Source organism: Oryctolagus cuniculus, chromosome 20, assembly GCF_051225735.1.
Source record: "Oryctolagus cuniculus isolate XC-2025 breed Fujian yellow rabbit chromosome 20, ASM5122573v1, whole genome shotgun sequence".
Lineage (NCBI taxonomy): Eukaryota > Metazoa > Chordata > Mammalia > Lagomorpha > Leporidae > Oryctolagus > Oryctolagus cuniculus.
In genome coordinates, this window is record NC_142886.1 from 25475664 (window position 1) to 25531523 (window position 55860).

At 54.6% G+C, this 55860-nt stretch overlaps 2 protein-coding genes across 7 annotated transcripts; one reads left to right on the forward strand and one right to left on the reverse strand.

Moving 5' to 3' along the window:
- Window positions 1–2285: 2285 nt before the first annotated feature.
- On the forward strand, window positions 2286–25882 carry DLST (dihydrolipoamide S-succinyltransferase). Of its 2 annotated transcripts, XM_002719646.6 has the most exons (15): window positions 2486–2640; window positions 3179–3212; window positions 6394–6442; window positions 10950–11005; window positions 11450–11524; window positions 11735–11790; window positions 12605–12716; window positions 15315–15467; window positions 15795–15859; window positions 16650–16747; window positions 20750–20880; window positions 22060–22133; window positions 22431–22514; window positions 23222–23389; window positions 24484–25882. In XM_002719646.6, exons 1-15 carry the CDS (start codon window positions 2578–2580, stop codon window positions 24616–24618), a joined length of 1353 nt encoding a protein of 450 aa, XP_002719692.1. In that variant the 5' UTR covers window positions 2486–2577; the 3' UTR covers window positions 24619–25882. The 2 variants fall into 2 exon arrangements, with proteins under 2 accessions (XP_089178605.1, XP_002719692.1); XM_089322479.1 differs by lacking the exon at window positions 6394–6442 and having other exon boundaries at window positions 2286–2640.
- A 1557-nt stretch (window positions 25883–27439) lies between these two features.
- RPS6KL1 (ribosomal protein S6 kinase like 1) lies at window positions 27440–46681 on the reverse strand. Of its 5 annotated transcripts, none has more exons than XM_051826232.3 (11): window positions 46452–46681; window positions 44831–45100; window positions 41221–41345; window positions 40292–40384; window positions 32988–33035; window positions 32145–32277; window positions 30467–31063; window positions 29580–29669; window positions 29366–29448; window positions 28694–28789; window positions 27440–28502 (listed from the first exon to the last, which is right to left on the reverse strand). In XM_051826232.3, the coding sequence occupies exons 2-11, from the start codon at window positions 45078–45080 to the stop codon at window positions 28392–28394; spliced, it is 1626 nt and encodes a 541-aa protein (XP_051682192.2). In that variant the 5' UTR covers window positions 45081–45100; window positions 46452–46681; the 3' UTR covers window positions 27440–28391. The 5 variants fall into 5 exon arrangements, with proteins under 5 accessions (XP_051682192.2, XP_002719691.2, XP_051682193.2 ...); XM_002719645.6 differs by lacking the exon at window positions 46452–46681 and adding an exon at window positions 46125–46293; XM_051826233.3 differs by lacking the exon at window positions 46452–46681 and adding an exon at window positions 45221–46044.
- Window positions 46682–55860: the final 9179 nt, after the last annotated feature.

Consider the following 55860-nt stretch of genomic DNA (forward strand, 5'->3'; position numbering starts at 1 on the left):
TGGGAGCGCGCGTGTGTGTATGTGTTGCATTTAAGACTGTAAAATTTAAAATTAACTCAGGTGAACCCTCAAACCCCAGGAGATGTGCTTTGCCAGCATCATCACCAGGCTTGAACTTCTAAGCCTTTGATAAGAATTGAAAAATTAGAGATTAAAAAGTGAAAGGATTAAGTAGCCATCAAAGACCCATTGGCAGCAACCCCGGCAGAAGATGGCCTTTGCTGCTGGTTTCTGTTCTTGGACTCCTCGTGTGCCTAGCGTGTCCCAAGCATGGGACTATTCAGTCATTTCACAAGTGTTTACTGGGAACCTAAGAGAACCAGGCTCTGTGTCACAGCCAGAGGATCAAGAAAGAGAAGTTTCGTTCCCAGTTTCTGCTCTGCCCAGCGGAAGCAGCAGCTGGGGGAGCAGCCCATGATGGCACCACGCAACACAGAGGCACAGGCACCTGCTTTGGAAGCCCAGAAGAAGTAACTGTTGACTCTGCCAGAGGGGTTAGGGAGGGTTCCAGAGAGAGACTTACAGGGTGATTACAGGCCCGCAGGGATGATTACAGGAGGGCGGGGCTGCGCAAAGAGCAGCATCTGTGGGAACGGGAGGGGCATCGGTCGAAGAAGCCAGATTATCAGGTGCCTGGTCAAGCGGCGGAGTTGAGACTTTGTCCGACAGACACGGAGAAGCAACCGAAAACTTTAGGCTGGGGAGCGACAGGATTAGGTTTGCCTTTCAGGATCTTTGACATAGGTGTGAAGGAGAAGCTAGAGAAAGTGGGAGTGTGGGGCCAGCGCTGTGGTGCAGCAGGTAAAGCTGCTCCCGGCTCCCTGCCCACACGCCTGGGAAAGCAGCAGAGGACGGCCCAAGAGCTTGGAGCCCTGCACCCACACGGGGGACCCGGAAGAAGCTCCTGGCTCCTGGCTTTGGCCTGGCCCAAATGCAGCCATTTGGGGGAGTGAACCAGTAAATGGAAGATCTCTCGCTCTCGCTCTTGCTCTTGCTCTAATTCTGCCTTTCAAATGAATACAGTAAATCTTAAAAAAGAGCACGAGAGTGGAGAAAGAGTGCTCAGGGAGCTTCGGAAATAATCCAGGTGAGGGAGACCGAGGATTGGTCACAGCGGCAGCGGGGCACGGATTTTTCCCTGCAGAGTGGACAGTGAGAGAGAGAGACAAGACAGAGAGAAAGGTCTTCCTTTGCTGTTGGTTCACCCTCCAATGGCCGCCACGGCAGACGCACTGCGGCCGGCGCACCACGCTGATCCAATGGCAGGAGCCAGGTGCTTCTCCCGGTCTCCCATGGGGTGCAGGGCCCAAGCACTTGGGCCATCCTCCACTGCACTCCCTGGCCACAGCAGAGAGCTGGCCTGGAAGAGGGGCAACCGGGACAGAATCCGGCGCCCCGACCGGGACTAGAACCTGGTGTGCCGGTGCCGCAAGGTGGAGGATTAGCCTAGTGAGCCTTGGCGCCGGCTTTCCCTGTGTCTTAAAATCTGAGCTTGAATCATCGCCCGCTGCCTCCCGGGGGGGTCCTTGAGAGAGGAAGCAGAATTTGAACCAGGCACTCTGACACGAGACGTGGGCATGCAAGGCAGGACATGAGCACCGCGGCCGATGCCTGCCCTTTCTTCTCCCGATTTCTGGTTGCATTCTCCGCCCCCTACCCCCAGTGGTACTTTCAGCACCTGGAGAGTCCTGACCAGGTAAGATGCTTCAGGTGAAGACACCAGAAGGCACAGGCACAGATCACTCGGTCGCACTTCATCAATTACCAGTTCAGCCGCAGGTTTATAAACCGCCGTCTCTATCAGGCAGGTGATGATCCATAAAGGTTAACATTCAGGGGCCTGGGGACCTAAGGGGCAGCCACGTGGTTTCACTTAGGGAGCAGCAGAGCAGTGTGCTGCTGGCAGGGAGGCCCGGATTCCGCCCACAAACTCTGGGCACCTGAGCTGTGCTGGGGCGCAGCAGCGAACAAGACCGAGTTTAAACTCCAGGTGATAGGAGTTCACGTTCTCAGGGCGGGGCCAATTTCCAAAAATGTGCAGCATGTACAGGAAACAGTTTGGAAGGAGAGCTTGAGGGTGTGTGTGTATGAGGGAGAGAGAGAGAAGCCTGATGCTCTGAGAGGCAGTGACACCTGCCCAAGGCCACACAGGTGTAAGATCAGGCAGCCACGTATGCCAGGCTCCGAGTTCAAAGCCCGTGCCTGCTTTTTGCTCTCTCTTCGTGGGGCAGGGGGCAGAATGGCTAGGTACCCCGGGGTCTCAGACAGAAGAGGGCCAAATTCCGAGCCAGCTCCGCGGAATGGCCAGGGAACGTTCGACCCCGGGGGCCCTGCGGTCGCCGACAGTCGTAGGCACCCTCCAGAGGGCTGTATCGGGCAGGCAAGCAGGCAGCTCAGTGGCCCCCACAGCCTGCTCCGGAGCGCCGGACCCCGCGCCGCCCAGCCGCCCCCACCACCCTCGCCAATGGTTCGCTCCGAACACCCCTCGCAGCGTGGCGGGTGCTGCGGCCCGCCCCACTTCCGGTTGTTGCCGGGCCCTATATCCGGTGTCCGCCCGCCCTCAGCGCTGCTGTCGCGATGCTGTCCCGGTCCCGCTGCGTGTCCCGGGCGTTCAGCCGCTCGCTCTCCGCCCTCCAGAAGGTATGGTCCGGCCGGGCCGGAGCCTCGGCGGGTGAGCAACCTGCTGATGGACAGACGGGCGGCCGGGAAGGCGGGGGCGCAGCGCGCCAGCCAGGCCCGGCACCAAGGGCACTGGGACGCAGAGGCCGCGGGCTGGCCGGCCCGGGACCGCCTCGCCCTCGGGGCTGTGTTTCGAGGCCTGCGGGGCAGGCCTTCCCGAGGCACCCGCACCGACCGTCACCTGCTGCCCCCCGCCCCGCGCGCCGGGGCTGGGGAGCCGCTCCCGTCCCGACATCGGACGGCCTCTGCTGGACACTCGGGGGCCCGTCCCGTCCCTTCTGTTGAAGCCCGGGGGTGTCAGTCAGTCCCGTGGGGAAGTTGGGACGGTCGGGCGGACGCGGTGTGCCGGCGGGGTCCGCGCCCGTCGCGGCTGTCCGTGGAGTTGGGAGATTGCCCGTCCCCAGCGCCGGGGCAGCTTTGCGTGCGCGCTTCGCAGGAGGAGCGGTTTCTCCCCTCGTTTCACCTCGGGTGACGTCGATGATGTCTTCTTTCTCAACAGGGGAACTGCCCTCTAGGGAGACGCTCCCTGCCTGGTAAGTTCTGCGCCGGCCGTCGCCTGACCCGCTCTCCTCCCGGGGCAGAGCGGCGTGTACGGCCACAGACAGCCCAGTTGCCGCCTGTACCCGCAGCGTCACGGAGTGTTTGCTGTGTGCCAGGCCCCTGCCAGCCCCTCGCCCGGGACCCAGCAGCCCGCAGGCCAGTGGGAAAGGCCAGATGTGCACGCACTACCCATCAGATGAGCAGGCGCGAATTTTGGTTCGCGGGGTTGGGGTGGGGAGGACAGGGGCGCCTGCTCCGAGTAGGTGACATCGAGTCTGCATCCTGGAGGATGTAGCCGGGGAGAGCAGGAGGCAGAGAGGGAGTAGCTTGTCCAGTCCCCGGGTAAGGAAGGAGGCTGGCAGTGCTTGGGAGCTGGAGGAGAACGGGGTTCGGCCAGGCATTTTGGTTAAGGGGGAGAGTGCCGTGAGATAGCAGACGGAGTCTGCATTGTTGGAAGGAGTTTAGTTTTTTATCCCTTTTTTTCTTATTTTTTGGGGGAGATTATTAGTAGTTTATCTTATATAACTTATCTTTAAAATTAGGTGCCTTGTATATTTGTTGGATGAGTTAGTTTTATTGTAGGCTTTCATTGTACCAGATATTCTCACTGCGATCTGTGCGTATTTTAGTTCATCATCACAAACCTGAATGAGAAGTATTATCTCTATAAATGCATAACCCAAGGCAAGAAAGGGTAAGTGCTTTGGCCAAGGTCACTCAGCCAACTACTGGTCAAGCCAGGCCTACCTGACTCCCCAGCTTGAACTCTTACTTTTTTTTTTTTTAAAGATTTATTTATTTGGAAGGCAGAGTTAGAGAGGGAGAGATAGAAAGAGATCTTCCATCTGCTGGTTCACTCTCCAATAGCCACAGCTGCGCCAGGCCAGAGCCAGGAACTTCACCTGGGTCTCCCACGTGGGTGCAGGGACCCAAGCACCTGGGCCATCTTCCACTGCTTTCCCAGGTGCATTAGCGGGGAGGTGGCTCTGAAGTGGAACACCTGGGACTTGAACTCGTGCCCTTATGGGATGCCAGTGCTGCAGGCAGCTGCTTAACACTGACTCCTCAGCCTAAACTTTTTTTTTTTTTTTTTAAGATTTTATTTATTAGAGAGCTAGAGTTATAGACAGAGGGAGAGACAGAGAGAAAGGGTGTCCATCCACTGGTTCACTCTCCAAGTGGCCGTGATGACCAGAGCTGGGCTGATCTGAAGCCAGGAGTCTGGAGCTTCTTCCAGGTCTCCCACGTGGGTGCAGCACCCAAGCACTTGGGCTGTCCTCTGCTGCTTTCCCAGGCACATTAGCAGGGAACTGGATTGGAAGTGGAGCAGCTGGGCTCAAACTGGCACTCATGTGGGCGCCTGCTGGCACTGCAGGCCATGACTTAACCCACTGTACTACAGTACTGACTCCTAGCCTGAACTCTTAATCCATTATGTTCTCATTTACTCATGTACTCAATAAATGGTTTGAGTGCTACTACAGTGCCAGCCCCTGTGCCTGGTGACAAGGAAACAGCAGATGGTCTCCACATTCAAAGATCTTAGGCTGGCTGGAGAGAGCGTGAGCAGATGTTTGTGCACACGTAAGGACATGATTGCATTGTGGGTACTCAGAAGTCCAGCTTGATGAGACAGGGGATGATGCAGTCCAGCTTGGGAGAGTAGGGAATGCTGATAAAGGCTTCCCTGAAGAAGTGACATTGAAGCTGAGACTTGAATACGTAGAAATTAGCCAGGTAAATGATATTTCAGGCAAAGGGAATTGCTCTGTCGAGGTTTTTAGGCAGGCTGGGAATTGCCCTATTAGGGGAATGGAAAGAAGCCTACCTGGCTGCAAAGTTAGGTAGGACTGGATGGTACAGGACTGTGCAAAGTGTTTGGACTTTATCCTGAGTCCTGAGAATGTGAGACACCAGCACTGTGTCAGTTCCTAGCAGGCGCTCAGTGATGAACTTTCTCTACTAGGAATCCCGAGAAATGTCAGTAAACATTCTCCTCTTTATAGACTGGCAGGACAAGGGGGGGACCCTTGCACGTGGGGTTGCATCTTGGCTGGGCATTCACCCGGGGTAGTCAGTCAATCCCCGGAAGCCCTGCTTATATATGAAAAGCAGTGAAGGCAGGTGGTTGTACGACTTCAGAGTTGCTATGAGCCTTGAACATCAAAGTAGGTCGTTACGTGCAGCTTTTTATAAACCCTCAAGCACTGTGCGAATGAAACCTGCTGTAGGATGAACTGTAAATTAGACGTGGTTCCAGAAATCAGTGTGGGCTGCTGGCTGTTCCGTTTCAAGGATACGCTGCTTAGTCACTGACTGCCAGACATGGAGGGGACTGACCGGACTCTGGGCGTGTTTGCGAGGAGGTGGGCTTGAGAGGAAGCTGTCTCTCATTTGGTGCCTGCTGAGCCCATCATTCAGGAGGAGTTGTTAATAGACCTAAAAAAGAAGAAGAAGAAGAAAAGACGTAAGAAAATATATTTGAAGTAGCCATAGTTGCTAGCCATCAGGTAGGGAAATGCAGTTATCCCCATGAGGGCAGTTGGTGGGCAGAAAGGGGCTCGCACCTTGTAGAGAGGGACCAGAACGGCCACATGCAGGAAGGTGTGTGGGAGGAGGCTGAGAGGTGAGGAAATGATTTGCTCAGTCCTGGAACAAGCCGGAGGCTGTGGCCCTAAAATGGCCCCGTCTTGCTACTGGAGTTCAGGCAATAAAACTTCCAGCCCAGTCCACTCTGAGCCAGACCTAATACTCCGCTGCTTCTCACATTAGGTTATGTGAAGTTGTAGGATAAGCCGTCATATGTCTTTGTCAAGCTTCAGTCATTTTGAACAGAGGAATAGAGACATTTTAATGTGAAAGCATACAGGTACCCCTGTATGTTAGGAGTTTTTCAAGGTGAATAAGATTATAAAACTACTTTGGGTTGTGCCATTAGATATCTCCCCTTTCATTTCCAAACAGTGCCCACTCTTAACCCCTTGTACCCGGTGCTCTGTCCGTTAAGGCTGCTTCAGTGGAAGAGTGAGAAGCAGGTCCCTTTGATGAAGCTGACGTCGTCGTCTGCAGTTGGTCCCGCTGTGTTGGGGTCTAGAGGGCAAGCAGACCTCTTCCATTTCACCTCGTGTCCTGTGAGAGATCAGAGTTGGTTAAGAGTTGTTTTGTTTCTTGCAGGGGTCTCCTTATGTCAGGGACCAGGTTGCCCTGACAGCAGGAAGATTGTGTAAGTATCACTGGGGAGTACAGATGCTGTGACCTTGGGTATTATGACGCCACTTCTAAATGTGCCCGTTTGAGTCCCTCACTGGCTTTGAGGACTAGGAATGGAAGTGGTTGTATTGAGTCCCTAGACCTCACCTTGATAATTGTTTTTTATGTGTGAAGTACCTTGAGCCACAAGTCCAGTGTCTGACCAGGAGTGTGTCCATCTTCCTAGGGTGTTTAGATGATAATGAAATGGAAGTTGAGACCTTTTTCAGGATAGTTGCAGAAGAATACTCCTATATGTCCTGTGGGTGCAAGTGCAGCTAGAGGCTAGAGGCCAGGAGTTCGTTTATTGTGGCAGTGAGAGCATCCTCTTGGTGGCAGGAACTCATCTGAGAAGCAGTCCGATTGCAAGACTAGTTGAGCTCTGAGACTTTGACTAGTTTGGAGGGAATGTGATTGTTGCATAACACAGTTTGGAGGCAGGCCACCACTTGTGTTTCAGATTAACTTCTGCTTGTGAATGTTACTTTGTGCTACTTTGCATTCCAAGTGTTTTCAGAATGGTAGTTAGAGGATGCTCCCTAGTAGCCTGTCCAACAGCTGCGAAGCTGCTTGTTCTACACGGAGGATCTTCAAACTGAAGGATCAGCAGATTAACGTCTCTGTGCATCACAACGAGGTGTTTTTTTTCTTAATATTTAATTTTGTCTTTTACTTGAAAGAGCCAGAGGAAGAGATATAATTCACCCACTGCTCAACTCCCCAAATGCCCACCACAGCCAGGATAGGACCAGGCTGAAGCCAGGAGCCTCGGACTCCATCCAGGTCTCCCATGTGGTGGCAGGGGCCCAAGCATTTGAGCCATCAGCTGCTGCCTACCAGGATGCATTAGCAGCAAGCTGGATCAGAAGTGGAGATACCAGAACTGAATCCCGGGCACTCGTATGGTCTGAGGTGTCCCGAGCAGCCACTTAACCTTCTGTGTCACAACACTCACCCACTTTTTTTTTTTTTTAAGATTTATTTGTTTGAAAGAGTTATGGAGAGAGACAGAGGAAGAGAGAGGGGTCTTCCATCCACTGGTTCATTCCTCAAATGGCCACTATGGCTGGAGCTGAGCCAATCTGAAGCCAGGAGCTTCTTCCGGGTCTCCCATGTGGATGCAGGGGCCCAAGTACTTGGGCTGTCCTCTGCTGCTTTCCCAGGTGCATCAACAGGGAGCTGGATTGGAAGTGGAGTGGCTGGGACTTGAACTGGCATCCATAGGGGATGCTGGCACTGCAGGCTGGGGCTTTAACCTGCCATGCCACAGTATCAGTACTAACTTAGTACTACAATTATGAATTCTTGTGTTTTTCTTGGAAGGCAGTTTGGCTACCATAATCTTTTGAATTGTGTGTACCTGTTTGTTTAGCTGTTCCATTTTGAGGAATCTAAACTCCTGGTGTATCTTGCTTTTTCTCAAAATAATAAATAGCAGGGGATTGATTAAATTATGGCATGTTAGCATGTTCACACTATGATTAGTGGAAGAGAGCAGGTTGCTAAATGACTCCATTTTCTATAATATGATATAATCCCATAAACAGTTCTTTATGCTGTTTCTAATATTCTGCAGTAAATAGCTAATGCTTTTTTTAATTTAAAAGATTAGACTCAAAATATTACCAATCTTCAAAGTAAATGAAGATTGGGGCAGTTATGAATCCCTTTGCAAAAAATATAATAATATTTGAAATTATGAAAAAATGCTAAATTTTGAGTATGCTCTTTCCTAAATGTCATCCTAATCTCAGCTGTTTGTCTACGTCTTTCTGTGAAGAATATCCCTACTTTGTTTCAAAAATTTTTTATTGTAAAATGATTTTTGATCTTATGTTTTTATTTAAGAGGTAATTGCATGGTTCAGAATTTCACAAGAATAACCATGAGAAGACTTCCTTATTGTCCTGTAGCCCCACCAAGGGCCTCTGAGCAAGGGCCTCTTCTCAGAGGCCCCTGCGCTCTGTCTGCAGAGCAGTCTGTTTTTGCTTGTTACTCAAAAGTTTTCGTTCAGTGCATGTACTTTTACATGGTTACAAACTTTCATCTTTTTAAATCTTTAGTTATGTATTTTCCCCTACCTGAAAGAGCAACAGAGAGAGAGAGAGAGATCGATCGATCGATCGATCTTCCATTATCTGGTTAATTCCCCAGATGCCTGCAACAGCCAGGGCCAGGCCAGGCCAGGCTGAAGCCAGTAGCTCAGACCTTCATCCAGGTCCCCACACAGGTGGCCAGGACCCACACATTTGAACCATCATCTGCTGCCTCCCAAAATGCATTACAGGAAACTGAATCGGAGACAGAATAGCCATACTTGAACTAGGCATTGTAATATGGGAGTCAGGTATCCCAAGTGGCAGCTTAACCTGCTGGGCTACAGCACCTGCTTTCCTCACCCTCCACCCCATGATTACAAACTTTACATGGAACATTGTGTATGTTTAAATAATTTACGGCCAGCGCCGCGGCTCACCAGGCTAATCCTCCACCTTGCGGCGCCAGCACACCAGGTTCTAGTCCCGGTTGGGGCACCGGATTCTGTCCTGGTTGCCTCTCTTCCAGGCCAGCTCTCTGCTGTGGCCAGGGAGTGCAGTGGAGGATGGCCCAAGTGCTTGGGCCCTGCACCCCATGGGAGACCAGGATAAGTACCTGGCTCCTGGCTTCGGATCAGCGCGGTACGCCGGCCGCAGCACGCTGGCTGTGGCGGCCATTGGAAAGTGAACCAACGGCAAAGGAAGACCTTTCTCTCTGTCTCTCTCTCACTGTCCACTCTGCCTGTTAAAAATAAAAATAAATTTAAAGAAAAAATAATTTACATGTTTTTCTTTGATTCTATGTAGTCTTTACAGGTATTTTGACACCATAAGAGTAAAAATATCAAAAGGCTATTTCAATCCACTTTTCAATTGTGAAGTTGCTTTCTGTAGACTATTCAGACAACCCTGAAGCATAAAAAGTGAAAGTTTTCGTCAGTCCAATTTTCCCAAACTGTGTGTATGTTATAGATAACCATAGATATTGTGTGTATCTGTATCTGGCACTTCCCAGAAGTAACCACAGTTAGTGGTTTTGAGTATACAGGGTACTGTCATTCTTCAGTTTACACTTTGATTGTAAATGCCATACCAGAAAATACCTTGGTCTTTTTTTTTTTTTTTTTTTTTTTTTTTTTTTTTTATTTTTTTTTTGACAGGCAGAGTGGACAGTGAGAGAGAGACAGAGAGAGAAAGGTCTTCCTTTGCCGTTGGTTCACCCTCCAATGGCCGCCGCTGCAGCCGGCGCACCGCGCTGATCCTGGCAGGAGCCAGGAGCCAGGTGCTTTTCCTGGTCTCCCATGGGGTGCAGGGCCCAAGCACCTGGGCCATCCTCCACTGCACTCCCTGGCCATAGCAGAGAGCTGGCCTGGAAGAGGGGCAACCGGGACAGAATCCGGCGCCCCAACCGGGACTAGAACCCGGTGTGCCGGCGCCGCAAGGTGGAGGATTAGCCTATTGAGCCACGGCGCCGGCTAATACCTTGGTCTTTGAAATTCTTTTTTAATAAGTTCAGAATGGACTGAAACACTGCCTCCTAGCAAAAAAAACAGAATAGAAGACGCCATTTTTTTTTTGTTTGTTTTGTTTTTGTGGGGGCATAACGCCTTGTTTTACTTTCAGATTAACTGTCTCATTTTGCTGCTTTTATTTATTTTTTGACAGGCAGAGTGGACAGTAGAGAGAGAGAGAGAGACAGAGAAAGGTCTTCCTTTTGCCGTTGGTTCACCCTCCAATGGCCACCGCAGCCGGCGCACCGCGCTGATCGATGGCAGGAGCCAGGTACTTATCCTGGTCTCCCATGGGGTGCAGGGCCCAAGCACTTGGGCCATCCTCCACTGCACTCCCTGGCGACAGCAGAGAGCTGACCTGGAAGAGGGGCAACCGGGACAGAATCCAGCGCCCCGACCGGGACTAGAACCCGGTGTGCAGGCGCCACAAGGCGGAGGATTAGCCTAGTGAGCTGTGGCGCCAGCTATCTTGCTGCTTTATCTAAATCTGTAATCTTAAAGACAGATTCTGTTATATGTGGCACAGTGGCATGTGCCCTGAGGGCTTGCCATGTATTGCTTGGATGTGGTTAGTTAAAAAGGAAACCTAATCAGGAGGTTAAATCCTTTTGGTGGGTCTACAAAGGACCAAGGTACTTATTTTTTCTTCAGAGAACCAGATCTAAATCTCTGTTCTGTAAGAACTGGCACCCATTGCATCACGGGGCACACTGCTCAAGGCACCCAGGCCATCAGGCTGTGCTGAATCTACCGCCCAGGCAGAATCTGCTGGTGGGACACGTGTATGTTGGAAAAATCACTTTGTGTGACATTGATGAGCACCGCTGGTCAACAATCACTGTTTTAAGGGGGGAGCAGCCCATGGTATTTTAGCTGAACTAAAATATGAGTGGTTTACCTGCTTTAGGAATTAAAGTTGGCATTTCCTTTGTAGCTTTAACAACACTAGTGTCTTCAGCGTTCGCTTCTTCAGAACTACAGCTGTGTGCAGTAAGTACCTACCTTCAGCTCCCTGCCTTCTTGGGGTGGGGTTTTTGTGTTTGCTTGTTTATAGAGAGACTGCAAGCTTCCAGCTACTGATTTATTCTCCAATGCCTGCAATGATCGGGGCGGGGCTAGGCTAGGCCGAAGAGGGGAACCAGGAATTCCATCCAGGTTTCCCACATGGGTGGGAGGAACTCCATTACCCGAGCCATCACCTGCTGCTTCCCATGGTCTGAATTAACAGGAGGCTGGAGTCAGGCGTGGGACCCCTCAGGCACTCTGATGTGGGCTGCAGGCATCTTCACTGGCAGCCTAACCCCTAAGTCAGAAGCCCACCCACCCTGGGAATAGAATTTTAATGGGAAGAGCAAAAACTGGCTGAGTTTAATTAAAGAAAAACATGAAAATGGAAAAAAAAATGGACTACTTGTGACTTTCCTTTTTTCCTAGAGAATGATGTGATTACAGTCAAAACGCCAGCATTTGCAGAATCTGTCACAGAGGGAGATGTCAGGTGGGAGAAAGGTAAGATTTTTGTTTCCTCTCACTTCTGAAAGTCTCCCCTTCCCTCCGTGATCCCCAGTAGACCCTCCAGCTCCACTCATTACTCTGCACACACGCCCTTGCACTTTCTCCTGGTCCCGGAGGAAAGGGGTTTTGGAATCCGTGTACCGAAAGGGATTTTGTGTCTAGTAGAGGTTCCCCCTAACAGGTAGTCTTTGGTTGTCTTTTCAGCTGTTGGAGACACAGTCGCAGAAGATGAAGTGGTTTGTGAGATTGAAACTGATAAGGTGGGCTTGTTCTGTTTGTGCCAATTTTTTGTGGTCTGCCTTTGGTCTCCTAACCTAATGAAAGAGACAGGGACTTAACTGTTAGAGAAAATTTTTAACCAACTCTAACCTCAGTTGTCAAAATACTGACGTAGTTCATTAAAAGAAAAAAAATTTTCAGGTTTATTTTTAGATTCTTCTGTATACTTGGGTAGCTTTAGTCTCCTCGCTTTTTTGTGATACATGAACTGTTTCTAGTTTTTGTTGTATATCACTTGGAAACACATTAACTGAATTTTTGCCTTAGTGTTTCTGAGAAAGGATAAGAAGGAGTGAATCTTCATAGTAGCATGGACTGTGATCACTTTTTTTGTTCTATTTATTTATTTATTGGAAAATCAGATTGACAAAGAGGGAGGGTGAGATCTCCCAACCCCTAGTTCACTCCCTCAAATGCCCACACAGCGAAGGCTGGGCCAGGCTGTAGTTGGGAGCTAAGAACTCAATCCAGGTCTCCCACATGAGTGGCAGGAACCTAAGTACTTAGACCATCATCTGCTGCCTCCCATTGGTGTGCATTAGCAGGAAGTAGATCCAGGTCTTGAATCCAGGCTCCTCAGTAGGGGATGAAAGCATCCCAAGAGACAGGAGAGCCCACTGTGCCCTAACACCCACCCCTGTGATCACTGTTGCCCTGGAAGTGTGGCCTTAGGTATTTCTACGTGCAGGGTCTTATATAACTATATTGTACCTCTAGTGATTCATATTGGAGATTCTATACAATTTTCTAATGCTGCATAAAAATTTAGACTGTCCATCTGTCTCCCTCTTCCAGACATCTGTGCAGGTTCCATCACCGGCCCATGGCGTGATTGAAGCTCTTTTGGTACCTGATGGGGGGAAGGTTGAAGGAGGCACCCCTCTCTTCACGCTCAGGAAAACTGGTGGTAAAGGAGTTCTCCTGGTGGTCAAGGTCTCCAGTGTTCCCTACTGGGATTGGGGCTGAGCTTAACTTATAATTCCCTCAAACTCCAAATATTCCAACTGTCCTTAGTTGAGAGGATGAGAGGGATATAATAATAATAATAATAGTGTGAGCCTTAAATTCAGGAAGAAAGGGGTATTTTTACAAAACCTCAATCTATTCTTTTCAAGGCTGTTTCTTTTTTAAAAAAGATTTGATTTATTTTAAACACAGAGTTACGCAGAGAAAGGGAGAGAGTGAGAGAGACACACATACTCACAACGATATCTTCTATCCTGTGGTCCATTCCCCAGATAGCAGCAATGGCCAGGGCTGGGTCATGCCAAAGGCTGGAGTCTGGAACCCCATCCAGATCTACCATGTAGGTGGCAGGGCCCCAGACTCTTGGGCCATCTTCTACTGCTTTCCCCGGTGCATTAGCAGGGAGCTGGATCAGAAAAGGAGCAGCCAGGATCAACCGGACTCATACAGGATGCCGGTGTCACCGTGGAGGCTTAACTTGCTGCATGACAACACCGGCCCCTCTCCATGGACCTTTCTTTCTTTTTTTGTTAAAGAAAAAGACATCATTCATCCATTGGTTTACTCTCAAATGTCTGCAACAGCCAGAGCTGGGCCAGGCAGAAGCCAAAAGCCAGGAACTCCATCTGGGTCTCCTGTGCAAGTGGCAGGACTCAAATGCTTGAACCATCGTCTGTTGTCTTCTGGGCACATGAGCAGGAGCTGGATTGGAAGCAAACCAGGCTCGGTGATATAGGTTGTAGGCATCCCAAGCGACAGCAATGCCTGCCTTGGATTTTTTTTTCTTTTCTTAAATTTATTTATTTATTTGAAAGGCAGAGTTAGAGAGAGGAGAGACACAGATCCATCCTCCATCCGCTGATTCACTCCCCAAATGGCTGCAACAGTCAGGCTGAAGTCAGGAGCCAGGAGCTTCATCCAGGTTTTCCCATGTGGGTGCAGAGGCCCAAGCGCTTGGGCCATCTTCAGCTGCTTTCCCAGGTGTATTAGCAGGGAGCTGGATTGGAAGTGGAGCAGCTGGGACTTGAACCAGCGGCCATATGGCATACCAGCGCTGGCTTAACCCACTGCACCATAGCACCAGCCCCGGAATTTTTTCTTGAAGGTATACTAGAAATTTAGAAGATTCTAAAGATAATGATCCCCAAACTCTATCAACTCTGTCCCCCCCCGGCATCAGAATCACATGGGACCTTTTTAAAGTATTGCAGATGACTAGGCCCCATGTCCTGGTTTATTAGATCCTGGGGCTCCGTCATAGTTGTTTTTTTAAATGCTCCCTCAAGTGATTCTGATACACAGCCAGGGCTGAGAGCCACTGTTTTAAAGTGAGAAGAGGCAGGACTCCATAGTGTTAATAGTGGGGAATGGAGTAGTTTCTTTTCATATGTATTCCAACATCTGTAGGAAGGGTTAGTATTTCCCTTGGAAAGAAATGAAAAAGGAATGTATGCTGAATCTCAGTCAGTATTAGACATAGAAAATAACTGATTTTCTGAGTCTTCATTAAGTGCTGTAATACCAAAGTTTGTTTCTTTTTAATTATTAACATAGTCAAACAGGCCATTGAGGTTGATCAGGCCACGATCAAAGAAGCTCAAAGAAGAAAAAACTATAGTAGCAGGCAAGGAAATAAGAATGAGTCTTCCAGTTGAGGAAGTCCATCTTAGCATTCATTTACTGTCAGAACAAAGGAAAGTTCTTTCATTTATTTATAAGATTATTTATTTATTTATTTGAAATAGCTACAGAGAGATCTTCCATCCAGTGGTTCCTTTCCCAGATGCACAATGGCTAGGGTGAGGCAGGCCGAGGCCAGGAGCTTCTGGGTCTCCCACATGGGTAGCAGGGGCTGTCTTCCACTACTTTTCCCAGACCATAAGTAGGGAGCTGGATTGTAAAGTAGAGCAGCAAGGATATGAACTGGTACCCTTATGGGATCCTGGCGTCTCAGGCGGCAGCTTTACCTGCTGTGCCACAGTGCTGGCTCCAAGTTCTTCCAATTTAAGTGTAAAACTGGATAGAATATCTTCTGAGTGTGAGAGTCATTCTGGATGAAATGCATTGTGTTGTTAAGTTTAAGGAGCCCCTAATTAAACTTTTATTTTTTAAAGAGCTGAGAACATTGTTTCACATATAGTGTTGATAAGACTATCAGTATTACCATAATTAGAAGTGTATAGTAAACGTATGCATATTTCAACATTTTAAATTGCCTGTTTTTTTTTGTTTGTTTGTTTGTTTGCTTGGAGATTACCTTAGGCTTAGTAGATTATTTGAATGTATTTGCTGAATTTGATGATCAGTGGATATTTGACATCAGGAAGGCAGTTGAATTGAGTGAGTTATCTGATACAGGACATTTTGGGACCCTGGGGAATGGAGCAGAGTACTTTTGTCATAGTTCCTGTGTACAGCAAATGCCCAGTAGACATTTGCTAATTCATTGGAGATGCAGCGTTTGCCCTGAACTTAACTGTGATTGGGTTGCTTTCCATTCCAGACAGTGCCGATGGCATCTGGTTTTCTTGTTTTCCAGCTGCTCCTGCTAAGCCCAAGCCAGCTGAAGCCCCTGCTGCAGCCCCAAAAGCAGAACCTGCACCATCAGCAGCTCCTCCTCCCCCTGCAGCCCCCATGCCCACTCGGATGCCACCCGTGCCCTCACCCTCACAGCCTCCTTCCAGCAAACCGGGTAAACCTCTCCCTCTTGCGTAATGTTGTGCACCTCACAGTGCAGTCTGAGACTAATGGCCCTGAACAGGCCAGTTTGGCTGTTTTGTAGACAAAAGTGTGAACTTTGAAGACCTGGTTTTTCTCCCAGCTTTCTGTTTGCCGACTCTGACTACTTTATGCTAATCGCTTAACTTCCCTGGGCAGATGTGCATCTGGGAAGTCAGGCGCTGCTGACACAGCTCTGACTGTCTTCAGGATTAAATGTCAGTGTGCTCTGAAGGCACTGGCGTGCACTCAGCCTCGATGCTCCCTGCCCTCTCTCATGAGCTGCACCCTCTCTTCTCAGTGTCTGCAGTAAAACCCACTGCTGCCGCTCCACTGGCTGAACCAGGTGTGCGGACCGAACATCGGGTAAGCCTCTGAGGACCACTTGAGGGAAGATGCAGAGGTTAGCGGAGTGTGGGGGGGTGGTACCTACCTTTGTATGACTAGCAGCTTACTCCCTTGGCCTTGACAGAGAAACAGAGTTCAGGAAGTGACTTGTAACCATCAAGTGATAGTACTAGAACCTGAGGTTTTGTGCCCACTTATCCAGTGGTTTTTCCACTGAATTATGCTACCAGTGAAATGCCTTGAGTGGTAGTTTGGTAACACACCCTCTACCTCCTACGACGATACCCACTTCAGAGAGGTAGTTTCCAGAGTGTTCTATTCCTATACTTCCGGAATACTTGGCTGTAGCTAGGGGATACTACACATAAGCAGTAGCTATGGGGCAGACAAAACCTCAAGGAAGTATGGTCAAAAGTGTGGGTTCGCCTGCCTGAGAATGCCTCAAGTTTGTTGCGTGTGAGGTTCCGCTATTCTCATGTAAGTCTTTATAAACAGAAATTGCCTTTCCTGTTGTAATTCTTGGGCTGGCTAAAACTATACCACATTCTTCCTTTTAATAATTCGGCTTTGGTTTTTAAATCAGACCATTTCCTGGGCCTCCATTCTTAGTCAAACTTGGGGCCCATCTGAGGGAGCAATCTTGGCTGTGTGTTCTTGTTCTGTTCAGAGCGGGAAGTGGGAAGCAGCAGGTGCGCGTTGTGCTCAGATCCTGGGGTCAGTTCTCGCCCCCACGCCTGGCAAGCCGAGTTCCCTCTGTGGCTCCGTGGGGAGACTGGACCCTCAGTGCTTGCTCCACTTTCACTTTCAGGAGAAAATGAACAGGATGCGGCAGCGCATCGCTCAGCGTCTGAAGGAGGCCCAGAACACGTGTGCGATGCTGACGACTTTCAATGAGATTGACATGAGGTGGGGTATCCGGTCCCTCCTGTTCCATGGCGAGCACTGGAACTTGCCCAGTTCTTACCTAGTGCCGATTCCAAAACTAGCTTTATTGGGGTCGGGGGATGGGGGAGGTACTTCCTACAGTGCTTGTTGTTGACTTAGAGTGTGACCTCTTAGTCTCATCCTGTAGTGGGCTTTCCTCATACCTTGCCTGTCTCTGCTGTGGCCTTAAAATTGAGCCTTTTAGACTTTTATACCCAAATCTTGGGATTTCTGACAAATGAAGCTGAAATTTTTTTTTTAAAGATTTATTTATTTATTTGAAAGGCAGAGTTACAGAGAGGCAGAGATGGGGAAAGTCTTCCATCCTCTGCTTCACTCCCCAGATGGCCACAACAGCTGGAACTGGGTCGATCAGGAGCCAGGAGCTTCTTCCAGGTCTCCCATAGAGGTGCCGGGGCCTAAGGCCTTGGGCCATCTTCTGTTTTCCCAGGCCATAGCAGAGAGCTGGATCGGAAGTGGAGTAGCCGGATCTAGAACCGGCGCCCATATGGGATGCCGGCACTGCAGGTGGTGCTTTACCCGGTAGGCCACACAGCATTGGCCCCAGCGAGTAATTTTTTTTGGTTTTTTTTTTTTTTTTTTTTTTTTTTTTTTTAGAGGTAGAGTTACAGATAGAGAGAGGGAGAGACACAGAGAAAGGTCTTCCATCTGTTGGTTCACTCCCCAAATGGCCACAACGGCTGGAGCTGAGCCAATCTGAAGGCAGGAGCCAGAAGCTTCTTCTGGGTCTTCCACACAGGTGCAGGGGCCTAAGGACTTGGGCCATCTTCTGCTTTCCCAGGCCATAGTAGAGAGCTGGATCGGAAGTTGAGCAGCTGGGACTCGAACCAGTGCTGATACAGGATGCTGGCACCACAGGTGGAGGCTTAGCCCACTAGACCATAGTGCCGACCCCAGTAATATTATTTTTTTTTTAAGATTTATTTATTTTAGTTTATTTGAAAGGCGGAATTACAGAGAGGGAATTACAGAGAGAGAGGGAGAGAGAGATCTTCCATCCACTGGTTTGCTCCCCAAATGGTTGCAATGTCTTGAGCTGTGCTGATCCAAAGGCAAGAGTCAGGAGCTTTTAGGTCTTCCACAAGGGTGCAGGGGCCCAAGGAATTGGGCCATCTACTGCTTTCCCAGGCCACAGCAGAGAGCTGGATCAGAAGTGGAACAGCTGGGACTCGAACTAGTGCCTATATGGGATGCTGGCACTGTAGGCGGCAGCTTTACCCGTTATGCCACAGCGCTGTCCTCCCAACCCCCCAAGTTTTCCCCATAAATATTCTTAAACATCCCTTGGCTGGAGAACCCTTACCAGCAGTCCCTGAACCAGGGCACCTCATCCTGCCTTTTCCTCACAGTGACTGCTCTTTATGCGTGTGACTGAGTAACTTGGAATCAGGCAGTGAGGAACCTAGGTTGTCATGTCTTTTGTTTTTCCTAGCTATATATAAGGAATTACTCTGTGGAATTCAAGAGGGCTGTAATGAGTGAACAAGAGTCCCAGCCTCCTAGAGCTTTCTATCTGATTCGGGTGAACATAAAGTAGACTCTAGAAAAATAAGTATCTGAAGCATAAAACTGAGTTTGAAGTGGAGAAGAAAGTGAGATCATTTGTGAGGCTGAGAGCAGAGGTAACAAGGGTAGGTCAGGAAGGGTTTCCTGGAGGAAACTTTTGATAAAGCCTTTAAGTAGCATTTGTAGAATGGTCATAACAGATGATGTTAACAGTGTGGACCCTACCAGGCAGGAAAGCACAAAACACATTGGAAGATAGTCCTAAATCATTGCTGCCGCGAGCAGTACGTATGGGAAAGGACAGTAAGTAACCGTGGATCCACAGTGCAGAATGTGTTGAGTGCCAGGTTCAGAGTTTACATTGGATTCAGGAGGCAAATCATCAGTGTTCAGGTCATCTCTTGGCTGCGAGTCTTTTCATTAGGAAATTTTGTCTTCCTTTGGAAAGGGTCTGGAAATAGAGAGGACGGGTTTGACTGTGCCCCGTGGCGCTGTTCACCAGCCAGGGCTGTGTGGCCGGCTTCACAAGACGTCATCCTTTCTGCTGGGGAAGCTTTCGAGACACTGGATGTCATTTCAGCCCAGGATTTCTCTCCTGTCATGGTGCACAGGGCCTTGATAGATGGGCACAGAGCCTGCAGCTTAGGTTTCAGCGCATTAGGCCCAAATTGTACACAAATTGAATTGGACTTTGAAATTCTACCCCATTTCTTAAGACAAAACATGTAAATATTTGTGGCCTTGAAGGATGCTGTTGCCCCCGCAGCTTTGATTGGAAGCTAAGTGTGGTGGCTGGACCTCCTTTCAGCAGCTAATCAGGGTGTCACTTAACAGGCCTGGGGTCTTGGTGCAAAGTAATCTGGTTTAGATCGAGTGTCCTTTGGGTCTTGTGCTGATCAGCTCCCCTCTTCGGGGCCTTTCTGAACGCCTCCTCTCCCCTGGTGCCCCAGCCCCCGCCTCCGAGGGCAGAGTTCTGAAATAGAAACTGCTTAATGACGAGACAATCGCATTCGGGCAGGATTGAGAGCAGAGATGTTTATCACTTCGCCTTCCCTCTTCTGCTGCTCTTGTATCTTGGGAACCAGTAATGTCTTTAGGGTGGTAATCCTAGCACTAAATAAGGTTAGACTCAGGAAAACAAACATTCTAAACCAAATCAGTCTCCCTGGGAAAACTTCCTTTTTCAGAAACAGAAGGTCTGAAGGGGGCAGTTAAAGTTGTGCCGCATCTTCTGTTTCTTGCCTAATGTTGAATTAGAGCATTATAGAGTGAAGGGGAGAACTGAGCATTTGGACCTGAGATAAAGTTAAATTCAATTCCATTACGGAACCCTATTCTGATGGATATCAGAGTTTCAGCAGCAGAGTGATGGGAAGGACTTTGCCACTACCCCTGCGGTGCGCGTGTGGGACACCCAGCTCTGACAGCAGAGGCTGTCCATGTTCCAGAGGCTTCTCAGAGGCCCTGCTGCTTGATCTGAAGGGGAGCCTGGGTCCACACAGGGCCGCTTTTCTAAAACCCAGGAAACCATGTCCATTAAACTAATTTACAAATGTTTTTCTTTATCAAAGCCAGAGAAAGATATCCCATTTGCTGGTTCACTTCCCAAATTCCCCCAGAGTGAGGGCTGGGCCAGGCTAACGCTGTGTGGGTGACACAGACTCAGACACTGAGCCAGCCACTGCTGCCTCTTGGTGTGCGGGATCGAAAGCAGAGGCTGGACTTGAACCCTGGCACTCTGATATGGGACAAAAGTGTTTAAATGGCAGCTTAATAACCACCAGTACCTGCCCCCATTAAACTGATCTTAAAGGCAGGAGCTGTGTCTCTCTTATCTTTGTGTCTTGGTGTCCAGCCCTGACCTCCACATGTGGTGGGTGTCAGTTCCCATGTAAATGAGCTGTGGATGGAGCTGCCAGCTTAGAGATGAGCAGATCTACAGACTGAGCCGTGTCCTCCCGTGTACGGTCTTGACTGTTCACACGGAGCCCCCACTTCTACCCATGAGTTTCTTTGGTCTCCACTAATGAGGAGTTAGGAGGAATGTCACAAGGAGATCATAATCAGGGTTGGTGGCTTTTTGAAAAAATTCTAATAAGAAACAAGTTTGCTTGCTTTGTGGGCTGTAAGGGTAGATAGTTCATCATTTTAGTATAGTCAGAAATGACTTTCTCATTCAGGGCAAGGATGCTGGCGTGCTGTGTGATGGCGTGTTCATATTTTCTGTCGCTGACATCTGTGACTTACGGAACATGAAGGTGCTTGAATCCTTTATAGCCAGTTTTTGTAAAGGAACCAAGTTACTGGCCCTCTGGTGGGCTGTTTGAAACCATGACCTTGGATAGATGGTCTGGGGTGAGGGAGAAGCTTCCCCGGTTGTGTCCTTGGGTAAAAACCAGTATGAAGGTCCAGTCCCGGCTTCATTTGTGCTCAGCGTCCTGTAACCTGTCTCAACAGTAACATCCAGGAGATGAGAGCTCGGCACAAAGATGCTTTTCTGAAGAAACATAACCTCAAGCTCGGCTTCATGTCAGCGTTTGTGAAGGCCTCAGCCTTCGCCTTGCAGGAGCAGCCGATCGTGAATGCAGGTGAGTTCCCCGTGACCAGGACCGCAGTGGGCTGGGAGGTGGCCGTGGGAGCACACCTGCCGCCACAGCCGGCCTCGGGCGCCAAGACTTTGCTGTCCTAGCTGTGGGAACGCCAACAGCTTCCGCTGGCCTTGCCCTCCTCAGACGGCGTCTTGAGTCCTCTCTCCCCTTCTGCCAGACAGAGCAGGCTTCTCTACCCAGGGTAGCAGCAGCTGTGGGGCAGCCCAGCCCTCCAGTCTCGCGTCAGTGAGCCTCATCGGGAACTCGTGTCCCTCCTTCTTGGACTGGGTACTCGCTCTTTCCTTTTTACTCCCCTGTGTCCTTGAAGTGTTGACCTAACAAGCAGTGCTCTTCTTCCTGTCCACTGCAAGAGTGGCAAGGGGGCAATCCTCAGCGATGCCAGGGTCCCTAAAGAACTAGAACGGGAAGCCCTAGTCGTTTCCGTTGAGTGGCGTGCTCTAGGTAGGTGGGAGGGCTGTCCCTTCCTTCACTTTTCCCATTCTTGTGCCTTCTTGACCGGTCCTCGCCGTCGCTGTCCTGCGCCCCTTTCTTCTGCCTGCCCATACTTGCTGACATCCTGTAAGTTCTCTGGGCCTCTTTTTCGCTCTACGCGCTTTCCCTGGGTGTCGTATGTGACGATGCAGTATGGACTTTCTGTCGCAAAGATTCCCAGACCCTTGTTTTCTCAGGTGTTCTAGAGGTAAATTTTTAGCTGCTGGTTATGTCTCTGCCTAGCAGCCGGACCACCTGCTTCCTCTCGAGTCCCCTGGAGAGAGGCTTCCCACTTCCCCTCTTTGACAGGGAAACGTGGTGGGCAGCAGGCCTACCCCCCCTTTCCTTTGCTAATTAGCCTTTCTGGGGCACTTAGTAACCCTAGCCATTCTCTGCTGGGGAGGGCTTGAGTAGAGCGAGTCCACAGGAACGTAGCGTGCACCTGGCATCCTGTGAGGGCCAGCATGTCGCCATCCATCACTCAGCCTCGGCCAGGGGCCTGGGGAGCTGTTGGCGCTGCTCAGGATGGGAGCACGTGGAGTGCAAGTGCCACTTGTGAGGCAGGGCTGTTTCATGTCGGGTGTCAGCCACGCTGTATCCAGCACTGCAGATTTTTACTCCGTTGCTAAAACACTACCCATAGCCTTGACCTGGGGAGTTATATATAACATGTGTGTTCTCTCATAGTGATTGATGATTCAACCAAAGAGGTGGTGTACAGGGACTATATTGACATCAGTGTTGCGGTGGCCACACCACGGGTATGTTGAGGCAGGAGGTGGGGAGCACTGATCTGAGACCCTCACCTTAGCCTTGGGAAGATGTGGAGTGCGTGGGAGAGATGGTTTGCAATTCCGTATTTTTAGGAGGGAATGGGTAACAGTGATCTGCTTGCCATAGCGCGTTCTCCACAGCAGGCCTGAATGCTTGAGGCTTCTTGTTAATTACTCTGAGTATTGAACGTACTGGGCAGGGAAGACCATTACCTTGACTCAGGGCACTCAGGACTGGAAGGGTTCTGCTGATTTGCAGCTGAAACACCTTTTCACTCCCTTCAGGGTCTGGTGGTTCCTGTCATCAGGAATGTGGAAACTATGAATTATGCTGATATTGAACGCACCATCAGTGAACTGGGAGAGAAGGTAAAAGTAGGAAGAAGTGTGTGTATTAGTTGCTGGGCAGGTGTGGGAGGAGCCTGTGGGAGGTGGGCTTGCCGGCAAGCAGCCCAAGTCGCTGGAGGCTCCCTCTGTTCTGTAAGAAATGTGTAGCCCCTGAGGAAGGCGGAGTTGGAGACAGCTACGTGCAGGTGTCTGTTGGAGCTTAGCGCGCGCTGGTGAGCACACTCTCACCACTGAGTCCTTGACTATGGAATCGTGTCGTTCTCTTATTGAGCGCTGCTCCCTCAGCTGAACAGCTGTCATGTGGGAGCCAGAGCCTGTACTGTGTTCTCAGAGCTGTCTGCACCTTGTTGGGATGATGGAAGCTGGGTTGGCTGCTTAATGTTTGTTTGTTTGTTTATTTTTTAAAGATTTAGTTATTCATTTGAAAGGCAGAGTTGTAGACAGGCTGAGGCAGAGAGAGAGAGAGGTCTTCCATCCACTGGTTTACTCCCCAGACAGCTGCAAACAGCCAGAGCTGCTCTGATCCGAAGCCAGGAGCTTCTTCCATGTCTCCCACGTGGGTGCAGGGGCCCATGGCCTTGGGCCATAACAGAGAGCTGGATCAGAAGTGGGACAGCCAGGACTTGAACTGGTGCCCAAATGGGATGCCGGCAGTGTGGGCAGGGGCTTTACCCGCTATGCCACAGTGCCAGCCCCAGCTTAATGTTTGAATTATGAAATCTTTTTAGGCTCGAAAGAATGAACTTGCCATTGAAGATATGGATGGAGGTACTTTCACCATTAGCAATGGAGGTGTTTTTGGCTCACTGTTCGGAACACCCATTATCAACCCCCCTCAGTCTGCCATCCTGGGCATGCACGCCATCTTTGACAGGCCAGTGGCCGTGGGAGGCAAGGTAGGCACCTTCATTTCTAAGGTCCTGATGGCTGGGTGACAATGGGAAGGAAAGCCAGCTAACTGCTGCTTAGCTGGCATTCACTCTAACTGCAGGCCTCAGTTCCATTTCTCAGTTTCTAATTAATGGTGGTGAGGCGCTGTTCTCAGTGTGCCGTTGGATGGGCATCATTAGGGAACTTGTTGGACATGCGCATTCTTGGACCCTACCCCAGACCTGCAGGAGATGTGCAGATGATTCTGACTGAAGCTTGAGAGCCATTGAGCTAGGAAGGCTCACCCCGTCACCTGGGGGCAGCCAGCTGCTCCCCTGGGTGCTGGAGGCCGGGGGGAGAGAAGAGCCTGGTCCCCAGCCCCGGGCAACAGCGGGCAGCAGAGCCAGAGCCTGAGCTGCCAGGCTGCACGCTTGATCGGGAGTAGAAGTCGGGCGAGGTCAGTGAGTGGAGTCAGGGGGCCTGAACTGGCCCTTGGGAGATACAAGAGATCTTCCAAAAGGTTATGCAAAATGTATATTATTAAAAAACTATGCACAGATTTCAAAAGTTTTGCACCAGAATAAACTCATCTTTCAATTCCATTTTCCATGACCTTTTCAACATACCCTCCCGTGTTGGTAGAAAAAAGTGTCGGGACTCCCGTGTTTAGAACGTTTTGGGGCCACTAATTCCTTTATGAATCCAGAAACCATAGATCTCCTTGGACAAAAACCCACACCCCCAGCTTTGCATACTGTCTCAGAGGATTTGTGGACCCTAGGTTGAGATTTAAAAAAAAAAAAAAAAGTTTAAATGGTAATCCTGAAAAGCTGCTGCAGGCAGGGAGAACTGGAAGGAAGCCCGCCCTGGAGGTGGGGACTGAGGCGGGGCAGAGTGGGCGGAGTGCTGACGGAGGGGGCGAGGACACTGCTGCTGTTCTTAGACTTTGCTTCTGGGCCTGCGCTGGGGAGGCTGGGGTGGGTTTGCAGTACCCAGAGGCCACATGAGTGGGAAAGGCTCTGGAACTGGGCGGCTTCCTGGAGTCTCTGCTTTCTCACCTCTCCCTCCGCGGGGCTTTCTCTGACGCAGGGGACAAACCTGTGACCTCTTCTCTCTGTAGGTGGAAGTGCGGCCCATGATGTTTGTGGCATTGACCTACGACCACCGGCTGATTGATGGTAGAGAGGCTGTGACTTTTCTCCGAAAAATCAAGGCAGCAGTAGAGGATCCCAGAGTCCTCCTCCTGGACCTTTAGGAGGAAGCCACACGCCCTACAAATCGACCATGCAGGAACTGAAAACCAGTCTTCTCCCTGTCCCCTGTGGGTCCTGGGTTAGCCTGGTGACAGGCAGGCACATGCTGTTGGCCTCAAAGCCAGGCACTATGTAAACCAGCAGTCACAGGTCTTTTCTTGGTTTCCTGCCAGGCTCTCTCTCTCTCTGCTCACTCCTCTTACCCTCAAATATCTTATATCCTTAGGCTTGTAGAGAGGGAGAGCGCCTTCGTGGATGCACGCTGATACTCCTGCCTTTCCGCCAGCTGCCCTCTGCAGAGACCCGCCAGTGTGCTAGTGGGAAGTCCCTGTGTGCAAGGCTGCTCCAGCCGTCCGGGGGTGGCCTGCCTCCGCGCTCAGCCTGTGTCCCGCTGTGTCAGTGGCACTGTCATTCTCAGCTGTGGTTGATTTTAAGGCGCCTCTTCTACCTCTTCAGGAAGCACATGCCAGGGGGTCTGGATGGGGGGTGGAGAGTGTGGGGTCCCCTGAGGCCCTGTGTTATAAACAGAAGTCGGGGCGGGACTCGGGCTGCCTTCAGCAGTGGTAGGCTCACACCAGGAAAGCTTGTTTTGGCACAGTCACAGCTGTGGTCATGCCAACCCTCTCCCGGCTGCTAGGAGCCACTCTGGAACACTGTCATTTAGAGCAGATTCTAGCGTATCCTGGGCGTGGGACAGGGTGTGGGACAGAGGGTGCCCTGGTGGAGCCGGGGTTGGGGGGAGGCTTCGTCTGGCCAGCTCAGGTTGGTGCTCAGACTCAAGCTGGCATAAACACGTGGACTGGGCGGCCCTTCTCATCTTCCTGCTGTGGCCTGGGGAGGGGAGGCCTGCTATTTTCTGCAGGACACAGATCTCGGGGTGGAGAGGACAGACGGAGAGAAAACCAGCCTTAAGGTGTTAGTGTAGCCTGGTGAAATACTGCTGGCGTCTCCGAGGGACTGCCCCGTGGGTCTGGGCAGACACTGGAATTCCTTGGAGCATGGAGAACGCTCTGGGCTCCATGACTGCAGCCAGATCCAGGCCTGAGGCCGCTGGCACTTGACACCGGGGCCATTGGTGGGTGAGGAGCAGACTTTGTATCTTGAGCCAAGAAGCAAGACCTGGGGGTGGGGGGAGGGGGCAGGGGTGGGAGCCAATACTGAGTGCCTGCAGCATCTACGACTATCTTCACAGCTCAGAACTTGTAACTAAAATATTTAAAGAATCGGATTTTGAATGAAAATTAAAGGGCAAATGTTCTCAACCAAGGTTGCTGCATCTCCGCCCTTCTGGTTACTGAGGTTAAACAGGTCCCCAGCACTGAGGTCCTGGTGATTGTCAGCCTTGGCCTGTGATGCCTGGTCCTCTTTGCTGTTTTGTTTTTGAAAGGCGATACCTCGTTAGCTGGTTCACTTCCCAAGTATCCACAACAGCCAGGGCTGCGCCGCCTGCAGCCAGGAGCTCCGTCCTGGTCTCCCACGTGGGTGGCAGGCCCTAGTACTTGGGTTGTCATCTGCTGCCTCGCAGGTGCATCAGCTGGAAGCCGCCTTGGAAGCAGAGACGAGATTCCATCCCTGCCACTCTTGCTGTGAGATGCAGGCGTCCCAAGGTGTAGCTGAACCCGTGCCCCGATGCCTGCCCCTACGCAGCACTTCTGTCAGCTGTAGAAGGGGGAGCCCACCGTTGGACCCCAGGGGTGGGCATTGTGGTGCTGCAGGTGGGACAGCCACTTGGGACACCTGCATCACGGATCAGAGTGCCAGTATGATTCCAGCTTTCTGGCTTCCGATCCAGCTCCCTGCTAACGTGCACCTGAAAGCAGTGAAGCTTGGCTCAAGCAGTTTCTGCCACCCGAGCGGGAGACCTGGCTGGAGTTCTGGCTCCCGGCCTCAGCTTGACCCGCCCCAGCTGCTGCAGGCTTGTGAGCAGCGAGGAGGGGGAGTGGAGAAGGTAGACGCTGACCACTGGCCACCAGGAAAGCCCTGTAGTCCCTGCGCTTGGCTTCCTTCCAGTGAGCCCCTTGGCCCAGCAGTCTGCTGTCAGAAGGCTCGGTCCCTGCCTGGGAGAAGCCCACGTGCACCTGGAGTTCGGGGAGGGGTGGGGCCCCGTACCCTCACCTGGACGTGACTGCCGAGCAGGTACCACATGCTTGAGGTCAGTGCGAGTGGGCAGGACTGGCAGCTACCCTAGGCCGGCTGTTACCTAGGTAACAGGCTTGGTGGGGTCTAGCCTCAACCCTGGCTTCTCTCTCCACAGTCTGCTGACGTCGCTGGTGTTGAGGCCTTCCCTCAGTGGGGGTTTGCCACAGGAAAGAAGTGGGTCCCAGAGGGGAGAGCTAAGCTGGTGGGTACAAAAGAGAACTGGCTTCAGGGCAAGGTCCAGGATAAACCACAAAGTAGGCATTTTTAGCCTCATCCGTGCGTCCTGTTGGGGCTGGCACTGCTGTATCCTAGACTTGAGCCCTAACAGTGCCAGTTGTTGGGTGGCCGTCAGCAGATTAGGCTCCATGAGGCAGCTGGTCTGCCGTGGGACCGCAGCAGAAGGGACGCAGCCTGAACCAGCTCTGCCAGGCTGCAGCGCCCCTGGTGAACCGTGAGCCTCTGTTTTCCCAGGGGCTCGTGTCGCGGCCTGGGAGGACTCCCCTTCCCAAGGCTGCTTTTCCTCCTCCCGACAGAACACATGCCACCCCTTGCCCTGAAGTCCCAGGCTGCTCTGCGGCTGCAAGCTGGTCTCCTGTCCCATTCCCCAGTGGCTCCTGCCCCTCATTCGAGCTCCGGGGCAGTCACTGGAGGCTGCTCCCGTTGCATTCACAAAGCCAGGACACTGCAGGCAAAAGCAGGCTTTATTGGGGGGCTGGGCAAGCCCCAGGAAGGTGAGGACCAGAAAGAATCAGGGTGCACCTTCCCGGTCCTTTGCCCCAGTCTGCCGGGAGTTTGTCTCGGGCCACACCCCGGTGACAAGGTGAGTGCTGAGGAGCCCCAAACCTGGGGGACTGTCTGGGGTAACCACTTGCCCCAGCTTAGAACCCAGAAACGTGTTGCCTCTGGCTGAACGTCTGAGTGGCAGTCCATGAGCTGTGTGGCTTCTCCTTCCCAGAGGGGTTGGAATCAGTGGGCAGAACGGCAGCCAGTGCCTGATAAGGGAGCCCTGGGGGTCAGGGCCTGTCTCAGCTGCCTCCTTCATCCTCCTGATTCCCCGGGTTCCCCAGGCGCCCCTCTCCCCTGACATGGACTTTGGAGGAAGAAAGTGCCAAAGGTGCACATCACCCCTCCTGCCCTGGCTCCACGAGGAAGGGGGGCAAGCCTGCAGTGGGCAGTGGATCTTTGTAACCCCACTCACCCCACTCCCCAGCCCTGCGGCCAGGGCTCCTCGTGGAAGCAGCCTGCTAGTTGCATGACTGATAATCGGCCAGGACAGCCCTGGCTTAGTATCCGCAAGTCTCCAAGTCTCCCAAGGGGGCACCACATGGCAGTGAGCGAGTAGGCAGCTTGGCAGCTGGTCGGGGGTTCAGAGCTGGTGTGACAGCAGGCGCGCTCCGCCGCGGTGGGTCTGCACACGACAGGTGCCTGCTGCCTGCTGGCCGCAGGGGTGCCAGCGGCACAGCAGCGGGGCTGGCCGTGCTGTCCCTTCCCTGGGGCTTCTCGGGAGTGGCCATGACCGCCTCTGAGCAGGAAGGGCAGCTGCCCTGCAGTCTTCGCCTGAAGCCCATGGGGCAGAGGGGCAGCCCTGGGCCCAGGCAGAAGTGGGGGAGCTCCAGACGGGCCACTGCCCCGCCCCTTACCCCACCAGCATGCTCCACTGGATAGCGCTGAAGAAAGGATGCGACTTGAGTTTGCTGACGCCGCTTCCTCCAGCACCCAGGCGCCTGGCGGGATCGAACTGCAGCAGCTGCAGAGAGAGCCAGCGAACACCCCCAGCACCACCAGTGTGAGCAGGCCTCCGGGGGCTCCCCGTTTTGTCCTAGTGGACATCGGTGGTGGATGTCCACCCCAGGATGTAGAAAATGGTCACCCAGCGTGGAGAACAAGCAGGCGGTTCTGCCCCCTCGCCCCCCACCCAAGGCTGAGCCGTCATCTCACCTCCGTCAGCAGGGAGGCTGCGGGGCGGCTGAGCCCGTCTGGCAGCTGGAGCTGGGTGTGGGCCTGGATTCCTGAGGGGTGGCTCTGCGACAGTGCCTGGGAGGACACAGGCGGGGCTCTGCGGAAGCAGCCTCGGAAGGTCCATACTTGCTGGCTGCCAGGATTCCCCCTCCCCTCCCCTGCTGCAGACAGCGGTCACATGATGGCGAGGGTGGCGCGTGCAGCTGCCCTTTGCTGGCTGGGTGCCAGACCCTGTGCTACAGCCCTGACACTGACAAGTGTCAGCTATGGGGGACAAGGAGCAGGCTCAGGGACTGAGTGAGCGGGACTGGGGCTGAGTGTGGGGTTTGGATCCAGATCCCTCTAGCTGCCAGCTGGCTAGAAGCATCCATGAGAGTTGTAGTCAAGGCAGGCCCCCTACTGGGAACAGCACTGGGACCTTCTCCTGTGACTGCAGGCCGCGGCACACTGCCTGTCAGGGCCAAGGCAGGGGCTTGGTGTGCAAGCGCAGGTGCAGCCCTGGAGAGCAGCTACGGATGAGCTGCAGGGAGCTCCCAGGAGGAAGGCCAGGGGCCCTGCTCCGGGAGGGGATTTGCACTGCGCAGGAGGGAGCAGTCAGGCCTGTGCCCCGATGACACTGCACCCTTCCAGCTGTTCCCTGCTCAGACTCACCATGCCGGTCAGCAGCTCGTACAGGAGAGACCCGAAGCTCCACCAGTCGCATGCTTCAGTCAGCTCAGAAATGCCCCCAACCTCTGTGGGAACAAGAACGCCCCCATCCAGTCTCACCCACCGGGACCCGGCCTGCCCCCTCTGACACCCACAGCCCCCAGGCGCAGCCCACACAGAGGCACCCAACGCTAGGCCCCCAAGCGCCCCTTCTTGCCTGGGGCGCTGTACAGGCGGTCCGCGGCCTCGCTGCTGCACCGGGGCTCCACTTCCGACCACTGGCCGAAGTACGTGAGCCGGATGTGACCTTCTCGTCCGGTGTGTGCAGAGAAACACGGGGGCAGAGATGGGGGAGCTGCCGTCACTGAGCAGCTTTGAGGGTTGGGGGGGGGCTCCAGGGTTCCCCCCAGCACAGACACTGCGGGAGCCAGTGTCTCTGGAGGCAGAGACGCGGCTGCCCCTGGGAGCTGGCCCCCTGTTGCACGGGGCTGGGGAACCTTGCTTCTACCAAGGCCGTTTGCATGTCTGTAGCATCATTCACAGACCATACACAACAATTATCAACTTCAAAATTAGCCTGCTATATCTGGGGCCGGTGCAGTGGCATAGTGGGATAAGCCACCGCCTGTGACGCCGGCATCCCACAGGAGCGCCAGCTGGAGTCCCGGCTGCCCCACTTCTGCCCCAGCTCCCTGCTAATGTGAGAAAGCAGCGGATGATGGCCCAAGTGCTTGGGCCCCTGCCACCTACATGGGAGACCTGGATGGAGTTCCAGGCTCCTGGTTTTAGCCTGGCCCAGCCCCAGGCGTTGCAGACATTTGGGGAGTGAACCAGCAGGTTAAAGATCTCTCTCTCTCTCTCACTCTCTGTAATTCTGCCTTTCAAATAAATCTTTAAAAAAAAAAAATCAGCCCACTGGTTTACTGAATTTTGAGTTCCAGGGACAGACCAAATGATTTTGTGGGGCTTCTATGGTCCGCGGGCCAGATGTTCCCCACCCCAAGTCCTAGGCAAACCCCATGACTGTGGGGCGCTCCCTCCTCTGGGGATTTGCAGGCCTCCCACCTGAGGGGCAGGGCAGGTGGCGATGGCCAGGGCACCCACCTGCCTGGTCCAGGAGCAGGTTCCGGGGGTTGAGGTCCCGGCACAGCACACCCTGCTCGTGAAGCGCCTCCAGGGCCAACAGCGTCTCCGCCGCCCACCGCCGCACCTGCTCCTCGCTCACGCTCCAGGCCCTGCCGCGCCGCAGGTCAGCCGCGTCGGCCGGCGGGCGGCTCTGACCTCTACCCTGGCCACAGGCCCTCAGCACCCGGCCTGCCCCTTGGTGAACCCAAGAGAGCCCCCGAGGGAGCCCGGGAGTCGAGCTCTGGCCAGCCCGCCTGGCGTGAAGGTGCAGGAGGCCAGCCGGGGTCCGTGGCAGGTCGGAGGAGCAGGCGGTCCTGGCTGTGGGCTCCCCGTCAGCGGCTTTGTGGGGCCGGGGTGCCGGGGGCCCCCTGGCGGGGGGCAGGCTCTGAGAAGTCCGCGGAGGCTCCAGGGGGAGTGTGTCCTGCCCGGGGCTGTGGCCGCTGGGGAGCCGTGCCGGGGTCCGGAGGCTGAGGCAGGCGTTGAGCTGAGCCTTCGTCCTCTCCTGCGTGGAGCCGGGCCTGAGCCCAGGATGCTGGGGGCGCGCCTGGGAGAGCAGGTGGGACCAGAGGGTGCCTCCTGGCCGGGCCGATGGGAGAGGAAGAACGTGGCCGCCAGGTCCATCCCGTACCCACCTCCCCGCGGTTCCGGTTGGTTCCTCCCAGGGCTGCTGGGGGGCGGGGCCTGGCCTGGTCCAGCCTCGGCTCCTCTTCTCCATCCCACCCCCAGCCCAGAAAGCCTCCCCTCCTCCACATGCCATGGGTGCTCGACCACAGGGCAGATGGGAAGCAGGAGTGAGGCCCTGGGTTTGCGTGGTGGGTTCACCAGTGTGAATGGCATGGAATTATCGTTTAAGGGATTATGGCACAGTGATGTTTGAAGAAGGCCAGGCACGGTCTACAATGATGCCATGTCACCACCCCAGATAGGCACTGGGTGTGGCCGTTAAGTCGCCACTTGGGACGCCTGCACCCCATGTTAGGTCACATGGGCTAGAATCCCACGTCTGCGTCTAACTCCAGCTTCCTGCTGGTGAGCACCCTGGGAGGCAGCAGGCGATGGCTCGGGTCCTTGGATCCCTGCCAGCCCGGGGGAGACCTAGATTGAGCTCTGGGCTCCTGGCTGCTGGCTGGTCCAGCTCTGGCTGTGCTGGGCATTTGGGGAGTGAACCTCTTTCTCTTTCTCTTTCTCTTTCTCTTTCTCTTTCTCTTTCTCTGGCTTTCAAATACATGTAGATAGATGGTTCAGGATGGAGATAGATGACAGATGATATGTAGACAGATGCTAGATAGATACACAACTTTTTAAAAAGTCATTCCCGCCATTGAGAATGTCTGTGTGTGGTCCATTTCCTGTCCTTACAGCTCCACTCACCGCATCCCATGAGGACACTCAGAGGGATGGGAACAGACCAGAGCAATGGAGCGAGCCCGCGCTGGAGGAAATGTGAGCGAGGCGACCACTGCATAAATGCCCTCCGGCCCACCAGGGTGTGCATGTCCTCTCCAGGATGTCCTCTGCTCCTGGTACCACACAGGGGCTCACAGCAGCCCAGGAAAGCCCGGCTGTGCTTCCGGTGCCGGCCCCGCCTGGCCCAGGGTGCAGCAGGTGATGACAGTGCCTCCAGGCCCACGGGCTGCCAGGCCCTGCCGGCTCTCACCTTGCACGTGCTCCAGGTGCAGGAAGATGGAGTCTTCGCTCACGAAGTACCGCAGCAGCTTCGTCATGTAAGGGACCCCATGCGGGATGACCGTCAGCCGCTCCTGGCTCACCGTGTGGCACCTGGGCAGGCTCTGGGGAGGGGCAGGGCAGGCGGATCAGCGGGGAGCAGGCCAGGGGCTGTGCTGGTCAGGAGCACTCAGATGAAGAGTCGGAGACACCCTGAGTAGCGAGTGCTGTCCCCCGTCCCTGGCCTGGCCCGCACCCCAGGTCCTCCCACAACCTGCCCCGGTCAAGTGTGAAGTAGTGAGGGTGCACGTGTGTGTACGTTACTGTGTGTGTGCACATGTGCATGATTTGTATATGTGTGCACGTGTGAGTGTGCATCTGTGTGCATGTGCACGAGTGTGTGTGTGCATGAGTGTGCGTGTGTGCGTTGGCATGTGGGTACATGTGTGTATGAGTGTGTGAATGAGTTGTGTATGTGTGCATGTGTGAGTGTGCATCTGTGTACATGAGTGCATGCAGGCATGTGTATACATGTGTGTACGAGTGTGTGCACGCGCTGTGTGTGTGGGTATGTGTGTGTACGAGTGTGTGTATGAGTTGTGCATGTGTGAGTGCATCTGTGTGCATGAGTATGTGTGTGTGTGCACGTGTGTGTTTGTGAGTGTGTGTGGGCACGTGTGTGAGTGTACGACAAGCAGGGTGCTCAAGGGCAGAACATGCAGCCTCTGCACTTGGAGGGGCGTGCACTTCCCATGCAGCTTCTGGGCGGGGGTCCCACCAGCCCTGAGAACGCCCCCGGGAGAACGAGCAATGGCAGGGGCTGGGCGGCACCTGCCTTCACCACGAAGGTCCCTCCGGTGGCTGGGTCCTGGACCAGCTGCACCTGCCAAAGTCCAGAAGGCACTGGCTAAGGCACCTGCTCCCTCCTGGGGCTCCGCAGCCCCAGCCCAGTCTCCCAGGTTCCTCCACTGAGGCAGACTCACACCAGGGAAAGGCAGGGGGCAGGCACTGAGGGCGCCTCCTCATCCACCCCTGCTAAACCTGCAGGTCTCAGCTCTGGTGCTACCTCCTCCTGGAAGCCTTCCTGAGGTTAGGGTCTGCAGCTGTGTAGGCTCACCCTCAGGGGTGCCTCATCACCGTGTCCAGTGTCCTGCGTCCCCCCTGGACGGCGACCTCTGTGAGGGCAGGGACCACTCTGAGTGCCGCACAGCTCAGAGGTACAGCAGGAGCTCCACCCATGCAGGGAGTGGCCCAGAGCCTCAGCTGCCACCGAGGGGAAGGATCCCCGTGACAAGCACGTCCCTGCTCCCTGCCCTTGCTGGGCCAGGCCAGGGGAGTTTTGGAGGCCCTCTTCCACCTGATTCCTGGGGGATCAACCCTCACCCCATGCCTCAGCTGGAGCCCCGCCATACTGCAGGGTCGGAGGGGTCGTGGCTGGAAGGGCCCTCGGAGCAGCCACTTCCTCGGGATGTTTGCTTCGGAGGCTTGGAGAGGCCCCGGGCTCCTGGGCTGTGCTTCGCCCCCTCCTTTTATATTATTAATTTATTTGAGAGGCAGAGATACACACACACACACACACACACACAGCGCTCCCATCTGCTGAGTCACTTCCCAGATGCCTACAACGGCCAGGGGACTGGCCCTGGCTTAAGCCAGGAGCTGAGAACACAAGCCAGGACTCCCATGTGAGTGGCAGGGACCCATTGACTTCAGACATCCCCTCCCAGGATCTGTATTAGCAGGAAGCTGGAGGCAGAAGCCAGAGCCGGGAATAGAACCCAGGCGCTCCAGGACGAACTGCAGGAATCCTAGCTGGCATCTTAACTGTGAGGCCAAATGCCTGCTCCCCCTCTTCCTATCAATGAGGTTCTCCCTGCAGGCTCTTTGGAGAGCAGCCCTCTCCCTCTCCCTCTCCCTCTCCCTCTCCCTCTCCCTCTCCCTCTCCCTCTCCCTCTCCCATGATCTGCCAATGGCGGGGTCAGGACCTTTTTTAGCTGGGCCCTTGACTCTTCTCTACGGTGGGCAGGGGTGCGCCCCAGCTGTAGAAGGGGCCCCGCAGTGCATAGGGGCAGAAAAACAGAGAATTCAGTCCAGAAGAGGGACCTGTGGAGGCAAGAGCAGCACCCCCGGGTGCTGTGACTTCTTGGCTGCTGGCCTGCCCTAGAGACACCCCAGCAAGGTCCCTGGCCAGCCATGGCGTGGGTGGGGGCCAGGCCCCCAGCAGCATTGGAGGATGCAGCCTCGGGTCAGGGAAGGTTTGGTTCTCGGGCAAGTGCACTGATTTCCCCCTCCTCCACCTAACGGGACCCGTGACAGTCTGCTGGTCACACAGCTGCTCGGAACCTCACTCTTCTTAATTGCAAAATGGGCGCAGAGCAGCCCGAGGGTCACCAGGGGCACTCCCCGGAAGTGGACAGTTCAAGTTCAGTGGCAGCCTGTGCCAATGCAGAACACACCTGTAACCTGGAGAGAACATGACCAGAGGGCCCATTTCTTGGCTATAAAGCATGTGCTCTGTGGTAAGCACTTTTTTTTTTTTTTTGACAGGCAGAGTGGACAGTGAGAGAGAGAGACAGAGAGAAAGGTCTTCCTTTTTGCTGTTGGTTCACCCTCCAATGGCCACCGCGGCCGGCGTGCTGCGGCTGGCGGACTGCGCTGATCTGAAGCCAGGAGCCAGGTACTTATCCTGGTCTCCCATGGGGTGCAGGGCCCAAGCACTTGGGCCGTCCTCCACTGCACTCCCTGGCCACAGCAGAGAGCTGGCCTGGAAGGGGGGCAACTGGGACAGAATCCGGTGCCCCGACTGGGACTAGAACCTGGTGTGCCGGCGCTGCAAGGCAGAGGATTAGCCTACTGAGCCGCAGCACCGACCTCGTGCTAAGCACTTTACACATGTTTAATTTTATTCCCACAGCCTTACAAAGTGTAAGCTATTAATGACCCATTTTGTTGATGAAGAAATTGAGATTTAAGGAGTTTATGTTGCCTACAGTCCTGCTTTTTTTTTTCTTTTTTGAAGAATTATTTATTTTAAAGTCAGTGAGAGAGGAAGAGAAAGAGAGAGAGAGAGATCGTCCATGTGCTGGTTCACTCCCCAAATGGCTGCAACAGTTGGGGCTGTGCCAGGCCAAAGCCAGGACACAGGAACCCCATCCGGGTCCTCCACGTGGGTGGCAGGCGCCCAGGAGCTTGGGCCATCCTCTACTGCCTTTCCAGGCACATTAGCAGAGAGCTGGAGGAAAGAGGAGCAGCTGGCACTCCAATATGGTATGCTGGTGTTGTAACACCAGCCCTGTCCAGGGAGAGAGAGACAGAGAAAGATCTTCCACCTGCTGGTTCACTCCCCAAATGGCTGCCATGGCCAGAGCTGTGCTGATCCGAAGCCAGGAACCAGAAGCTTCCTCCAGGTTTCCCAGGTGGGCACAGGGGGCCCTAGGACTTGGGCCATCTTCTACTGCTTTCCCAGACCACAGCAGAGAGCTGGATCAGAAGAGGAGCATCTAGGACTCAAATTGGTGCCCATATGGGATGCTGGTGCCACAGGCTTTAGCCATAGGCGTCCCTTAGCCTGCTATACCACAGCGCCGTTCCTCCCCTGCCTCCCGCCCCATCCCAATTCTAAGAAGTGATAAGAGTCAGGTGTTGAATCCAGACAGCCTGATCCTGGAGCCATGCAGACTCAGCCGGTGGCTCAACCAGGCAACCCTGGCAAGTGCTTATGGCCCTGAGCCCCAGCTTCCCCAGGAAGGCAATGGACAGGATGAGCACACAGGGCCCTGCCTGCAGCAGGCGTGAGCTGTTCCTTCCCACCACCAGAGGTCGCTCCTCCAACGGTGAGAGGTGGCACTTTGCCTGGCCCTGGCTCCTGACCAACCTTGTGCAATGTTTGAAAGAGAAAGGATAAAAACCCCAGGGTCATTTAGAAGAACAGAGTTTCCCACAAGTACCGACACCCCAGATAATTCCCCACCGTTCCTTGCCAAGTGGGATTCCCCACCACTTTGTCCTGGGCAAGGCCTTCTGACTTAGGGTCCAAGAATCAGCAGCAAAGGGTGCGGAAGCCAGAAATAAAACTTGACCCATACATGGAAGCAAGTGTGTGTGTGTGTTTAATTGAAATCTCCCTATTTATCCAGAGTTAGACCAAAAACGTGAACAGTGATTATCTGGAGTGAGGTAGGATGCTGGGAGACTTTGTTTCAAACCCTCTTCTCTTTCATTCTGTCCCAAAAGTGCAGCAGAGGGGCTTTTCCCTATTAATGCAACCCAGTGAGAAAAATGCCCTTCTTTGGCTCGGCGGCCCGGAAAGAGCACTGTCTGGTCACCTTTGCACCTGTTTTAGCCTCTGTGAGCTGATTATTAAAATGCAGCACTGGGCTAGGCAGGTGGTCAGTCTCACGGTTAAGACCATCTGTAGGTCAGTCCCAAATGGGAATGTCTGGCCCTGGCTCCTAACTCCAGCTTCCTGCTAATGCCAGCCCTGTGATGACTTGAGTAACTGGGTCTCTGCCTCGTGGGAGACCTGGATTGAGTTCCTGGCTCCTGGCTCCTGGATCCCTGTCTCATGTGGGAGACCTGGATTGAGTTCCTTGCTCCTGGCATGTGGGCAGTAACTCAGCAGATGGGAGTTCTCTTCCTCTCTGTCCCTCTGTCTCTCAAATACATTTCTGAACGAATGCATCGCTGCACAATGGAACTTCCTGCTACGTGGCAGCAGCACGCACCTGCACTCTCTACACACGTGCTGCTGGTCACGTGTGGCCATCCAGATCTTGAAACACAGCTAACCACAACCAAGACACTGATCTCTCATGGAACCCACAGGTCCCAGAGCTTCAAGTAGCCCCTGGAACTGGGCAGTCCACAAGAGAAAGGGGTTGAGGGCAGCACTGTGGCAGAGGGTTAAGCCGCTGCTCTCAAAGCTGCCAGCCCATATGAGTTCCACTTGCAGTCCTGGCTGCTCTGCTTCTAGTCCAGCTCTCTGCTGTGGCCTAGGAAAGCAGAAGAAGATGGCCCAAGTCCTTGGGCCCCTGCTAGCCATATGGGAGAGACCCGGATGGAGTTCTGGGCTCCCGGTTTCAGCCTGGCCCAGCCCTGTCCATCGCAGCCACTTGGGAAGTAAATCAGTGGATGGAAGATCCCTCTCTCGCTCGCTCCCTCCTGTCACTCTGCCTTTCAAATAATACACAATAAATCTTTTTAAAAATTAAAATAGGGGAAACCGGTGTGGTTTATTAATTGTGACAGTGAGACGGTAATTATGAAATAAAATGTTTACAAAGAAGACCCTGCAATTACAGAGTAATTTGTGGAAAAATCAGAATGAAAGGAAACAAAAAGAAGAGAATAATTGCAGTAAATGATGAGTTGTAAACGGATTACTAGAAGCTGGGAGGGTGAGAGGGAAAGGGGTTTAGATCAAAAAACAACCCGGGGAACTGGACGGTCCCAGGGTGGGGACAGGCACAACCCATCTGCAGTGGCCGCCCTTCCCCCCCCTCCCGGTGGCCACGTGGGGCTGAGCCCAGCACAGCTGGATTTTCTGACTTTTCTAAAGAATTAGGAAATCTGGACTTTTATGTGAAATCTGCACATTTTAAAGTGCCGGTAACGGTTAAAATCAAACCCGAGCGTGAGCCAAATCAAACCAGAAGCGACTTGGCGGACGCGGCTCCCGATGAGGCTCAGCAAACACCCTGGTCCCCAGACCTTGAACGTTCCGCATCCCAGCTGCTCCAGCCCACCCCCTTCCAGCCTCACCTCACGGAAGGACCACCCGAGAAGCTCTTTCATCCATGCTGGGGGGGGGGGGTTGTAAGGGTCCGAGGCTGCTGTCGGCCCCCTCTGCCTAGGTAGAGCCGCGGAACAGAACGAGAGCAACAGCGCATCCAGGCCTGGCCCCGGGGCCCCAGGCCCAGTCACCCTAATCGGTTTCCCAACGTAGGGAAAGGGCTGCTCCCGGCTTGCACACGACACAGGTAAAGGAGGCAGAGGGCTTGGCTAAAGCTGTGTTTTGCAGATGTCTCTGGCGCTTTGCACATGTGTGTTCTGGGTTTAAACAAATTTGGGAATTCTGCATCTCTGACCTCCCTCTATGCCTTTACATCCTAAAAGTACTGAGAACTCCTATAATTAAAAAAAAAAAAAGTAAGGGGCAGTGTTTGATTCAGTGCTGCCATCCATTATCAGAGGCCTGGGTTCAAGTCCCAGCTCCACTCCCAAGTCCAGCTTCCTGCTAACGCCCCTGTGGGGGGCAGCAGGCGATGGCTTCAGTACTTGGTTCCCGGCCACCCAATGAGGGAGACCCATATTGAGTTCCAGGCTCCTGGCTTCAGCCTGACCCAGTCTTGGCTGTTGTAGGCATTTGAGGAATGAACCAGAAGATGGAAGATTTCCTCTCTATGGTTTTCAAATAAATAAAATTTCAGTATATAAATTTATTGGGGCTGGCACTGTGCCGTAGCAGGTAAAGCCGCCACCTGCAGTGCCAGCATCCCATATGGGCGCTGGTTCAAGTCCCGGCTGTTCCACTTCTGATCCAACTCTCTGCTGTGGCCTGGGGAAGCAGTGGAAGATGGCCCAAGTGCTTGGGCCCCTGCACCCATGTGGGAGACCTGGAAGAAGCTCCCGGCTCCTGGCTTCGGATTGGCGCAGTATCGGCCGTTGTGGCCATCTGGGGAGTGAACCAGTGGATGGAAGACTTCTCTCTCTCTCTGCCTCTGTAACTCTGCCTTTCAAATAAATAAATAAATAAATCTTTTATATATATATATATATAATTATTTTCAAAATAACACATTACTTTAAGCCACCTTTCCTAAACGTACTCAGCTCGGCCTGAGAGCCCCCTCACACTCACAGACAGCTCACTGGGAGGATGGCGGCGGTCACACCCAGCCCAGCTACCGCGAGAGCGGCTGAGCTTGGCCAAGGCCAGGCTGCAGCCACTGAGACCAGCGCAGCTGGAAGCTGGTGGGGCCTCCGCTGACAGCCTGGGCCTCCTCCAGGGCCTGGGAGAAGCAGCTGCAGCAGGGCCGGCGCTGGGAGCCTGCCACCTCGCGCTCTTGTCACTCCTATCCAGAGCCATCACACAACGCGCTAAACCTCTTAGCCTGTGCCAGGCCTTTCCCAAAAACGATTTTACTTTCCATCCCAGATCACGCCTTGGCAGGAAGATTCCCGCCCTGCTGGGCAATGAGGAAGTCAAAGCTCGGAGAGGCAGGGGGCTTGGCCGTGGCTGGCAGTGTGTTGTCTGCGCGTGGGCCTGGGGAGTACACCCTGCTCTCCTTTTCTCTACAGGCCCTGAGATGCCACAGCCCCCCGCGCATGCGCACACACACACACACGCACACACACCCCTCCCCCGGGGCCGGGGTTTAAGTTAGAGCACTGGGCACAGGTGGGAGGCGGGGCCCAGGCCTCTGCCCGCTCAGAAGCTGCCCAGGTGACGCTGATCCAGAGCCAGGCTGGGCAAGGCTTGCTCTCGAGAGCACTCAGGGCGCGCTGGGTGGGGCGCAGGGGTGGATCAGAGTGGCTTGGCCCTCCTTCGACCTCTTTCTCCCTCTGATTCCTCCTCCCTCAGGGACAGCCTTAAGGCAGGGCTGCACGCCCTCCCCTGTCTTCCTGTCTGCCCTGAATTAAGACTGAATGGGGCCCGGAGCGGGGCTGGGGATGCCAGGAGCGGAAGAGGCAGCGTTGCCAGGGCCCCAGCTGGTGCCAGACAGGTGTCTGGAGACGGGCACACTGCAGCCGCAGGAAGCTCTCAGCTGGGCCCGGTGGGGACAGACTCTTGGCTGCAGCTGGGGGGTGCACAGCGAGTGTGGGTGGGGGCCAGTGGGAGCCACCAGGGCAGCAAGTGCTGGCGGGCGCCCGGGGTGCGGTTTCCCCTGAGGTTTCCGCATGTAGTCTCTGGGGAGTGGGGTTCTGTGTCTGAGCCAAGGACTCTGGGAGGGGTTGTCTGGCTGCCTTCTGTCCTTCCCACCCCCCACCTGCCATGTCCTCCCCAGTGGATGCGGGGGTGGGGGTGGTAGAAGCCACTGGGACAGCCGCAGTCCCCTCTGGAGGAGAGGGGCGGCTGCTAAGGGCAGCATGGAGGCTCTCTGCCCGCCCCGCCCCATCCCACCCTCCGGCCGCTCTCACCTTCTCCAGGACCCCAACCACCCTGCAGCCCCTCAGCTGCTCCAGGGCAGAGCTCAGTGTGCGGATGGGCCTGAGCCTCAGGCTGCTGAAACCCTGCAGAGGGAAAAGAGGCGACACACAGACTCAGCCTGGGCCACAGCAGCCGCCCCAGGCCGTGGGCAGCGGCTTCAGGCTGCCAGGAGAGTGGTGGGGGCCACCGAGGGCGGGACCGGGGGCCAAGCTGACCCCAGATTACAGAGAAGCAGGCTGGGACTGGTCCACTGACCCAGGGAAGCAGGCCTAACCTCTTCCCCCAGCACTTCCTCCTCCCAGTCCTAGCCCAAGGCCCAAGGAGTCCTGGGGGCTCAGAACCCAGAGTTCAAAGCCCCCTCCCCAGCAGGCAAGTGCTCCCAGGGTAGGGGTGAATAATACCCTGGGACGCCCTGGCACCTGCTCTGAGACCAGGCAGCCTTCCAGATGCAGCCAGCCCAGGAGGGCACGCGTGCGTGTCTGGGTGCACCTGTGTGCCTGGCTGCGCACACCTGTGACACAAGTGCACGTCCCTATACGGCTGGGGCCGGCCCGCCGGGTTCAGAAAAGCCACATGCGTGGGCTTCAACATTCTTTCGCTCAGATCAACTCCGCTTTTCAAAGTCCCCTCACGTGCCCCAGATACCCGCCGTGTGCTCATTCATAGCAGAATCTTCACGGGGAGACTTTGCATGTGCGCAGGCGCCAGCCTGTGTGCGCGGGCTGGTTCAGGCTCCGCTACGGCACGAGACCAAACTGGGGGTGGTTCAGGAAGCGGAAAGGAAGGGGCTGTGCGCGTCGGAGAGCGCCGGAAGCTAGAGGCCCCGAGGGGTGGCCTGGCGCACACCAGTGGCTCCGCCCTCCGCCACGCGTCCAGCCTGGGGTCTCCCGCGCTGGTCCCTGGGGAGGGGCCCCCTCACCGTGCCAGGGCTGGCCGTGCCGCCCAGCGTGCGCTGCAGGTGGCAGTTGAATATCTCCTCCGCGCGCCGCAGGTACTTGGTGATTTTCAGCTTCACAGCCTCGCATCGCTCCTTGTTGGGGTCAACTATAGGGGGACAAGCGTTTCTAGGACCCTGAGACCCCGCGCCCACGGGGTCCACCCTCTGCCCTGCACAGGCTGCCTCCTGTTTGGAAGCTTTGGCTTCAGCGGCTTCTGCCGCCGTGTTTGCTCCTGAGCCCCTCTGGCTGGGAGGCTGGGTGCCGTGGTCACTCCCAGCCCACCCCCCCTTTCCAGTGGCACCCACCATCTCTCCGGCTGCCATCACACGGGGTGGGGATTTTCACACCTATTTTGTTTGGAGCAGGACATAGAAGTTTCCAGAAAGCCTTGCTTCTTCCATTTGTGAAAGAAGTTTCTGGACAGGCTGGAAGCCCAGGCTTGGACAGGTTTCCGGGGCAGGAGGGTAGGAAGGGTGAGGCGGGACCCAGCTCCTGCCCAGACCTGTCCTCAGCCCCAGCAGGCCTCCACTCTCCCCTGCTCGCCCTTGCTGTCTCTCTGGAACACTGTTTGCTCCTTCAGCCAAAGCCCCTACTGTTCTGCAGCGCTCACAGTGGGATTTTGACTTCCAGAGGATGCCCCAGGTTGGCCCAGTGTGGCCTTGGTTTCCCCTTTCCCTCCCCACACTTCTCTCTGAGCACCTCCCCAGTCTCTTGGCTCCAAGCTCCTGAGGGCAGAGGCCCCGCCTGGCCCAGCCCAGGAAGTCAGGTGCAGTGGGGCAGGTGCACAGCCTGCAGAGCCATCTGCTAGCCACGGAGCCCGAGCAGGCTTTCCAGCTGCCCTTGTCCCAGTTCCCCCCTCTGGAAAGGATGAGCAGGAGTAAACACGGTTCCTGTAGGGCTGAGAACTACATCCAACAGCAAATACAGAAGTCTCTCTGACTGCGAGGCCCAAATGAGCTACTACAGCTAAAGCCCTTACCACAGTGCCCAGCATATACGCAGATACTTCAGGAAGTTCATGGAAAAAACAGAAGAAAACGATTATTTTGGGGCAAATAGTTTTCAAGTCCATGCACTTATAAAGGGTCTTAAAAAAAAAAAAAAGATGTATTTACTTGTTTGAAAGAGTTACACAGAGAGAGGAGAGGCAGAGAGAGAGAGAGAGAGAGAGAGAGAGAGAGGTGTCTTCCATCCGCTGGTTCACTCCCCAATTGGCCGCAATGGCCGGAGCTGCGCCAATCCGAAGCCAGGAGCCAGGAGCTTCTTCCGGGTCTCTCACATGGGTGCAGGGGCCCAAGGACTTGGGCCATCTTCCACTGCTTTCCCAGGCCATAGCAGAGAGCTGGATCAGAATTGGAGCAGCCAGGTCTCGAACCGGCACCCATATGGGATGCCCTGGCTTCAGGCCAGGGTGTTAACCGGTTGCACCACAGTACCGGCTCCATAAAGAGTCTTTAAAAAGCTCATGGATAGCCGGCGCCGTGGCTCAATAGGCTAATCCTCCACCTTGCGGCGCTGGCACACCGGGTTCTAGTCCCGGTTGGGGCGCCGGATTCTGTCCCGGTTGCCCCTCTTCCAGGCCAGCTCTCTGCTATGGCCAGGGAGTGCAGTAGAGGATGGCCCAGGTGCTTGGGCCCTGCACCCCATGGGAGACCAGGAAAAGCACCTGGATCCTGGCTCCTGCCATCGGATCAGCGCGGTGCGCCGGCTGCAGCGGCAGCCATTGGAGGGTGATCCAACGGCAAAGGAAGACCTTTCTCTCTCTGTCTCTCTCTCTCACTGTCCACTCTGCCTGTCAAAAAAAAAATAAAAATAAAAAGCTCATGGATGGTCTGGCACTGTGGCATAGCAGGCAAAGCCGCCTGCTGCCTGTGATGCCAGTTTGGGTCCCAGCTGCTCCACTTCTGATCCAACTCCCCGCTAACGGCCTGGGGAAGGCAGCATGAGGTGACCCAAGTACATGGGCTCCTGCCATCCACACGGAGACCCAGATGAAGCTCCTGGCTCCTGGCTTCGGCCTGGCTCAGCCCTGGCCATTGTGGCCACTTGAGGCGTGAACTATCAAATGGAAGACCTTTCTCTGTCTCTCTAACTCTGCCTTTCAAATAAATAAATAAAAATAAAAGTTCATAGACATGGAGGGCATTTGGCACAGTGGTTAAGATGCTACTTGGTATACCCGCATCCCATAGAAGAGTGCCTGGCTTTCTTTTTTGTTTGTTTGTTTTTAAATTTATTATTTATTTGAAAGTCACAATTACCCAAATAGAGGATAGGCAGAGAGAGAGAAAGAGAGAGAGAGAGGTCTTCCATCCACTGGTTCACTCCCCAACTGGCTGCAACAGCTAGAGCTGGGCCAATCCGAAGGCAGGAGCCAGGAGCTTCTTCCGGGTCTCCCACGTGGGTGCAGGGGCCCAAGGACCTGGGCCACCTTCCACTGCTTTCCCGAGTGTCTGGCTTTCAGCTCCAGGCCCACCCCAGCTTCCTGCTAATGTGCATCTCGAGAGGCAGAGGTGATGGCTTAGGTCCTTGGGTCCCTGCCACCCATATGGGAGACCCGGATTGAGTTCTAGGCTCTTGGCTTTGGCCTGGTCCAGCCCCAGCTGTTGCAGGTATTTGGGGAGTGAACCAGCAGGTGGAAGATCTCTCTCTCTCTCTCTCTCTCTCTCTGCCTTTCAAATAAATAAAATTTCAGGGGTCACTGCTGTGGTGCAGCGGGTTAACACCCTGGCCTGAAGCCAGGCCATCCCATATGGGCACTGGTTTGAGACCCAGCTGCTCCACTTCTGATCCAGCTCTCTGCTATGGCCTGGGAAAGCAGTAGAAGATGGCCCAAGTGCTTGGGCCCCTGCACTCATGTGGGAAACCCAGAAGAAGCTCCTGGCTCCTGCCTTCGGATCGGCGCAGCTTCGACAGTTGCAGCAAATTGGGGAGTGAACCATCGGATGGAAGACCTCTGTCTCTGTCTGCCTCTCCGCTCTCTGTGTAACTCTGACTTTCAAATAAATAAATAAATCTTAAAATAAAATTGCAAAAAAGTTATAAAAATACATACTATGAGAAAATTATGCACAGATTTAATTTTTTCCACCAGGACCAGTATTGTGGTGCAGTGGGTTAAGCCACGGCTGGCAATGCCAGCATCCCATATCGGAGTGCAGATTCAAGTCCTGGCTGCTCCACCTCTGATTCCCCTGCTGATGGGCTTGGGGAAACAGTGAAAGATGGCCCAAGTACCCATGGGTGCCTGCACCCATGTGGGAGACCAGGATGGGGTTCCTGGTCCTGCCTTTGGCCTGGCTCTGATCTGGCTGTTGTAGCCATCTTCTCTCTTTCTCTTCCTGTCCCTCTCTCTCTGTTGCTCTGCCTTTTAAATGAACAACTCTTTTAAAAAGTTTTAAAAAGCTTTTTTGCACCAAATAAACCTTCCATTCCATTTTCCACGAACTTTTTGAAACACCTTGGTAGGAACTCGTTCTTAGTATCACCTCCAGCATAGCGCGCTGCCCACTTGTGCGCATGGGCAGAGGGCAGGGCAGCCGGGGGACGGACGAGCCCTGCACCGCCCTGCCCCTCGCGCCAGGCCCTCACCGTGCACGCCGCGGAGCAGCACGTCCACGCCGTTCTGGTAGTGGTTGAAGGCTGCCTCGTAGTCCTCGCTGACATCACGCTCCAGGGCCAGCCGGATCTGAGTGGCCGCGTCCACCAGGTAGTCGCGCGGTCCCGCGGCCACGCGGTTGCGAATCTGCTCCAGGTACACACGGGCCTGGGACCGTGCCCTTGAGCAGGGCTCCGACTCCAGGCCGGGGCCCGGCGGGCACTCGCAGGCCACCAGGCTCATGGCTGTCTTGCGGCTGGGGTCTGGAATGAGGCGGCACATTAGGGAGGACCTAGGCAGAAGACCCCCTGGCTTCCTCCGCTGAATACTGGGGAGACCCGGATTCGCCTCCTGGCCCCTTGGTGGGGCCATACCCTTCCTACCTGGGCTATAACAGGATAAGACTCTGCTCGACCCAATTCCGCTCAGCCAGGATTTCTCAAGCTTCTACCCAGAGAGCTGCGGGGTCCTCTGACCCCTGCTCCACAGAGGAACCCGGCGTCCAGTACACGGGGAGCTCAGAGGCCACCCTGCACATGGTCCCGCCCTGCCTGTCTCCAGCTTCCCGCCTGCTTCTCCTCTCCCAGGCGTCTCTCTCTGGCCAGGACAGACTGTCCCTGCCCTGCTTTGTCCCCCTCTAGGCTGAGATCAGTACGGTCAGCCAGTGAGGACCTCCACCAAGCCCGGGGGCTGGGCGCCCACCTCCTCAGGCAGAGGAAGCTGCCACTTTAGAGGGAGTTGGCCGAGGGAGGCGGGCAGGGTGACCCAGACCTCCGCAAGGATGGCTCTGACCCTCCCCACCGCCTCTGAGAAACCCCGGAGGCCATGGCAGCTCCTCCCCGGGGTGGAAGGGTCAGAGCAGCGGAAGCGGGAGAGAAGGGGCCCCTCCACTGCCCCCGCCACCACGGCAGTCCCCCAGCCATGGGGAAGCGGTCGGGCCTAACAGGCAGGAGAGGACTGGATGGGCGGTGGGTGGAGAGGGAAACCCACGTCCCGAGCCGGCAGCCCGCTGAGCCCCGGATAGGAGGGGTGCATGCATACATGCGGCCTGGGGGTGCAGGGAGGCCGCTCTGTCCCAGCTCCCGGAGCTCAGGCTCTGCACCTCTGAGGCCTGGCCCAAGCCGCTCCAGGAGGCTCAGCCTCAGGGGGCCACCCCGCCCGGGCGTGTCCCCCGCACGCAAGGTGCACTGCTCCTCGGGGACAGCCACGGGAGGCCGGCCCGAGCAGCGAGAGGAGGGGGCCTCCTCGCCTGCGGAGGACGGAGGAGGAGCCGGGCAAACCCCGTACCTGCCCGAGCCAGGCGCTTGGTCCGCTGGGCCGGACCTATCCGGCAGCCACCGCCCCTTCACCCTCGCCCGCACCGGGAGCCGCGGCAGTGCCGCGCTTAGGCCAGGTGCGGGGGTCCCGCCGGCTGTGGCCCGGGCCATTGGCTGCGGATGAGCTCATCCTCCATCCGTTAGAATAAACCACCAATCACAGCCCGGCTCGGCTGGGGGAGGCCCTTAAAGCCGCAGAGCAGCGCCGTGTGGGGGCGGGGCGGTTTCCGGTCACCCAAGGATGTGCGAGGGGCTGCCTCAAAGGTGCCCAAGCAAGTTAACCCAGGACTCCCCGCACCTGTTCATTTCTTCAGCTAGTTCATGGCCACGCATCGAGCCTACTCCGCGTTAGATGCTGGGACGCAGCGATGGGCAAGCTGGGCAGCTCTGTTCTTGGCCATAGGGGCTTTGCGGGCTACTGCGGGAACCAGGGAGCGAAGAACGCAGTGAAGTTGTGAGAAAGAAGCGGCGCGGGAGGCTGGGACCCACCCTGGGGACAGAGGCTTCCTGGAAGAAGTGATATCTGAACTGAGCTTAGCATTCAAGACCGCGGCACGGTCTAGTGGGTAAGATGCTCGCCTTCCACATCCGCCTGCGGGAGTTGGAGCCCTGACTCGGGCTCCTGACTCCAGCTCCTGCCAGTGCAGCCCCTGGGAGGCAGCAGGTGATGGCCCACGTGGCTGATCTCTGTTGAGTTCCGAGGATTGAAATTCTGAGATCTGCAGGATTTCTGGAGTGAACCATCAGAGAGCAGTTCTCTCTCCTCTCTCTGTCTCTGTCTCTCTCTCCCCCTCACCCACCCCCCACGCACACACGGGTGGCAAGGGCCCAAGCACTTGGGCCATCTTCACTTGCTTTGTAGCCTGGCAGGTAAAACTGTGGCCTGCCATGCTTGCAGCACACACGGGCGCCAGTTCAAGTCCTGGCTGCTCCACTTCTGACCCAGCTCCCTGCTAGGAAAGCAGCAGAGATGGCCTTAGTGCTGGGGCCCCTGCCACCCATGTGGGAGATCCAGAGGAAGCTTCTGGCTCTTGGCTTCAGCCTGGCCCAGCCCCAGCTGCTGCGGCCATTTGAGGAGTGAACCAGTGGATGGAAGATCTTTCTCACTCTCCCTCTTTCCCTGTAACTCTGCCTTTCAAATAAAATAAAATAAATCTAAAAAAAAAAAAATACCTAGAATCCAAACACTTCTTACCCCGCTGCTGTGACCGCTGCAGGCGCATCTTTACTTGGGCGATTCCACCTGTCTTCCCGGTCCTGCCTTGCCACCCTGCGGGCATCTCAACACCACACCCGAGACCCTCCCAAAGCACAAGTCAGATTCCGTGCCTCCTCCGCCCCAACCCTGCAAGGCTCCCATCGTACTCCAAGAAAAACTCAAAACCCCTGCTTCGGTCTCCAGGCCCCTTATGTCACTCCCCCCGCCCCAGGTCCTTCTTGTCTTCTATCAGCCCCGCCCAGCTCCCTGGAACACCGCACGCAGCTGCCAGCCCAAGTCTTGGTCTTGCAGCTGCGCCGTGTTCTCCAGACATCTGCCTGCCCAGCTGCTCTGAGTCACTGACCAGTGCAGACTTCCTTGTTCCGACTACACCTCACCCTCCGTTCTCCTTTACCCTCATCTGCTGCTGCTTTGTTTTTTTTTTTTTTTCAATTGTACCTCGTGTTATACCATGTTAGCATGGTACACAATTTACCTATTTGGTTAATAAGTTTAATTATTTTCACTTATTTGAAAGGTAGAGCGAGAGAGAGAGAAGGAGGAGGAAGAGAAGGAAGGGAGGAGGGGGGGAGAGAAATCTTCACCCCCTGGTCCACTCACCGAATGCCCACAACCCCCAGGCGGCCCACGTGGGTGGCAGGGACCCAAGTAGTTGCGTGATCATCGGCAGGCTCCCAGGATGCATTAGCAGGAAGCTGGAAAGGGCCCAGGAAGAGCTGGGCTGCACCCAGCACTCCACAATGGGATGCAGGCCTCCTGGGCTGCGGCTTCACCCGCCGTGCCACAGTGCCAGCCTGCCTATTTGGTTTTGTGTGTGTGTGTGTGTGTGTGTTTATTTTCTCCCCTACCAGAGTGTAAGAGCCAAGTGCCTGGAGGAGCACCCAGCATATAGTATTGCTCAATAAATATTGGCTGAACGAACAGATGAACTCTAAAGAATAAGAAGGAATTCAGCAGAAAAGGTGGTTGCAGAGGGCAGAGAGCAATCTACGGAAATATTGCAAAACATTCACACGCCAAACAGACGGCATAAAAGTTAACGCTCATTCATGATAGAAACGAGTTCTTCCTTGACAAACCTAAACAAAGTCGTGACAGCACTGCTTAGCCTGATAGAGTTATCTACCAGAAACCCAGAGCAAACTGTGGCAGGACTTTAAAGAGTTCCCACAGTCCAGTGTCATTCTGGCGCAGGGTCGAGTCACCCTTCTCTGTGCCTTTGGAAATTGGGCTGAGCCGTGGGACTTGCTGTGAAATGCTGGGGGACAGAGCGTGGACGGCTGTGGGCTGCACGCCTCAGAGCCAATACATAGTTCACCTGGTTTTTCCAGCTGCCTTCCGGGTCAGGGAAGCTCCTGTCCGCCAAGGCACAGAGCCTCCGTCAGCCCGGATCCCTGAGTAGCAACAATATGGGAACTGTCTTCCTCTCCAAGACTTGTGTGGGACATGACGTGTGATCCGAAGCCAGGATCCAGGAGCTTCTTCCAGGTTTCCCACACAGGTGCAGGGGCCCAAGGAATTGGGCTATCTTCCACTGCTTTCCCAGACCATAGCAGAGAGCTGGGTTGGCAGTGGCGTAGCCAGGACTCGAACCAGCACCCATATGGGATGCCAGCATGGCAGGCGGCAACTTTACTTGCTCCACTACAGCGCCGGCCCCAAGAGCTCTTGCATTCAGTATTTAATGTGAATCCGGCAACACCTCATTTAAATCCTAAAACTACACTGTCGATTAGTACTTTTGAAAAATGTTATCTATTCTTTTTTAAAATTGATTAATTTATTTGAGAGAGGAGGAGAGGCAGAGAGAGAGGTCTTCCATCTACTGGTTCACTTCCCAAATGGCCACAATGGCCCAAGCTGGGCCAGGTTGAAGCAAGGAGCCAGGAGCTTCTTCCGCGTCTCCCATGTGGGTGCAGGGGCCCAAGCACTTGGACCATCTTCTGCTGCAGGCAATGGCTTAACCCGCTATGCCGTAACACCAGCCCCAGTGGTCTCTGTTTTTAAGCCAAGTATTTTATTTCTGGTGTTAAAACCAACTTCGATAAAAAAAAAATAAAAAAAAATAATAAATAAAAAAAAAAACAACTTCGGGTGCTTATATCTGTAACTGTGTACTTGGCTGCATCCGACAGTGATGAGACCAGCCCTGGCTTGGCGGGGCCGGGTGTCTGGGAGAGAGGAAGTGCACTGTGGCTGAGTTACAGGTGATGCACACCTCATCCTCCCCCCAGCCGAGGGACTGCGTGTGGGGAGAGCGAAGGATTTCCTGGCACAGGAAACGGATGAGCAAAGGCCCCAAGGGGCACTTCAGATCCAGGAACTGGGAAAAGACCAGTGATGGAGCGAGAACGCAAGCAGATCTGAAGCACCCACAGCCTTGCCTACGTGACTGACAGCCCTCCACCACCACCACGAGAAACTCCCCGCCCCCGCCCCGCAATCCGCCTCTACCGGCTCAACCCCACCCCAGAAGCCCGCCGCAAAGCCCGCCCACTCAGGACCCTCAGCTGCCTTAGCTCTGTAAGCCGCAGTCTGTAAGAGGACAGGGCTGGGACCGGTCCCTCTCGGGTTTGTTTCCTAACAAACCTGTTCTGGCTGTTGAGTTCGGGATCTGTGTCCCCTCTGTCTTGCCCCCTGACTTGTCCTCTACCACTGGCTGGAGGACTTTAGAGCTACAGGGAGTGGGGCTGAGATGAGCTGGGGAGCGGGCAGGGCTGAGATCTCATGGACTCTTCTGTACCGGGGGAAGGGCGAGCTGGTTTGCAAAGGGAAGGCTCTGAGTGACATCCCAGACAGCCCCGTGGTCTCAGGGGAGGACTGTGTCACTGTAGAGAGGAGAAGACGCCAGGACTGACTGGAGGTCCACTGGCAAAGCAGGGCATCCCTAAGCAAAGCAGGGGAGTAGCCCCCGGGGTACCGGCAGCCCTGGGTCGCACTGAACCTCATATATGAGTATATGCGCTTGGTTACGCAGCCTGATAACACTGGGCAATAAAACCGTCACAGCTTTCCTCAGGGAAGGTACCCTGGGGGAATCCCCTCTTCCCTCTTCTCTCTGTCTCTCCCTCTCTCTCTGCAACTCTGCCTTTCAAAATAATATTTGAAAGAGAGAGAGATGGAGAGAGAGGGAGAGAGAGAGAGAGAGAGAGAGAGGGAGAGAGAGGGAGAGAGAGAGAGAGAGAGAGAGAGAGAGAGAATCTTCCATCCACTGCTTCACTCCCCAGTGGCCACAACGGCCGGAGCTGGGCCAGTCCAAAACCAGCAGCCAAGAGCTTCATCCGGTCTCCCACATGGGTGCAGGGACCCAAGGGCTTGGGCCATCTTCTGCTGCTTTCCCAGGCCCTAGCAGAGAGCTGGATTGGAAATGGAGCAGTAGGGGCTTAAATCAGTGTCACCAGCATTGCAGGTGGTGGCTTTACCCACCATGCCACAGCACCAGCCCCAGTAAATAAATCTTTAAGAACTACTTGTTGGGGCAGGCATTTGGAGCTGCAGGTAAGCCGTCTACACCCCACATCAGAGGGCTTCGGTTTGAGTCCCAGCTCTGCCTCCTGCGAGGCAGCAGGTAATGGTTTCAGTCTCTTTTAAAAAATTTTAAATTGTATTTATTTTTTAAAGATTTATTTGAAAGAGTTACAGAGAGAAGGAGAGAGAGAGAGATCATCCATGCTGGTTCACTCCCCAGATGGCCTCAATGGCTAGGTCTGGGCTGGGCTGAAGCCAGGAGCCAGGAACTTCATCTGGGTCTCCCACATGGTTGGCAGGGGCCCAGGCACCTGGGCTATCCTCCGCCGCCTTTCCCAGGTACGTTAGCAGGGAGCTGGATCAGAAGTGGAGCAGCCGGCTTTGCAGGCTTTTGTATAATTTTCCATAGTCTGCATTTCCCGCAGACAGCAACTTAACCCCAGTGCCACAGCACCGGCCCCAGCCAGAGTCTCTCTTGAACACCCCAGTCTCTGCCACCAACATGGACGATCTGGGTTGGGTTCCAAGCTCCTTACTTCAGCTTAGCCGCGCCCTGGCTGTTGCGGACATTTGGAAGATCTCTAGATCTCTATCTGCCTTCCAAATAAAAATTAATCAATGAGGAGTTGCTTGTTATCACAGCCACGTAGCAACTGCCTTTTCCTAACGGCATGGGAAGCCTTGTTTCCAGGGAAAGGGGGTGGAGGCAGCCAGGCCCTCGCACACACCGAATGCCCGCCTCAGGGAGACAGCTGTGGGTATCTTTGCTGCTGGAGCTAATCTGGCCAGGGCAGGCTATCGTCTAAGGAAAGATCCCGAGGGCACCCAGAGGCCCCTGGATTGGGTGTGACAGGAGACCCAGCTCTCCTCTGCCCCTCCCCCCACGTCTGGTGAGAAGCTGTATTTCCAGGTATCCAGGGGGGAGGTTGCACCCCAGGGCTCTGACTGGACCCCCGCTTCCTTCTCCGTGGCCTCCGAGACCCCAGTGGCCCGGCCCTGATGCGCAGCACCCCATGTGGACCCCAGCCTGCCTGGGGCCTCCCTCCCTCTCCTGCCAGCTGCCTCCAGCTGTCAGCCTGCCCTCCCCCTGGGGCTGGGCTTCCTGGGGCAGGGTTCTCAGGCTGCACAAGAGGCCTGGGGTGGAGACAGCTTTGACGGGGATCAGGGCTGAGGGATGGAAGGGTGTCACTGGGCCAGCCTAATCCTCAGGCTCCTGTTACCCTGCTGTCCGGGGTGACTCTCCGGTCGTGGCCGAGGTGGGCAGGCTGGGGACCAACTGGGCCTCAGAGGGGAGAGGAGGATAAAGGGAGGGGGCCAGTAGGGGGCAGCTCCTCCCCCGGCCGCCTAGGTGACACCCCCCTCTCTGGGGCCCAGCTCCCTGGCCTGGCCTGCCTGCTGGTTTCCATGGTGACACAGTTATTTCCGGGGGCCAGAAACCATCATCCTTTTGGCCTAGAGGCTCTGAGGTGGGGCCTCCTGTTTCTCAGGGGGAGGGGCCCTGGGGCTCCCTCAGGAAAGGGAAGGGTCCGCTTCTCTGGGAAGACAGCTGGGGCTGACAGGCGCCATCTCTCCACACCAGGCTTTGGCCACAGCCTGTTCCCATCTGAGCCTGGAGGGGGCGGGAGCAAACACGGTTCTGGGTCTCCCCATCAGAGCCTGGGGGGAGCAGACACGGTTCTGGGTCTCCCCATCAGAGCCTGGGGGGAGCGGGGAGCAGGCATGGTTCTGGGTCTCCCTCCGTGCTCCCCGACCCGGAGAGGAAGACCGGGTGAGCTCAGGCGTCAGAGTCAGGTCTGCGTCGGGTTCCGTCTCAGTTTCTCACTGGGAAAGTTGGAAATTCTCGCTCACTTAGCCTTCATTGCTACCTCTGTGTTAGCCCTAGCTAATGTAGGTGCCCCTCGGGCTCGGGCTTTGCCTGGGGTCTCACTGAGTGGGCATCTCGCAAGGAGCATCAGGGCCTCAATGTGAGGGAGGCCCCACAGTGCTTCCGCAGGCTCACCTGTCACTCCCCAAATTGCCTTAGACAAGGGGACTTCAAAAAGCGCATCAAGGGGCCAGCACCATGGCTCACGTGGTTAATCCTCCGCCTGAGGCACTGGCATCCCATATGGGCGCTGGGTTCTAGTCCTGGTTGCTCCTCTTCCAGTCTAGCTCTCTGCTGTGGCCCGGGAAGGCAGTGGAGGATGGCCCAAGTGCTTGGGCCCTGCACCCGTATGGGAAACCAGGAGGAAGCACCTGGCTCCTGGCTTCGGATCAGCACAGTGCCGGCTGTAGCAGCAATTTGGGGGGGTGAACCAACGGAAGGAAGACCTTTCTCTCTGTCTCTCTCTCTCACTGTCTAACTCTGCCTGTCAAAAAAAAAAAAAAAAAAAATTCTCGCTCCCAGGAGATGTAAAAAATGCTCTGAATGAATGAATGGCCAGGGGAACTGGCCACGTGTATCATTTCCACCAAGCATCCTGTTTCTCTCTCCCGTGTGCTGCTTCCTGGACCAAGCCGCCCTGGCTTGCCTGTGTTTGCTGTGGCTGTCTCAGTGGGGTTTGTACACTTGGCAGGCCCCTGCGCCCGGAATCTGCTCTGCACATGACAGGCAGGGTGTGTGTGGTGGTTCCCCTGTGCGTGAGACCAAACTTCAAACTCCCTAACCGCCTTGCAAGACCTTCTCTGGTCTGACCCCTGCCTGCTTCTAACATCGCCTCCCTTGCCCTTCGTGCTCCAGCTGCCCCGCGATTCCTTCGAGAACTTCGCGTTTGGAGTGCCAGATTCTCCGTGAGCAGGATGTCACAGCTGCCATAACTGTCACCTTCTTCAGGAGGCCGGCTGTGACCCCCGAGTCTGGAGCACCCGCCCCCAGACACTCCTCCTCCCGACCCGATGACCTTGCTGCAGGGCGAACGACCTCAAAGCCGTCTGTTGTTCCGCTGCCTCGTGATTCAGGGAACAGAACTGGGAGCAGTGGGTACAGTTTGTCTTCGCTCGCAGGCGTGGGGCCTCGGCTGAGGGCTGGAGCGGCTGGCCCCTGGCCGAACACCTCTCCCCGCCTCCTCCCAGTGCGCTGACCTCAGGATGCTTGGACTCCGGACATGGCAGCCCAGAGTCCCAAGAGATGAAGGTGGCAACCGTAAGTCCTCTTGGAAGCTGGGTTTGGAAGGGTTCTCGGATTCCTTCTGCTCTGTTCTACTGATCAAAGCCGATCCAGGCCAACTCAGATTGAAAGGAAGGGAACAGAGATCTCACTTTTTAAGGGAGGCAAATACAAAAATGCAAGGCTATCTCTAGTAGGCCAGAGTCATAGCTTGGGAAAAAGATATTTTTTAAGATAATTTTTAAAAAAGTGTTCATTTATTTTCATCTACTCGAAAGGCAGAGAGAGAGAGAGACAGAGACAGAGAGAGAAACTAACTTCCATTGTTTGGTTCACTCCCCAAATGCCCACAACCCACAACATCCAAGGCTGGGCTGGCTTGGAGCCAGGAGACCAGAACTCCATCGTGGTCTCCTGCTTGGGTGGCTGGGCCTAAGCACTGGAACCATCCCCTGCTGCCTCCCAGGACGGAGCTGGCTCTGACACTGACACTGACACTGACACTGACACTGACGCAGGCATCCCCAGCTGACTCACCCGCTGCAGCACAATGCCTGCCCTGACATTTTCTTATTAATGTATGTGTGCCTGGATACCTTGTTTATTGGGTTACAGACTCTCTCTCTCTCTCTCTCTCTATCTCTCTCACACACACACACACACACGCACGCACGCACACACATACATCATTGCTTCTGGTGCACCACAGCGATTCTCCTTTTCCCATCTTGAAACTGCCCCGTGGGCAGAGCTTCTAAAATCCCTGTCCCTTAGATTTATGAAAGGTGCAGCCCTGGCTCAGCTGGCCGGTCCAGTTCAAGACTCGCCTTCTCACCCCACCAGGCAGGGCCTGGATTGGACCCAGGGGAGTGGGGAGGGGCGTGTTCCGCTCTTTTGCATCCGTGGAGCATCTTTGTCTTCTTTCCCGAGGTTTGGGCGTGGCCCAATTATTTTAGCTGCCCCTTCATTCCTGTGGGCAAATGCGCGCAATCTGAAACTGTTTCTTCTTTGTTTCAAATGTGAGGTACTCAGGGCCCATCCTCCACCAACTCGGAATCCAGTCACCAATTCAGGAGGCAGGAAAGGCCAAGCTGTCCCCATGCGCGCAGTGGGTCTGTTCACCCGAACACAGCTGCCGTGGGAGCAGGTGCTGTGTGTTTTATTCCAGATTGGGGACTCCTCTGTGCCTAGCACCCGTCATTTACACAGGTGTCACTCTACAAAGAGGTGACAAGCAAATGAAGGGGCCCTTTAGAACATAAATGATCTGAATGGACTGGTGACCAGACTGCTCCAATGGGCCGGTCTGTTCCTCTCCAATTGTTCCTGCTGTTCTCTGCTCATGGATGTTCATTAAAAAATGATTTATTTTATTTATTTGGAAGGCAGAGTCTCACACACACACACACACACACACACACACACACACACAGATCTGCCATCTGCTGGTTCACTTTACAAATAGTGCAGTATCCAGGACTGGGCCAGGCTGAAGCCAGGAACCAGGAACTCCATTTGGGCCTCCCACATGGGTGACAGGGGCTCAAGCACTTGGGCCATCATCTGCTGTTTTCCCAGGTTCATTCCTATGGAGCAGAGCGGGGACTTGAACAAGCGCTCAGATATGAGATGCTGGCTTAGCCTGCTGCGAGTGGTGGCTTAACCTGCTGTGCCATGATCCAGGCTCCTGGCTGTATATTTTCACTTCAGGAAGTCCCCTGGCTTCTGTCTCTACGGGGTGGGAGGCAGGCCACCATGTGGGTGGTCTCCTGGAGCTAGAAGCTTTGGAGATGCTCCAGGGGCTGGGCTGGGGTCCTCAGGGCTGATCCAGAGGCGGGGCCCAGGGCTGGGGTGTTCTCAACTCTCAGTGGGTCAAAGGCCGCAGCTCAGAGCAGCTGCAGCCAAAGCGTGGAGACGCGGGAGGGAAGGCGCCTT

Excerpts from the sequence above, each read along its gene's own strand:
- DLST (XM_089322479.1), top strand. The coding sequence starts at position 2,301 with ATGGCCAGGGAACGTTCGACCCCGGGGGCCCTGCGGTCGCCGACAGTC. Across the intron at positions 11,006-11,449 it reads CAGAACTACAGCTGTGTGCA|AGAATGATGTGATTACAGTC; the intron begins GTAAGTACCTAC and ends CTTTTTTCCTAG. Across the intron at positions 22,134-22,430 it reads TTGCGGTGGCCACACCACGG|GGTCTGGTGGTTCCTGTCAT; the intron begins GTATGTTGAGGC and ends CACTCCCTTCAG.
- RPS6KL1 (XM_051826232.3), bottom strand. The coding sequence starts at position 45,080 with ATGAGCCTGGTGGCCTGCGAGTGCCCGCCGGGCCCCGGCCTGGAGTCG. Across the intron at positions 33,036-40,291 it reads TGGTTGGGGTCCTGGAGAAG|GTGCAGCTGGTCCAGGACCC; the intron begins GTGAGAGCGGCC and ends GGACTTTGGCAG. Across the intron at positions 28,503-28,693 it reads CAGCCTCCCTGCTGACGGAG|CTGCTGCAGTTCGATCCCGC; the intron begins GTGAGATGACGG and ends CTCTCTCTGCAG.